The sequence below is a fragment of the Nicotiana attenuata genome, chromosome 7, assembly GCF_001879085.1.
Source record: "Nicotiana attenuata strain UT chromosome 7, NIATTr2, whole genome shotgun sequence".
In the NCBI taxonomy this organism is placed as follows: Eukaryota; Viridiplantae; Streptophyta; class Magnoliopsida; order Solanales; family Solanaceae; genus Nicotiana; species Nicotiana attenuata.
Window position 1 is genome coordinate 32,221,801 of NC_031995.1, and position 72,089 is coordinate 32,293,889.

General features: G+C 42.8%; 3 protein-coding genes across 3 annotated transcripts; all 3 read right to left on the reverse strand.

Annotated features, from left to right (window-relative positions):
- On the reverse strand, positions 23,815-26,856 carry LOC109229939 (immune-associated nucleotide-binding protein 1-like). Its single transcript, XM_019395480.1, has 5 exons — positions 26,661-26,856; positions 25,641-25,850; positions 24,748-25,055; positions 24,359-24,523; positions 23,815-24,136 (listed from the first exon to the last, which is right to left on the reverse strand). Exons 1-5 carry the CDS (start codon positions 26,818-26,820, stop codon positions 23,915-23,917), a joined length of 1,065 nt encoding a protein of 354 aa, XP_019251025.1. The 5' UTR covers positions 26,821-26,856; the 3' UTR covers positions 23,815-23,914.
- Positions 28,391-32,911, reverse strand: LOC109228905 (FACT complex subunit SPT16-like). Its single transcript, XM_019394158.1, has 2 exons — positions 32,571-32,911; positions 28,391-31,980 (listed from the first exon to the last, which is right to left on the reverse strand). The coding sequence occupies exon 2, from the start codon at positions 31,951-31,953 to the stop codon at positions 28,774-28,776; it is 3,180 nt and encodes a 1,059-aa protein (XP_019249703.1). The 5' UTR covers positions 31,954-31,980; positions 32,571-32,911; the 3' UTR covers positions 28,391-28,773.
- Positions 56,918-58,110, reverse strand: LOC109230440. Its single transcript, XM_019395944.1, has 2 exons — positions 57,953-58,110; positions 56,918-57,364 (listed from the first exon to the last, which is right to left on the reverse strand). Exons 1-2 carry the CDS (start codon positions 58,061-58,063, stop codon positions 57,068-57,070), a joined length of 408 nt encoding a protein of 135 aa, XP_019251489.1. The 5' UTR covers positions 58,064-58,110; the 3' UTR covers positions 56,918-57,067.

Genomic DNA, 72,089 nt, shown 5'->3' on the forward strand with positions numbered 1-72,089 from the left:
GAGAACTGGCTCGAACTCGGGTAGCCCTTGAGCTTAAAATAATCGAGAGAGTGCTTGCTCGAACTTGAGAGGAAGATAGCCCTGAGGCTTTGTTAATAGTCCCCGAGTGAGAACTGACTCGAACTCGGGTAAAATCAGTTTGAACTTTGAAAATAAAGATAGCCCTAAGGCTTTATACATAGTCCCCGAGTGAGAACTGGCTCGAACTCGGGTAGCCCTTGGGCTTAAAATAATCGAGAGAGCGTTTACTTGAACTTGAGATAAAGATAGCCCTGTGGCCTTATTACTAGTCCCCGAGTGAGAACTGGCTCGAACCCGGATAACCCTTAGGCCAAAATAATCGAACGAGCATTTGCTCGAACTTGAGGTAAAGATAGCCCTGAGGCCTTATTAATAGTCCCCGAGTGAGAACTGACTCGAACTCGAATAATCCTTGGGCCAAAATAATCGAACAAGCATTTCCTTGAACTCGACTCGTAGACTGTTCTTTAATAATTTTCGATAACCCGGTTCCCAATGTCTGGGTCCTGACGTCAACATCATGACATAAGCTATTGAACAGACTGAAGGGTTGCTTTTTGTACGATTCCCAGAAGCATTAATTGTAGGCGGCCGACGGTCGGCCTTTTGGCTTCCTTAGCACATTCAAACGATCTTTATAAATAGACATCTCTTGGATATCATTCTCTTAGTGCTCCCAAAATTTCACTTTAGCCCCTTTCAATTTCCTTGAACTCTCCCTTCTCTTTCCCAACAATATTTTCCATCTTCTTGGATTTTCCGCTTTAGAGATGGCTAAGACTTCTAAAACTTTTCCTCAAAAGGAAAAAGCTTCTTCGTCTTCTTGAACGACCAAAGGTAAAATGGTAGTTCCTCCTGGTATCGAGGAGTGTACTCCCAGGCCTTGCGATGCATCCTCTGATTTCCAGGTCGAAAACCCCTCCTCTGTTCCGGGACGGTGCGAACCCATGTCTCGATATATCAGTTTAATAACTGAAATCAAGAAAGTGAAGGCCGACTGCCGTTGGGGGGAGGAGGTGCAAGTAGAGATTCCTTCACGAGGAGAAGACATAACCACGCACAAAGTCGGTTTCCTCAGTGTATACACATATCCTTTCACCTTAGGAACGGTAGAAGCCTCTTCACCGTTGATAAACCCAGTGATCCTCGATTTCTGCAACCAATATCAGGTGACACTTGGGAAAATTTATCCATCGTTCTGGCGTATTGTTTACATGATTAGGTATTTCTCAAGCATGGTCGAGGGGATGCCTTTTACCCTCGACCATCTAATTAGACTGTATAGCCCCCGGCTTTACCGAGGTGGCCTGATTAAGATAAAGTGTCGATCTCTGAGGGCCTTTTTTGCTAGCATCGATGAAGACAAGGACCGAGGGTGGATGAGCCGCTTTTTCCGAGTCAAGACCTCGGACCTGATCCCTGCTGGGGGAATGCCATTCCCCAAGGAGTGGAATATGAATCGTAAGTAAACACGTTTCGCAGATCGGATATCTTTTCCTGACTTTGAATTAACTCTCTTTGATGATACAACTGTCGAGTGGTACCCCGACGCTGTCAGCAATCTCCCGGGCTGGGTCTGACGACTTGATTTGATCTGCCCATACGCTGAGTTCATGTGGCGTGATCTGGCTAAGACCTGTTGGGAGGCCAAAAATCACGGTGAGTTTTTATCTCTGTTCATATTCGAGCTCTTTAGAGAAGATATATTTCGCTGATACTCTCATCCTATATGCCTATGCAGGCCTTGGAGAGGCCGTCTTGATGAGGGAACCCCCGCCTGGGGAAGCAGATACCCCGAAGCCTGCTAAGCAGAAAAAGAGAAAGAAGAAATCACCAGCTGAGTCTTCGAAGCCAAAAAGGACTAAGGCTCAAAAGCCCGAGGCCGATTCAGTGTCCTTAACTCGGGAAATGGCCGAAGATTTTTGCGCTGAGGATGAAGAGAACGATGACTGCCCGCCCGCTGGCACCTAGGGGGAAAGGGAGTGCTGCTGCTTTGAAGTCTACTGAGCCGAAGGCGGTTGAGTTAGAGGCTACTGGAACGGAGGCTGTCGAGGCGGTCCCGACCCGAACTGAGGGAATTGCTAGAGGAGGCTTAGACGAAGTCCCCGGGCCGACCAACGACCAAAACACATCGGGTGCCGAGGGGAACCTGGTCGATAAACCCGAAGAAACCAATGATGAAGCCCTTCGAAGGGGGGAGAGGGACCCTGTCAAACCAGTCAAGATGATCTACGTAGGTGAGCCTCTATCGGGCCCATCATTCTCTCCTGGACAAATATGGGATTCCCGAGATATGAAAACTCCCGTCCTGGGGACATCCCCCGGAGAGAATAATATGTTTGAAGGATATTTTTCTGGGGTTGAGGAAGGCCCCGATATCGACGCCTCATTGATCTTTGAGGAATCCGAGAAGCTTCGGCAACAGGTAATCTTGACTTTGGCCGCTGTATGTTGTGTTTCGATTCTCGTTTTTCCGACTCTCTTCTTCTGTGCCTTCAGGCCTTAAAGCTCTCTCACCAAGCCTTTTCCAAGTCACAAGCAGAGTTGGCTCGTTGTGAGGACAAATTTAGGAAGCTCGTTTCTGAATTGGACGAACTTAAGGCCCTTTATGCCCAAAAGGATGGGGAGCTAGGTGACCTTCGAGCACATTTGGAGAGGATGTCTCGGGAGTAGGCCGATCTAGATGAGCAGGTAATATGACCTTCGTGGGCGTACTTTTGTGCTCTAGCCAATTAAGCGCTAACTACCTTTCTTTGATTCTTCTAGTTTAAGCGAAAATACGATGCAAGAGGGCTTAAAATCAGAGATACTGAAATCCTTGGGCTGAAGCAGCGTATGGATGAAGTGTCCTCCGATAAAGAAGCCCTCCGAGAGAGGCTGATCTCGGTTGAGCATCAACTCCAAGAGGCAGAGGGAGAAAGTCGTAAGTACAGAGACCTCCACACCGAATCAGTTGCTAAGCTGTCGGCAGCTAAGTCCGAAGTTGATGCGCTCATATCCTCATATCGAGATGATGCTGCTGCTGCAAATGCTCGAGCCAGGGAGGTATCAAAAGAGGCCGAGCTTATACTGTCCCGAGCCGTGGAACACGCCCGATTAATATCTCGAAGACAGGCTCTCGAGGATGTATATGCAGGGGGCATCGATTTGTCTACCGAAATCGAGAGGGTGAAGGCCCTAGAGGAAGAATCGGCAACTCTGTTTTATTCCGATGATGATTCAACCAATGATTCGACCAGTGGCATGGAGGATGATAAAGACGAAAGTGAAGTCCCCGAGGGGAAGGAGGCCGTTGATGCTCCGGGGGTCGAGGGCCAAGCAGTTGAAGGAACAACTTTGGAGGGAGCACCGTCCGTTCAAGTGACCCCGGCGGTAGATTAGGGTTTTATCTGCTCCCTTTTTGTGTAAGGGCTTTAGGCATGAGCCTTGTAAATATGTTTTTGTGAAACTTTATTATGTATATAAGGTTATTTGTTCTTCGTCATTTCTTGTCTTTCCTTTGCCCTTTTGGAATAAACTTTGCCGATAACCAGTTTGGTGTGTCGGGCTTATGATATAAACCCCTCAAGTTTTCATTCTCGATGAGTGATTGGTAATAGGTTATCGTTCGGTGTCAGCTCTTCGAGTCAAATTTAGACTCATGCTCGTTGACCCTTAGGTTTTCAACGTATTGGCCCTTTGGCTCTTTAGGCTGGCCCTTAGGCTCTTACGCGTTGGCCCTTAGGCTCTTTTTAGGCTGGCCCTTAGGCTCTTATGCATTGGCCCTTAGGCTCTTTTTAGATTGGGTCGATGCGACCTCTAATATGGCTATAGTTTTCCCTCATTTTGGCTAAAGACTTTTGAAGTTTTGATTATGCCTTGACATATTTTATGTTCGCCCGACTCTTCGACGGCCCAAATGAGAACCTTGATTATGAGTTGATATGTGACGATAGTAGAGTATCTTTGAAGGCTTGCTCGAAGGTTGAGTTTTTGAAACCTTTTTATTGAAGGCTGATTGTTTTTGAACCCTTTTTTCATTGTTCGGAGCTGATAGTATTGAAGCTCTTTTGCTTATGCCAAGGGTAGCCTGATTAACCGGTTCTTTTCGAAGTACTTTCGAATTATTTGGAGGCCTTTAGTTTTATGGAGACAGTCGGACGTCTCCGAGCCGCGCTAATTCGGCCGTAGCCTTTTAGTTTGACCGTAGTCTTTATGTTTGGCCGTAGCCTTTAGTCCCCGCATGTGGTGACCTCGGCATCTATATCGAGGGTATGCCTTTTTAGGGGTCTTACAAGTTTGTATATATAGCTTTGGCCTTAATATCGGGAGTGTTGCCTTTTTTAAGGTCTTATAAATTTGAGCACGCCTTGTTGAAGGACTTACAGATTTGATGTTGCCTCAGTGAGGGCTTATGAGCTTGAAGTTTCTTGATTGAGGTCTTACGAATTCGAGTCTTCGATGGCTCGGTGAGCTGACTGTTTGATGACAGTCCCCGGGTATTCGAGAGTTTTTGGCTTTTGGGCCGTTTTTCGTGATAGTAGAGAATTTCTTCGAGGCACAAAGTGTTGGTAATCAAAGAGGCTTCCTCGATTACTTGATACATGCGTACACGTTTTTTGCTTTTGGAGGCTCGATTATTCTACATGGACACGGTTCATTTGACCCTTTGGCCCAATACAACATTCTCCTATCGAGGTCCTCCTAGGCATAATTTGATTTCTTCCAAAAGGTGACCTCCAAGGGTGATGCCCCCCAGTATTTGAGGTTTATTGAAGAGAAACCTTGAATACTTGATGAGTTCTCCTTAGGTAGCATATAGATGTTGCCTCGATAAAAACCTCGCCGGTAAAAACCGTTCGGGATAAAACCCGGTCTAAGGGAAAAAGAGCGTAACACATGCTTTAAAACCCGAGGTCTTCGAGCTGAGGGTGCTTAGATTCCTTTCAATTGAGGCAATAAGTCAATATAAAACGTAAATTAAAAAGGAGAGGGTCGTACCTTAGCAATGATAGCATTTGAGCCTCGATGTGTTTCAATTGCTCGCTGCGAGGACGCGGCACAGTCCTTTATTCACTCATTAGGGTGTAGCCGAGAATGTCGGTTGCGGTTGCTATTTGGATGTTTGATTGTCTAAATTCTCTTTTGCGGTGGAGGGCACTGATACTGGTGCCATGTCGTGTACTGCGAATATCTCTTTTGATGCATGCTGCTCCTCGTACACTGCTTTTATTCCATCCTTGGTTGGAAATTTCATCACTTGATGAAGGTTGACGGCACTACCCTCATACTGTGTATCCATGGCCTTCCATGTAAGGCGTTGTATCTCATGTCACCTTCGATGACATGAAATTTGGTATCTTGGATTGTACCAGCCACGTTGACTGGGAGGATGATCTCCCCTTTCGTCGTCTCGCTCTCCATGTTGAATCCATTAAGGACTCGGGAGGCGGGTATGATCTGGTCAAGCAGTCCTAGCTGCTCCACCACCCTCGACCTGATTATGTTGGCCGAGCTACCTAGATCCACGAGCACACATTGATTTGAAATTTATTCAAAAAAAGAAATTACCAGTGTCGTTATGAGGTTGAACAAGGCCTCGATGTCCTCTTCGCTGAATGTGAGAGCATCCTCTGGTACGTAACATCGAGTTCTCTTTTCTCTGGTGATGGATATTTCTGTTCGCTTGAAAATGGGTCCCTGTGGGGCGTCGATCCCTTCGATGATCATGTGGATGACGTGCTGCGGTTCTTCTGGTTTGTTCTTCCTCTTCGCCTTTCTTTCCCAAAGGTGGTTTTTAGCTCGGTCGCTGAGGAATTCTCGAAGATGCCCTTCGCTGATTAGTCTGGCTACCTCTTCTCAAAGTTGTATGCAATTCTCGGTCCTATGACCATGAGTGCCGTGATATTTGCATACCAAGTAAGGTTTCCTTTGTGAAGGGTCTGACAGCATGGGTCTCGGCCACCTAGTATTTTTGATTCTGCATATTGCTGACACGATGCCTGAGACATCGACGCTGAAATTATATTCGGATAGTCGGGGTGCCTCCGATGGCCTAGTATGCCTATCGACCCCGGGTTTACTCATGAGTCCCCGGGAAACTTGTCCGCGATCTAACCTTCGATCACCTCGAGGCACATTACGATTCGGGGCATTCCTTCGATCTTCTATGTAAGGCCGATCTTTCCTTGTTCGGTCTTGACTCCCTTTCCGTGAACTTTTGTTCCTTTGTTAAAAGCCTGCCAGGATATATCGAGCTCGAAGGGGCCCCTAATTGGTCATCTTCTACCCCGATCTTTGATTGATACCTGTTGTGCACGTCCGCCCAAGTCACGGCGGGATATTCGATCAAATTTTGTTTTAGCTGCTTCAAAGCTATTGAGCTTAGCTCGTTCAAGCCCTGAGTGAAGGCTTGTACTGCCCAGTCGTCGGAAACTGGTGGTAATTCCATTCGCTCCATCTGAAAGCGGGATACAAATTCCCTAGGTATTTTGTTTTCACTCTGCTTGATTTTGAAGACATCGGACTTCCTGGTGGCGACCTTGATGGCACCGGCGTATACCTGATCGCTGCCAACTCGACGCTACACTAAGGTAGGAAGAGCGGGTCGCAATAGCTTTTACTCGAATAGTGGTTCGGGATCGAATTTCCATAGGGAGCTAGTAGTGGAGTTGTATTGTCTGTCTAGTTTAGAATTGCGGTTGTGCTTCTAATGTCACTTCAAACTTTTTTGGTTTTCTTTGATTTTTATATCTACTATTATAAAACTAATGATTAAAACTAAATTATGCTACAAGAATATTGCTAAGTTGTATTTAATATAGAGAAAGGCACTAGGGTCATGGCATTGCCTAGGTGGCTAATTAATGGGTAGATGGTACTAAGGGTAGATTGACATATTTGGGGCTTATGCTATAACCGTTGCACAATTGTATCCACTCTCGCACCTCTCGGTAGAGAGAGTGATTTTGTCCAATTGACTCTCTCTCGACCAATTGGGTAGGCCAATTAGACCAAGCACTAGGGTTCAAGTAGGGTGACTACTCTCTCGAGATTTAACCCGTTAATTAGGACTACCATTTCTCATGGGTCCATCCCAATTCCTTGTTGGGTCAATTTTGGGGTCATGGACTCTCTTTCTCAAGAAGAGTTAAACCCACAAAGATAGAATCAGTGTTTGCAACCACCAATCCTTAATTAAAACCTAAAATCAACCCAAATAACAAACACCCAATATCATTCTAACCTTAGATGGCAACACCCATCAATTACCCACACTAGGGTTGAGCCACAACCCTAGATAGTGGGTTTAGCTACTCATGCTAGGTACAAAAATTAAAGAAATAGATGAAGAAGTAAGCATATTAATTAATTTCTAGAAAGAAAATACAATAATGAAGAGCAAAAGTGCCAAAAATGGCTACAATATTCGGTCTCACGAGCTCAGCTGCGTTCAGAACATAAAACTTTACCTAAAAATGGAAAAAGGTCCTATTTATACTGGGCTGGAAAAATTGGACAAAAATACCCCTGCGGGGTCAGCGCGGACCGCGCAAACATGACCGCGGCCGCACTGGCTCTTGAACTCCTGGTTTCTGCTTCTCTGAAGTTGAGGACCGCGGACCGCGTGAAAATGTAGCGCGACCGCGGTGGATGCTGGCGCGGCCGCACAGAAATGAACGCGGGCCGCTTTGCTTGGAATTGGCCAAATTTTGGCTCTCTGAATCTCTGCTCCGCGAACCGCGTAAAAGAGTAGCGCGGCCGCGGAGCCTGACTGCGAACCGCGTGGAAATAACCGTGGCCGCGTGTCATGCTCCCTTGAATTTACCATCCTCTGATCCTCCTAGTGCGGCCGCGTTCACAGTTGCGCGGTCTGCACTAGGTCCTCTTTTCCTCAACTTACTTAGTCTTTGACACTTGAGCAGGTTTCACTCCTTTTTGAGCCGATATTTGACATTCCTCGCTTTGTCGATCAAACCTGCAATCAAGTACAACTTGTGAGCCTTTTGGGACTATTTTGTAGCAATTTATAACCAAAGCATAGGCAAGTAGGGGCATAAAATACGTTAAAATCCTAACTTATCAATAACCTCACAAAAGAGACTGCCAGCAGGGCAAACGAATCTATCGAGTTCGGGGGTAGGTTGTGGTACCACATCATGGCCCCCTTCGACAGTGTCTCTCCAAATTTCTTCAGCATGAAAAATTCAATCTCGTCGTCCTTTAAGTCATTCCCTTTTACAGCACAAGTGTAGGCAGTAATGTGCTCATTGGTGTCCGTGGTCCCGTTATATTTCGGGACATTGGGCATTCTGAATTTCTTCAGGATGGGTTTCGGAGCCGCACTTGGTGGGAATGGTTTCTGTATGAATTTCTTCGAATCTACGCCCGAGATCTGATCGACCCTCGAGTTATAAGTCTCCACCTTTTTATCGTTATCCTCTATCTTCTTTTCTCCTCTATCCTCTTGGTGAGGTCCTCGAGCATCTTTATAATAGCGGGGTCTGCTGTTGACTCATTGTTACTCGGTCTCTCTGGCGTCAGCTCGACTTGAGGAGCCGTTTCCAGTGCTACTGTGCTTGGAGTTTTTCGGTGACTTTGTAGCTGAGCAATAACCACTTTTTGTGCTTGCAACATTTTGAAAATGATTTGAAGGATAACATCTCTTTCTTCCTCGCGCACACTCTCGTTGATATGAGAGCTCACATCGATATGCACAGCGTTGTGTGAGTTTACGTCGACGGGGATTTGTACTGGTGCCTCCCCTGGGTTTTGCGGTGGTACACCGGCATATGCTGGTGCTTCCCTAGGTTTTGCGGTGGTACACCGGTGCCCGTACCGTTTTCTCCCTGAAGCCTAATGCCGTTGTTTTCGCGTGCATGTGGTGAGTTAGACATTTTGACCTGAAATCAGAGATTCTTGGACAAGAAAAAGTGTGAAGAATAACCTGTGTTTTCAGAAAACCAGCACCAAAACAATCACTATTAGTTTTAGCCCCACGGTGGGTGCCAAACTGTTTACCTTGACAATGGTAACTACAATTATATTTGATTTTGTGGTTCTAAAAATATGTGATTTATTTTAATGCTAGTTGTTATGCAATAGATGCTAGGTGTGAGTAAAGAGAATAAGATATGCAAACCAATGGGGGTCACAAAGCTGGGCCTCGAGCTGGCTGAAGCGAGACCACGAGGTCTAGACGGAGCTAATAACGATGAACTATTGATAGAGAATCAATGGTAATGAGGGCCTTGAAGATGTCCTTTTATGATCAATAATGAGCAATACATGAAGAACAATAAATGAACAATGTTAGAATAAGCAATAAATGTGAAGAACATTAGTTTTAGCAAAGAGAGCAGAGAATGTTGTATGTTATTCAATATCTAGGTCACTTACAAAATGTCAAAGGTCCGCTTTATATAGGAGGGGTGAATCCCAACATAGCACATGTCTAATAAATAAAGAATAAATGCTACTAGAACAGCCGTGCAACGACGCAACATGGATTTATATTATTTTTGCAGACTGTGTCAGTCCTCAACACGTGCCCTTGGGGTGTTTCCCGCCTTTCGATGACAATCGTCGATTTTCATATGGCCTCGAGGTACATCATGGTGAGTCTTCGACGTACCCTGCCGAGGAGAGTGCTTCCTGGACGGGCCTTGGACTGTGCCTTGATCCCACCAGGGCCGGGCCCGAACTGCCATAGAAGCCTCGAACCGGTCTTCCCTAATTTTGGCCGTATACAGGGTGGCTGGTATAATATGCATATTTTGTTTGAACTACTCGGATTAGATTTGTTTTCAATAATTGAGTTATTTTTATGTGTTGGTATACCTACATGGATCTGTGTAGTCTGTTGGAGTTTTGTTTCTATAGAAATTTTAATATTGCAGCTTTAGAGTTTGGAGGGGAGCCTTGGACCAACGATAAAGTTGTCTCCATATATAGTCACGGGTTCCAATCGTGGAATCGTTCATTAACGCTTGCATTATGGTAGACTGCCTACACCATACCCCATGGGAGTGCGGCCCTTCCCCAACCTTGGGCGAACGAAGGATGCTTTGTGAACTAGGCTGTCCTTTATCTTTAAAGGTTAAATGAGAGGATACATTGAGATGGTACAGCAATATATGTAGGTCTTTTACCGATATAAAACAATTAAAAATAAACGAAAAAATTAGATGTGGGTCATTTGCTGACAAGCGAAAATTGCAGTATTAGGCATTAGGTTGGTTAATGGCGGGTTATTGTGTTGAAGTAGTAGAGATTGATAATAATGTCCAAATATTGGTCAGAGTAGTGATATGAAGTTAAAAATTTAAGAATGTTGGGGAAACAAAATTACTTCCTCGTATAAGTTAAGGAAGTCATTTTTCTCCTTTTTGTTGGAAAGTATATTCAGGAAATTAAACACCAAAAAATTAATTTTATTTCAGGAAAGTACTTTCCTTCTTGCTGAAACTACCTAGTATACACCGTGTGTGTGTGTGTATATATATATATATAACGAAAAATAGCCTTAGTCTATTAATTTTATAGAGTCTTAAGTTAGAAGATATCGTGAGTTTAATTCTGCCTCACCACAATTTTTAGCAATAGAAAATCTCTCAGATATTTTTATAAAATAAGATTTAATTGTTGTTTCTGACCTCTTAGAAAAATATCACGAACTTTACCAGTGTATCAAGCAACAATAAATGTCAAGTGGTGTCTTTTTTTTCTCATTAACATACTGGAGTTGACACCGCTTAGTATGCATCCGGCCCTATGTATCTGTGTGCGTGTGTGTATATACATGTGTGTATGTTTCACGTCGTTAGCCAATCTGGGACTGCATGCAACGCTAGACTTGGAATTTAAATAATCAACCTCTTCCCTCGACTGTTATGAAAAAATCGGGACATGATCTGCAGGGTGTATGGGTCCAAATTTGACCGACCACGGCCGTAGCAAATACGACCAGCAACCCAACACCTACGAGTCGGCATAGGGGTACCACCCAGAGGTGGAAAGAGAGACGCCATCATAGTAGCATCGGATTTGGCGCAGTAGGTAGTCCCTGATTCGTCGTTTCCACGACTAAGGAAAATCTCTCTCTATATAAGATATGTTCGAGTCTTGTAAAGGGGAGACAGTTTTTGTGGAATATACAATCTTATTACCTTTCCTTTTTTGTGATTTCTCTCACTCTCTTTCTTTACCATTAACATCCTAGAGTTTATTATCTTCGACTAAGATTTACCCCTTTATCCGTGATTGATTTGCTTAAAAGAAGAATCAAAAATCTTTTGAGTCAAACAATTTGGCGCCGTCTATGGGGATTTCCATAGCCGAAATCATAGTTTTCATCTAGGATCTCACAAGTAACGACTACTGTTCTTCAAATCCTGCAAAAATTAACAATGGCAGAGAAAGAAGCAAGACTGAAGAGAATAGCAGATGTCTCAAACAACCGCTTAAACTCCCTCAACGAAGCTGGTAGAGAAGACACCGGGAACACAACACCAGGAGATACACCGGAGGGGGAAATCTTGCCCTCTCAACACGAGGACCTAACGGTCTTGCGCGAATGAGAAGCTTCCACGTCTACAGTGAAAGAAACACCACCAGCGGTCAAAAAGTTACTAGAAGAATGGTTAACAAGCGCTCTGAACAACATGATCGAAAAATCCCCTCAAGGAAACGTCGGAGAAGTACCAGCTGCAGAACCCGTAGTTAACACCAAAGAGCCAAGTATCGCACAAACGGGCAACGCTAACCCCCCCCTATTGCAGACGACGGTGCACTCATAGCCATCTTGAAGAAAATGGAAGAAATGAAAAACGAAAATAAATCACTCCGCGACCAAATGAAGGAGCACCAGGAAAGAGTAGACAAAATACCTGGTGCCCCCAAATTGCTGCCAAAACGCGATGTGGGCCGATTCGTTGAACAAACCATATAGAGATGGAGCCGCTCCTCACCCCATTCTGAAAACCTTCAAGATTCCACCATACTTGAAAATCTACGACGGAACTACGAACCTGGAAGATCATCTGATCCATTATGTCACTGCGGTAAAATGTAACGATCTGTCGAAGGAACAAGTACCATCCATACTACTAAAAAAGTTAGGCGAGACCCTGATAGGAGGGGCCTTGACGTGGTATTCACAGCTACGGCACGATCTATATCAACGTTTGAGGAAATGGCGGATAAATTTGCTACCGCTCACGCAGGAGCAAAGAAAGCTGAAGCCAAAGTCAACGATATTTTCGCAATCAGGCAAACGGCAGGTGAGGGACTTCGGGACTTCCTTGCCCGATTCAACAGGGTAAAAATGAGCCTACCGAACGTCTACGAAGGAATGGCGGTAGCAGCCTTTCAGAAGGATTAAACAGGAACGGATCCAAAGCGACCAAGAAGTTGCTCAGCAGGCTCATGAAATATCCCCCCACCATATGGGAAGAAATCCACAATGCCTAATGTGCCGAGGTGAGGCAGACGAAGACGATCTGAATGGCCCGATTCAGTGACTAACGTCAGTACAGACCGAGGCAAGGAAAGATCGACGTAACGAGGGGCGAAGGGATCAACCCCCGCGTTTCAATCGAGAAAGGCATCAGCCCTATGTCAGAACATCAAACCCGCCTCCTCCACATCTAACCCGCCTCCTCCAAGGCACAGATGCCATGATACGACACACCGCTCCCTTCAAAACGAAAGAGGTATGCCTCTACTGTTATCTGCTCATAACTTTTGTGTTTCCCCTTCAGAGATAGTGTACGCACTGGAGAAGTTGGGCACAAAGGTGCAATGGCCACAAAAATGAAATCGGACCAAAGCGCGAGAAGGTCGAACGTCCTTTGCGATTCCATCAGGAAAGAGGACACAAGACCGAAGATTGCATAGGTCTACGGCAGGAAGTGGTCAGGATGCTGAACCAGGGGTATCTGAAAGAACTGCTCAGTGATAAAGGAAGGGAAACTTCGCCAGAGGACGTGAGTCATCTTAAGGACCCCCAAAGCCACCATCACCGGCGCGTACCATACAGATGATCATCGGTGGTGGCACCGACTCGATAATCAACCATGTGAAGTTCACCACCACGCACAAACTTAAACGGCCGGTCGCCCACGAACGGTATAATGACTTCGAAGACAGTATCATCTTCGAAAAGTCAGATGCCAACGGTTTGTCTTTCCCTCATTATGATGCTTTAGTTATAACATTACGCATCGCTGATACAGATGTAAAAAGGATCATGATAGATGACGGAAGCGGAGCGTGCATTATTCATCCGAGAGTTCTCACGCAAATGAGGCTCGCGGATAAAATAATACCGCTGCATAACACTAACGAGTTTTAAAAATGCAGTAGAGCGGACATCCAGGGAAATAGCGCTACCAGTCTTAGCCGGGGGAGTCATACTGGAAACCACATTCCACGTCATGAACCAGGAAACAACTTACAATGCCATCATAGGACGCCCATGGATACATGCCATGCGAGCCGTCCCCTCAAGATTCTATCAAGTAATCAAATTTCCCACCCCGTGGGGAATATTCAGCATCCGAAGCGAGCCACGTACCACCCAGGAATGCTATCGTATTGCCCAAGATTGCACACACACCAAAAAATTAAAAGGTGCAAGTGCGGAGGCATAGCAATCAGCCATGTCGGGAAATAAACCCGATCCGCCAGTTGAGGCCATCAGAGACCCAAACATCATAGAGGCCTGTAAGGCGACCATAGAAGACCTCGACCCAGTCTAGTTGGACGACGCCGACAACACAAAGAAGGCTTACATCGGGCACAACCTCTCGGAGCCAGGTAAGTATCGTGAATTTTTAACTAACAACGCCGATTTGTTTTCTTTTTCCCACTCAGATATTCCAGGAATCCCGAAACACATCGCCACTCATAGGCTGAACGTCAACGCACTCTACCCGTCGGTACGACAGATAAGGAGAAAATTCAGTGCCGCAATCAATGAAGCGGTCAGCGAAGAGGTTGATAAATTACTCACAAACGGTTCCATCAGAGAATCAAAGTATCCCCAGTGGGTCGCCAATGTGTTCATGGTCAAAAAGAAGAACGAGAAATGGCGAATGTGTGTAGACTTCACCGATCTGAACAAAGCGTGCCCAAAAGATTCCTTCCCGCTACCCCATATCGACCAACTGATTGATGCGACAACAGGGCACGAACTGCTGAGTTTTTTTGGACGCCTACTCCGGTTACAACCAAATTCTAATGGCCGAAAAAGATCAGGAAAACACGACTTTCATCACTTACCAAGGAACTTACTGCTATAAAGTGATGCCGTTCAGATTCAAGAATGCGGGGGCCACTTAGCAGAGGTTAGTCACCAAAATGTTCAAGGAACAGCTCGGCAAAACAATGGAGGTCTATATCGATAATATGCCGGTAAAGTCAGCAAAGAAGGAGGACCACATTGGCCATCTGAAAGAAGCCTTCGAGATATTGAGGCGGTACGGGATAAAACTAAACCCGAAAAAGTGCGCCTTCGGCGTGGCCACAGGGAAACTCTTAGGTTTTCTCGTGTCGCAACGGGGAATCGAAGTCAACCCATATCAAATCAAAGCCATCGACGCAATAACTGAGGTGCTGACCAGCAAAAAATAGGTACAGAAGCTAACAGGGCGAATTGCCCGCCCTGTCGAGGTTCATTTCACAATCCTCGGACAAATGTCACAAATTTTTCAACGTACTAAGAAAAGACCACTGATTGCAATGGAACGAGGAATGCATCGACACCCTGAGGAAGCTAAAAGCGTACCTGTCCTTACCGCCACTACTCGTCAAAGTGGACCCGGGTGAGTGCCTACTCGTATATCTGGCAGTATCCGAAGTCGCTGTCAGTGCAGTCTTGGTCCGCGAAAACAAAGGTACGCAATCCCCTATTTGATATATTAGCAAAACCTTAATAGATGCCGAGACAAGGTACCCTCACCTTGAAAAACTAGCTCTGGCACTAGTCGTAGCTTCACAAAAGCTTAGACCTTATTTTCATTTTCAGCCCGTAAAGGTAATAACAACCTTCCCCCTAAGAAGTATCCTGCATAACGCAAACTTTCGGGTAGACTCACCAAATGGGCAATAGAACTAAGAGAGCACGATATAACTTACCAACCGCGAACTGCCATTAAGTTGCAGTGCTCTCCGATTTCGTCGCCGACTTCAGCGTAGAAATATTGCCCGCGACGGAACAAGAAGCGCTTCGTGCTTCCACATGTATCGACCTCTGGACCATTTATACCGCCGGCGCTTCGAACGCTTAGGGATTGGGATTGGGACTCGTCCTCGAAGTCCCCACGGGCGAGGTAATTCGCCAGTCCATACGATGCCCAGAGATGACTAACAACGAGGCCGAGTACGAGGCTGTGATTGCAGGTCTAAAATTAGCTACGCTGCCCGACGACTCATCCTCCATTGCGACTCCCAACTCGTTGTAAATCAAGTCATCGGGACTTTCCAAATCAAAGAGCAGAGACTACAGAGGTATCGGTCGGAAATACGTAAACTACTGCCGGAGTTTGAAGAATGCCGCCTCGACCAGATCCCCAGGGCACAAAACATGGAAGCAGATGGCCTCGCCAAATTAGCTGCGGCCACCAAAAACATTAACAAGGAAAGTGTGGTCACCCTCCTTAACTCAGCCATAGACCACATCGAGGTACTTTCTCTAAACCTAACTTTGGACTGGAGAAACCGTTTTGTGTCCTATTTACGGGATGGAAGACTCCCGCAAGACAAGAAAGAGGCCAAGAAACTCCAGGTGCAGGCAGCTCAATACAGCCTGGTAAATCATGACCTCTACAAAAGAACATTTGGCGGCCCCCTAGCCAAATGTCTTGGACCACACCAAACTAGGCAAGTACTGGAGGAAGTACACGAGGGTCACTGCGGCGCCCATATAGGGAATCACGCCCTCGTTCGATGTCTCATTCGCGCCCACTATTACTGGCCTGCTATGAAAAAAGAAGCCGCGGACTACGTCCGGAGATGCGAGCAATGCCAAAAGTACGCCCCTATGATACATCAAGCAGGGGAACTCCTCCTTTCGGTCACCTCGCCATGGCCTTTCATAAAGTGGGGAATGGATATAGTCGGCCCTCTGCCAGCAGGACGAGGAAAGGTACGTTTTCTTGTGGTTTTAACTGACTATTTCTCTAAATGGGTGGAAGCAGGTGCGTATGCTCAGGTACGTGAACAGGAGGTCATTGCCTTCATATGGAAAAATATTATATGCCGTTTCGGTATCCCCAAAGAAATCAGTTGCGACAATAGACCCCAGTTCATCGAAAAGAGAACAACTGAATTCTTCGAAAAATGGCACATCAAGCGGATACTCTCCACGCGATATCATCCCGCTGCCAGCGGCCAAGCCGAATCCTCCAACAAAGTAACACTGAACATACTGAAAAAGAAGCTCGAGGAAGCTAATTGCTATGGCCCGAACTACTGCCTGAAGTATTGTGGGCATACCGAACTACGCCAAAATCCAGCACGGGAGAAATGCCCTACTCACTTGTCTATGGGACCGACACAGTCATACCAATCGAGGTCGGAGAACCCAGCCCGAGATACTCCCATATAAGCGGGGTGGATAACGACGAAAGTAAGTTACAAGACCTAGATGAAATTGAAGAACGGAGAGACATGGCCCATGTGAGAATGATAGCCCAGAAGCAACAAATGGATAGATACTACAACAAAAAGGCCAAAGTAAGATCACTCAAAGTTGGAGACTACGTCCTCAAAGCCGAAAAACTAGCATCAAAGGATCCGAATGAGGGGAAGTTAGGAACAAACTGGGACGGACCGTACAAAATCATAGCAACAACGAACAAATGAGCATTCCAACTAGAGACGATGGAGGGAAAACCGTACTCCAAAACAACTGGAACGTCGCCCATCTCAAGTACTTCCACTTCTGAAAGGTGTCACCTAAGTCGTANGGCCTGTGAGTTGAGTACGCAAACGTTTTGAGGCTAAGGGTCCTTGGTCCTTATTGGAAGTGATCCTTGGTTCGAAGTTTGGGCTCATTCTCAGGCCCAGGCATTTAATTTGAATCTGATGGTGTTTTGGATTAATTTGTGTCGAAAGGATTAAATCAGAATCTCAAATCTCCTAATTTCATATTTTTGAGTTGGCATTGATTTGTGTTTGTATCGTTATACTCTGGTTTAAGTTATTTGGATTACACGAACTGGGCCCAACGTTGGCCCAGTCACACAAACAAGCCCAGCTATTATTCATATTTATATTGGCCTACCAATGATTGGAGCTGTTTGGATTTCGTTAATTTTGAGCCTTGCTCCTCATTTGGGCTTCACGTTCCCCCCCCCCCCCCCCCTTATCATTTCACCATTTGCTGATTCATAGGGTTTAAAAATATTATGTTCATTTAGATGGAATTTCAGTCACTGAAGGTCTCTAGTCAATTAACTAGGTCCTTTTAAATGATTGCGGAGGTGGCCCAAATAAATAATAATAGTACATGGCCTTCTCCAAATTTTAGTCAGGATGTCCTTTAAAAATGGAATCGAGGTGCGCCGCGCCAAATAAAAATTACAAATCGCGTGGCCCTCTTTAATTATATTATTAAAAATATTTTAGAAATTCGGGACATGCCATTTAGCGAATTTTCATGGCTTCCCGCAAAGTTAATAAGACGCTAGCTACTTTAGGCGCACTTTTAATAATATTATTTTCCTAAATTCGGGAGTGCATTTCATGCAACCCAAATCTAAATCCCAAAACGTTGAATAAGAGGTGTTGAGGATCCGGGTGCATTTCATGTGACGTGATCCAAAAACACGCTCTTAAACGGCGTTCACTTTCGTAAAAAATAACTAAAAGCGGTAAATAATCTTAAAATTGCACTATAGGATGGAATATGTATAAAAATCAGATTTTAGCCATTTATAATAATTTAAGCGACCGTGCTAGAACCACGGGATCCGGGGGTGCCTAACACCTTCCCTCGGGTCAACAGAATTCCTTATTCAAAATTTCTGGTTCGCAGACTCCAATTGGGAAGTCGACAATTTTCCTCGATTTGGGATTCAAGTTAAAACCGGTGACTTGGGATACCAAAGCCAATCTTATCCCAAGTGGCGACTCTAAAAATCAAATAAATAATCCCATTTCAAATAATGTCACTTTAAATGGAAAAACTCCCCTATACGTTATCCTTCGGGGTAGGTGTGTAAAAAAGGAGGTGTGACATTGGGGAAAACCGTGCGGGCTTGGCCCAAAGTGGACAATATCACACCATATTAAGAGTGTATTTGGGCTAGTTTAGCCCAACAACTGGTATCAGAGCTCAAGTTCAGCGGGACGAGTATGGAGATGGCGGAGTGATTGTGCGGGGCGGCACGCACACAAGAAGAAGCTAGTTGCGGGCTTCCGTTGCCATAATATTCTAACAATGTGGGTGGCACGCAGTAATCTCGAAAACTGACTTGTGGATCGTGGTAGTGGGCCACGTGGAACTTAGTTCGAGGGGGAGATTGTTGGGTATGCGAACAAAGTCTCACATTGGTAGTTGAAATGATTGGGAGTCTACATATAAGGTGTAAGGATCTCTTAATGGTGTGAGGTCTTTTGGAAAAAACCGTTCGGACAATATCACACCATATTAAGAGTGTATTTGGGCTAGTTTAGCCCAACACATCATGACCACTCAACTTGGAAGTTTGATAGCATTAACCACTCTAGGTAAACTTTGACATGGCAAAGAGGGTCACTCTCTTTTAGACATAGAAAAATTGAAAAATCAATCCTTTAAGTGGAAATATTGGAGCTCTTTAGCTAACAACAAGGCCTCATTTGACCCTAATGGATGACAATGTTAAATCATTTCACATTGTCCCTTTTCAAATTTGGACTTTTTTCCTTTATAGCAACTGTGGAAAAGACACAGTTAGTGGCAGAAAATACGGAAGAAAATTTTTGTGAACCAACATCCGTCGATATCACCGCTAGAAATCCGATAAATATCGACCAAAATTTTCCGACCAACGTTGGTCGGTCAAATAAAGCGACCAAAGCTGGACGGAAACTGGGAGAAAAATATTTTACATTTATTTTTAAAAAAATACTGACCAAAGTTGGTCGGTAAGTTGGTCAACAAGTTAACCGAGCTGGCCAAACTTGCTTAGTCAAAGAAACTTTCACATTACCGACCAACTTTGGTCGGTAATGTGGACCCAATTTTTAAAAATTTAATAGTTATATTATTATTTAAAATATTTCATAAAATTTAAAGAAATTTTATTTAAAATTACCGACCAAAGTTGGTCGGTTAATTCAGGGGAAGCACTTACCGACCAACTTTGATCGGTAATGTGGACCCAATTTTTAAAATTTTAATAGTGATATTATTATTATTTAAAATGTTTTATAAAATTTAAAGAAATTTTATTTAAAATTACCGACCAAAGTTGGTCGGTTAATTCAGGGGAAGCATTTACCGACCAACTTTGGTCGGTATATTTTAATTTCTGGAAAATAACTGTTAACTATCAAAATAATATAAATGTAATCCGTTAACACTTTTGTAATACAAATAATGAATACACCAACATATACTATAACATGCTATATATGTAGTTAAAGTAGTACAACGAAGCGTGTACCATTTCTCAAGTAAGTATTGATTTATTAGTTATCAAAATATAAAATTTACTGTGATTACATCTTGATGCAACTACTAAAAATATTTGATGTGTCACATCACTTCGTGGGTCAATTTGGTCATGATGTTGTATATACGAGATTTGACACGTGGTTCAAACAATTTGTAAGTTTATCCTGATAATGTTCTAACACTATGTAGGTAAATAATGTTTGTAAGTTATGCTAACTTATGAATTTTTTTAACACTATGTAGGTAAATAATCCAAATAATGGTGTAAATCAATTTTGAAAGATATATCTTGGGGAACTGGGCTAGAGGTCACAACAATGTCTAAGTACGTAGTGAGTGGTTATAAGTTCCATACAGAGGATTTCTCTAAAAATAAAAATAGCAACAACAGCGGGGTGTGGGTTCAAGGTGGTGATGGCAACCAAGTTGGAGATATTGATTATTATGGTGTGCTCAAAGAAATAATAGAACTAGAATATACAGGTTGGCCATATAAGAAATTGATACTCTTTAGATGCAAGTGGTTTGACCCAAATCCAACAAGAGGTACAAGAGTACACAACCAATACAACATAATTGAGGTTAATCATACAAGGGAGTATGATCGCTATGATCATTTCATAATTGCACATAATGTTAGGCAAGTGTATTATGCTCCTTATCTATTGCGGCGGAATAAGTCCGATTGGTGGGTTGTAATAAAAACTAAGCCTGTAGGTAGGGTGGAAGTCGAGAATGTGTTAGATGTTGCATATCAAAACGATATCTCCAGTGTTCACCAAATAGTGGACGATCGGGTAGAAAATGATTTGGAACATCCTGAACGCATATTGGAAGAAGTTGATATAAATGACGTAATAATTATAGAAAATGAGGACGAAGAATTAACTGATGAAGCTCAAACAAGTGAGGACGAAGAATTCTCGGACGAGGAACAATACGTCGATGAGCTTTAAAAAGTTAGTTTTTTAAAGCACACTCATTTTATAGCTAGTTTCTTATATATTTCAATCTAGTATGTATTATATTATGCAGATGGTAGGCAAGGGTCAAGGTAACAATGACCCTACTGGTTCTCGGGTCGAGAAAAGGCTAAGAAGGGAAAGAGGAGGGTAGATAATAATACTCCTTCTTTTCCACCCTCTTTAGAGATGCCTATATCTTATCCTCCACCCCACGGCTATACTGAGCTGCCACAGCATCACGAGCTCTATACCTTCATCCAGACACCAGGTCTTTCATCACAGGGCCATAGGTCTATACGTCCGACATACAGTCCAACTGCCTCACGACCACGTGGATCGCAGCCATCTGCATCGCAGCCATCTATATCGCATCCCTACATATCACGCCACATGGATCGCATCCATCCATGTCACAGCCACTCGGGTCACAGCAATCAGTATCACAGCCACTTGGGGTCCATCCAAATATGTCGTTGTCACAGGGATCGTAGCCATCTTCATCAGCGACTCCATCTATTTCAGGCCTTCGCCTGCGAAGTAGTAGCTCTGACCCCCTATACACCGTCCACACATGCCTCTGATACACACGCTTCGGACGATGATGATGATGATGATGACGAGGAAGTGCATTATGAGCAATATGGCAGGATCATCATAGTCCCTGAGGGTGATGGGTAAGAGTTATTTGTTATTTTTGCGTTTATTATTTTCTAACGTTTTTACTAAGATATTAATGTGTTTTTATTGTTAAATGCAGGTTCATCCCGAGTAATAAGACTACGAGGATAATCACCAAAGCCATCAGAAAGCTTTATGATGGCCCTTATGTGACTTGAACTGATTTTCCATTCTCGCTGAAGGAGCAAATTTTCAATCAATTTAAGGTATAAATGTTCTTTTAAGCAGTTTAATAATTTATACTTATGATATTTCCATATAATAGTTAACTTTTGAAATGCAGAGCAAGTGTGTATGGGAACACCGCTATAGCGCAGAAATGACTGCAAATTTTTATCATAAAGCTCGCAAGCGATTGTCGAATGTTTTCTCCGATGCTAGAAAGAAGAACAAGAAGCCTGACTGGTTACTTCAAAATTTATGGGATGATTTGCAAAGGCAATGGCTTACCGCAAAGTTATTAGAGAAGAGTGAAAAAGGAAAGAAAGCTCGTGCATCTGAGAAGGGAGGCTCCTTGCACACTGGAGGTGCGATCAGCCTAGGGACAATAAAAAGAAGATTGGTAAGTAACTGCTTAAATTATTTTAAATTTCAAAGTATATTTGTTCTGTTTATTAACTAAATTAATTTATTTTCAGGAAAAGAAGTTGGGGCATCCAATGAACCATGATGAGCTATTCAAGAAGACGCATATTGTAAAGAAGAAGAAAGAGACGGATCAAGAAAGATGGTCGAGGACCGGGCCTCGACTGTATATGTAAGCTTTCACTTTTCTTTAAGTATTTTAATTTACTTTTATACAAATTTTGAAATACTAATTCAATTTAAATTTTCGTATAGGGTCGCTACCAAACTAACGTGGAGGAATTCATCCGCACTCAGCGAGCTGGTGAATTGGGCGAGCCAACCCAACCTTCGGACGAGGATGCTGAAAGAATATGGATGGAGTCTGCTGGCGGTCCAAAATGGGGGAAGGTATACGGGCTTCCTACTAAAAATTTCCATCGCTATAAGTGTGAAATGCAAGGAATAGGGACTTCCTCGGAAGGCGAGCAACTTAATGGGGAGAGCCCCTCTGCTATGCGGGAGACTGTGACAAAGCTCACATCCGAGCTAGAAGCGGCCAAGGAAAGAGAAAGGGTTAGAGATGCTCAATTCCTTGGCATGCAAGCTCAGATCAGAACTCTCCTATCTACTGGAGCTTTTCCGTTGCCCCGGTCTCATGAGTCATCGCCAGAGGCTCGACCTGCACATGGTCGTTCCTCCCGTCCTCCCCGTGATCGTTCCTCCCGTCCTCCCCGTGATCGTTCTTCCCGTCCTCCACAAGACCCTTCTCTATACCGTCTTGTAGATGAAAGTTCATCAGACGGTGATGATGATGTTGTAGAAAACACTCCTTGACTTTTATATACTTTGAACTAGACAAATACAACCAGTTTTGAACTAGTTGTAATAAGTTTTAACTTGGTTTTGGATTTTTATGTTCAATTGAACTTTAATTAGTTAGTTTTAATGTATTTATTGATTGTTGTTGTGTTGTTGTTGTTGTTGTTGTTGTTGTTGTTGTTGTTGCTATTAGGTGTATCAGTATGCTGGCAGGTGGTGTACCTGCCAAAACAGGCATTTTATGCCAAAATTAAAACCCAGAAAACCGACCAAAGTTGGTCGGTTTCTAATAAAAAAAAATTATTTTTCTGCAAATTTACCGACCAAAGTTGGTCGGTAATCATTAAAAAAAATAAAAAATTTACAATTACCGACCAAAGTTGGTCGGTTAATGAACAAAGGATTCCCAGAATTCAACATTACCGACCAATTTTGGTCGGTATTGTTAAACTTTAATATTTTAAAAAATATATTTTTTTTTTCATTTACCGACCCACTTTGGTCGGTATATTTTTAAATTTAATAATTAATAAAAAAATATAATTTAAACACACCGACCAACTTTGATTGGTAAAATTAAATTATTAAAATATGTTTCCGACCAAAGTTGGTCGGTAAATGTTTTAAATTCTTCAGATGGTCTTTTTAACATAACGACCAACCTTGGTCGATATATTAAAACGACCATCAAAATAGCGACCAAGCATATTTGGACGCGTTTCGATCGGTAATTGGCAACGTTGGTCGATTTTTCTGGTCGGTATTTACCGGATTTCTAGTAGTGTACGAAGACATTGAAAACTTTCATGATTGTTATAAGAAAGGCTTCCCATTAGTACGAGAACTCTGAAAGCATAATTTCTAAACAATCTTTATGTTTGGAAGCAAAAAATCAACAGAAAAACGCGTTCAAACGACCTCATAACTTGAAAGTTACTATCTTCACCAGACCCCCCTTGTGGGTTTCGTTGGATTTGCTGTTGCTATATTTAGAAAGCCTTCAGATCAGCATGAGAACTCTGATAACTTGATATAACAGACAGAAGCCGATAGCAAAATCAAAACCACAGTACCATAAACTTGGAAAGGTATCTTGTGAAAGCATAAAGTTTTCGACCACATTAGAGAAGAGGGGGTAGAAAAGAAGAACAGTAAAACATAACCATAAATCCTCAACTTAATCTGAGGTCTTTCTAATACGTATGCATCAATAGCTATATCATAAAATAAGACACATTCCAGGTAATCTCAGATTTGTTGCTTGAAGTTCCTCAGTCGCCCTTTGACGTTGTCTCCCAAAGCTAGCTCGCATCAGACGACTCATATCTTCCCGTTTCTTTTGAGCTACTTTTATACTTTCTTCTGCTTCAAGCCGAGCAGCACGCTCCTTTGCCACTTCTTCCTCAAGATGCTTAATATCCAGCCGGAGTTTAAAATCAACCTGTCAAATATATAAATGTAGCTGTTTGATTAGCCGTTTCTTCTCATGACTTTATCAAATCCACAAAAGTAATAATTAGAAAAACACTAGTAGATATTGAACCAACATTCCTTTTGAATAACATTCAGTTGATATCCAACCAACATTTGCGACTAGACAAGATAGTGATGAAAAGCAAAATGTGCAAGGAATACAATCAACTAGTAACAGTTAAATACGTACCTTTAAATCCTTGAACAAGTCGCTTGTGTATGGTTTTCCACCATTCTTTTCTACAACCAAATTCACATGCAAAAGAAGATTTCTCAATTGCTCAGCCATCTTCTTTGGATCCTTAGTCTTATTGTCAAAAAGCACTCGTCTTTCTCCACACATGCTGAGAGTTCCCTGTAATTGCATAATCCAATATAAGGGATCAGCCTTCACAGGCATGAGTATCCTAAAGAGTATATGGTAACTGATTAAGATGTTCTACTAGATATCGATCCTTCACACAAATTGTATACATAACAAGCCGATGCAAATAAATTTTATCAGTAGATAGCACTGTCAGCTTACTCCAAAAGCTAGCTAGGGTATGAAAACATCCGAGCATAAGAACTCCGTCTAACCTGTAAGGCTTCAGGGCAATGGCCTAAGTAGTCATCCAAAGTCTCATCATTTTCATCAAACTCATCTCCGCCAGTGAAGACCACAATCATGTAGTCACTAATTTTGCTCCCAAAGAGGTCCAGAAGGCTTTGAAAAGTAGCTTGTTCTTCTCTTGAAAACCGAGTTCTTATGGACAGAACTAGAAGTATAGCATGGACACCATCGTTGGCCAAATCGATGCATTTAACAAGTTCATTTAGAACATAATCAGGCCCACGGGATATATTAAACAGTCCTACAGTTTCCACAGCGTCAGCCATATCAGTAACTTAAACAAATCACACAACAAAACAAGATGCAGCAAGCATATGTTAATCGAGAATTTGATCTTACTATTTTTTATACATTATAACCATTTGCACATTTTGTACATAGTCCATACCGAACACAATGGGATCAACTGAACCGACAGGAGATGAGTTAATAAACTACGGTAGATCTTTGTATGATTATTTTTTTTCTATTCAAATTCTAACTGGACATAGGAGATCATTTCCTCCTTTAGATCTGCTTCTCACAGCAAGTACCAAATTGTTGTTTTACAGACAGGTGGAATTGTTTTTCTGCTCTAAGGTTCTTTTCACTACATAACAGTCTTTTGTAAATTTGATGTACCATAGAATACCACATGCCATTACACTAATCAATTAATAATAAACCAAGAATAATCTTAACAAATCACATAGACAAAAGCACGGTTAAGAATTCTTACTGAATATCATATACTTCTACTCTCTTACAAGATACTGTAAACATATAACTATGCTAATCAAGCTATTATAGTTAAAGAAGAAATTTGGCTACATATATACCTGGGGTATCGATCACTTTCAGCATGTTTCCATCATTTAATTTAGTCCAGTGAAGCTACAAGTAGTTGTAACACCAGAAGAGCAATGCATTGACCTGAATGCAGTTCTGCCAAGAATACTATTGCCCGTTGCACTTTTTCCATCACCTGTACGCCCAACAAGAAGTAGTGTCCGGTCTCCATCATCTGTAGTAATTTTCCGACCACTGTTCATTGCACTTCCACGCATCTTATCTTGTTGAATCGAAATACCTACACCAACAGGTCAGGATCAGAACAATTATATGAAACAGCAGAATCCATGAGCACTTCTCTGAAGAGGAAATGTAGAGTTATAACCATATTGGAAGGAAATAATTGAAACAAGTACGTAAAGATCTTCATGGGACCGTGGATGGAGTCTCAATACATCTTTTCTAAATTTTCTTATTACCACTGCACTCATGGAGATCTTTCTATTGATAAATTAAAGGCTACTATATGTGAAACTGAAACAAAAATTCATTTAAACATTTAAGAGACGATCAAGGTTGTTGTACAAATTCACTACAAGAAAATAGCGTATTACATAGTGATTTTTTTGGGAATTATAAAAGAAAATTCATAGGTAATTCAGTTACTTGCGGATTTTCCTTCGAAAGAAAATCCAATGGATAAACCTTCGTAGGTAATTATTACTCGCTGATTTTAGAAATCCCCAAGTAACTTACTTAGGAATTTTGAATCCGCATGTAAATTAGCTGGGGATTTTAGATCTGCACGTAAATTACTTGCAGATTTTTTGGTAAGAAATACCAAAAATCGCATGAAACTTCTGGTAAAAGTTAACCAAAGAAAGGAGTTTTCTTGCGGATTTTTCTAGAGAAATATCAGCAAGTAAATCACCATAAATTCCCAAATGAATTCTTTAGAAATTTTTAGACAAAATATTATATTGTCATAATATTTTTATTTTCAGAATTACTTTCTGAAATATTATATACTCCTACAAGATACTGTAAACATATAATTATGCTAATCAAACTAATTATAGTTAACGAAGAAATTTGGCTATATACATACCAGGGGTATCAATAACTTTCAGTATGTTTCTGTCGTCTAATTGAGTCCGCTGAAGCGGACAAGTAGTTGTAACACCAGACGAGCATTCCACTTTTTCCATCACCTGTACGACCAACAAGTAGTGTCCGATCTCCATTGTTTGTAGTAAATTCCTGATCATTGTTCATTGCACTTCCACCCATCTTATCTTGTTGAATCAAATTACCTACACCAACAGGTCGGGATCAGAATAATTATATGAAACAGCAGAGTCCGTGAGCACTTCTCTGTAGAGGAAATGTAGAATTATATCCATATTGGAAGGAAATAATTGAAACAAGCACGTAAAGAACTTCATGGGGCCGTATGGAGTCTCAATACATCTTTTCTAAAATCTTATTTTATGTCTTACGCTACATGCATTTTTTTTTTTTGCATGGCAAGTTTGGTGGTAAGTTGTAATTTCGTGTCTTCCTATGATATTTTGTAAATTGGTTCTTTTGTAGTATGATATTTGCAGCAGTCAGATTGATAAGGCTATGGGACACCTGAAACAAAAGCAAGATCCAGAAGTACAAAGCTAACATACAGGTACGATATCTTTTGACAACCCAATTTATCGTCAAATTTTACATACACTTGCGCAAGAATAAAATATTTTGCCTGCAACACGAAATTATATATAGTGTTTCTTGCAAGTGTTCTTTTTGTATTTTAGACATCTGAAATCCAAAATCATTGACCTAACTAATTTAGATTCGCGCCAAGTAGTGGGATAAAATGCTCTCCACTAAATGGTTCTATCATCACACCACATCTTTGGTAGTGTTTCATATGAGTGCGTTATTGGAACCGGAAAAGAGATGACTTAGCATACAAAGACATAGCATCATAGAAATAGCATCCAGCAACCATTCAGTGTTAACCAAACAGTAACATGACGAAAATAAAATTTTCCACATTCTATAGAAAAAACAAATTTGGATCATACACATGAAATAATCATGTTTAACACGCGAATGAAATGGGCATAATCAGTAACAAGGAGTAAAAAAACAAGAGTGAGACAGTAAGAAGAAAAAGAACAACTTTTTGCTGACCTTGACAAAGAGACAGCAGTTCGAAATACAGAGAGTAGGATCAACTGATGAGAATAAATAAGCCTTTCTTGAGAAAAGAGTGTTGTGGCTTTTCATTCTCCAATCCAACACATTCACTTACCATTTACGTGAACATCTTTCTACCTTGGGACAGTTAATAGTCGCACTTTGTAGCTGATGTTGGCGCTCTGAATTCTTTTGAATAATAACTTTTTGATTTAACACAAGACCCTTCTTCAATGTAGAATTGGTTGCATTCAAACCCGTGCTTTTGTGTTAGTATTTCATTTTCTTTAAATTTTTATAGGGTTGCGAGACTAATAGCCTCTGCATTTTTTTTCAAAGTTAAAGTGTTTGGTCAAGCTTTTGAAAAAAAAAAAATGCTTTTAAGTAAACGCGGAAACAGTTTTGGAAAAGCAGAAAAAAATTAACTTCTTCCCAAAAATACTTTTTTAAGAAGCACTTTTGAGAAAATACATTTTTCACCAAAATAAGCTGATTTTTCCAGCTTGGCCAAACATGCTATAATTAAGCATTCTCACTTTAACGCTCATCAGTCATCAGCTGACTGATGACACAAGGAGCATTTTACTCCCCAGATGACAATGGCGAAAAAGAATCCATCTGAAATTAGAACCTAAACAAAAACTCTTGAACAGAAAGGAACCATTTGCCATTGGCAATAAGATGAGATGTTTGCTCAGACACCCACCATATACCTCTAGACAACACATGCTATGCAGCTAAATGAGCGTAATCAGAATGTTGGACCAGCTGACAAGATCATGCTCCAAGCACCCAAAGTGGAGTGCGAAGAAACAATTTATAAGTACTTGCCATACACTAAGGCTACCAATATAATTTACATTGAAAAACTAAACCACCGTCCCTTGAAGGGAAAAAACAAATAAAGAAAAGGGAACAAAAAACCAACATTCTAAATAGATTCTACTCTAAATATGCTAAGATAATTGTTCTAAAACAAATCGCTTCAGCAATCTAAGGCTCCAAATTGGAACGCTCTTCCATCAAAACTACCTGAACTTCGTTCGCTTAGGAGCTGCAGAAGTTGGACCAGCTCGTGACTTCCCGAAGTTCTTCTTTCTCCTCCTCTCGTCCTCACTATCGGATTCATTCCCCTTCTCCCTATCTGCGTTGCTTGCCTCCTTCTCCAACTCCTCCCATGTTTTGCCTTTTTCATCCTCTGAGTCGTCCTCATCATCTTCTTCCTCTTCTTCCTCGGAATCTACCAGAGATTCACTATCAGAGTCATCGTCATCTGAATCTGACTCAGGTTCCGCATCTGAAGGTTCATAACCTTGATCTGATTCCTCTGAATACCCAGACTCTGAGTCAGAAGCATCTATATTTAAAAATTCCCAGCCACCTTCATCTATAAACTTTTGAGGGTCACTAGTTATGGTCTTCAATACTTCACGCCAATTCAGATTCATCTTGCTCTCATAATATTTGATGTCAGTTGTGTCAAGCCACTCCTTGATGCCATCAAGTGCAGAGGTCGGGATGGAATCTATGCGCATGACATCACGCTTGAAGTCCTTGAAGATAATTGCCATATCAAAATTCTTCTGCCCAAACCCAACTCTCTCCAAGTTCACAATCTCAATTTCACTAAGGGTTATCACAAGAAATGGGGTCTCTATCAGCTCAACCAAACAGCTTGAGGTTGGCACAATGAATGCTGATGATTTATAAGGGACTCCATGGAACCCAAGTTCTCTCAGAGGTTGATCAAACTCCAGGTCGAGTCCTTTAAACTGAGGCTGGCTCCACATATCATTCACCCGGTTCACAAAATTTTGGAAGTCCATGTTGATTTTGTTCTTTCGATCTCTTTCTCTCTGTTCTTCCTCAATCTCATCTGGGTCATAGGCAGACCGCTTTCCACCTCCAAGTGTTTGGACCACATCCATTACCTCAACATAGAACTGTACATCCTTGGTTTTCTTGTTTCCTACCATTATGTGGTTATGCAGATGAACGTGAAGAAGGGTAATCATTTCCTTCTCTGCTGGCTGAAAAAACGCATGCTTGATGTTGCCAAACATGATGTCAACACGCTCATCTGGTCTTGAGGTTGAGTACCGGAAACCATTGACATGAGCTTCCAATGTACCCGGAAGCTTTCTTGCACGACCACCAAAAGAGGGGCGAATCCATAAGTCAGACAGCCTAACTGGCTTGAATTTATTCCCTGCAAGTACAAGTTTTTCCTGAGTCACCAAAGTTGCCCTTTCGGCTCTCTCAGACTCCCTGGCCATAACATTCCGTCTTAGAGTTTTAATCAGCTGAACTACTTCACTTATGTGCCTTGGATCCTTAGAACGAAAAGAAACTTCCTTCAGGTAAATGGCACCCTGATTCTTCAAAGCATTTGCATCAACAGGTGTAAAAGGGGCACCAGGAACATTGAAAATGATACGGATGTAGCAGTTGCGGTTGGTATCCTGCTGGCTCGACACAGTCTTAACAGTAGCCACATGGAAAGGAACCATAGTACCATATATCGGTAGAAGAATGGCTTCATTCTTCTGGTCAACCTGAATAATCATCTCCCTAGGAGGTGGTAGGTCATTAATGCTCTTATAGGCAACAAGGTCAGTTGAGGCCCTAGCAGCACTCCTATTGTTCCCAGATAAAGCCCCTCCACCAGCAAGACGACGCGCAGTTTCTTCATTCTTCTGACGGGCAAGTTCTGCCTGGTGCTGCCTCCGGAGCTCTTCTTGGTTGTTTGATCTAAGTGTTGCCTTTGAATACAATGACTCCTTCCTATCTGACTCAGTTTTCACTTTAACCTCCTCCTCCTCTTCCTCCTCTTCATTGAATGAATAGGCTACATCCTTCAAGGCTTTGGAGCTCAGCTGAGTAACCACCTCACGGCCATCGTTTGTGACAATAACTGTATCTGCTAACAAAAGTGAAAAATTCCTACTCTTTTCTTTGCTGGTCTCAGTTTGCAAATTCTGGAAACCTAGTGACACATTGAAAACCATTCCCTCTCTCAGCACCTTATCATTCTTCGCATTAAGGATCAGCCCCAACTCCCGGAACTCGAGACCAATCCCAGTCCCAGCAGATTTTGTTAGGTTGTTAATCAATTCAGGAGCATCCCTCTCAACTACTGCAAGAGCTGCTTGATACACAGCACTAAGCTTGTTTCCCGCCTTCAATGCACCAATTGCTGCCTCATGAGCTTTAAGAAGAACCTCATAAGCCTTGGTCTGCTTCGAAGTTGAATCAATAAGAAAAGATCTGGCAACATTTGAACAGTAGCTGTTGTACCGTGATCCAACTGCACATATGATCACACTGGCAGAATCATAGTACAAATGGTCATCGTTGCTTGTAGCACTAGGTCTAAGATCGAAATTCCCACCACTCTGGAAGATTGGAGGGTAACATATGTCGACATTCTCAGCTTTCAGCTTCACCTTGATTTTAGTAGGTTCCAGAATAGCCTTTTCTGTGTCATCCATCAATAAGGAATGAGTTACTTTATCCTCCTCATCAATAATTTTTTCAAGCTTTGGAACAACATAGTTCTTCATTGCAGAAGCAGTCAAATATGCAGCTTTCTTCACGTTTATTATCTCACTCTGGTCCTTCACGGCAAAGAGGTTAGCCAGGCCATTTGTGATATCACTAAGAGGAAGGCCTGAATTTCTCATCTTATCGGTCCATATCTCCAAGAGTTTTCCTTCAGGCGCCTCTCTTGCAATATATCCAATAACTGAATCACGACCATCTGACTTTGACTGCATACAGATAGCCCGGAGCACATTTTCCATTTGAGCAGTCCCATCTTCACTTTTTCCCTTCACATGCATGACAACCTCCACATTCACAGCCTCTTTAGCAGCGGATTTCACAACATTGAGCAAAGATGCCTTCTTCTGGCTACACAAAAAATGTATCTCTTTATCTCCAAAAACCATTATTGTCTCAGGGAACTCATACCCTAGCAACCAAATATTGACAGCTGAGGATTTCAAGTATCTCAAGTCCTCCGAAGGTGGTGGTGTAGCTATAGCAAGTACATCAGAAGAACCCCAAAAGTCATCTTTATATTCGCGCCATTGTGAATATAGGGCCTTCAGTCGGCTACTGAAAGTATTCAAGTCAATTGTATAAGCATTTCCACCTGCCACACTCCCATTTGAAGGTGGTCCATTTCCATTTCTCTCTTCAACCATGGCTGCGTCAATAATTCCTTCACTAATCTAGACGAGAAAAGACAATCACATGCAGATTAGTAAACAACGAAGAAGCAACAAACCATACAACAACAACAACAACTAAGCCTCAGTCCCAAACAAGTTGGAATCGGCGATATGAATCCTCATTCCTTTCATTTAGCTCAACTCATATCATCATCAATATCAAAATAAATAAAAGAGCAAGTATGTCTTTTCAAAATCATAAGAAACCTAAGAAAAGGGAAATGACTTCGAACGGTTAACACCTTCACTGCAAAAATTTATGGTCCGGAAAAAATTAGGGCTTTTCGATATAACTGTGCAAACACCCAAATTAAAAACATGACACAAAACTTAGTAAGCACATTTCCATCAAATATACCTAGGGTGCAACAAAATTAGGGTTTCAAGAAAGCTAAGAATAACACAACAGCCTTCAAACCAAACTTAAAAAATCTAAAAATTTAAAACATTCCTCGGAGAAAAACAGAAGCCCCAAAAAGAGTACCATTCAATCATACACTTCGGTTCCAACTCCAAATTAGGGTTTCGGAAGTCGAAAGAATACAATAAAATTTACAAATTGTAGAAACAGAGGGAAAGAAAAAACTCACAAATTTAAGTCGGCCTCGTAAACTTTGGATCCAGGATCCAAGAATCCGCCAATTAGGTCTAAACTCCGATAAATTAGGTAAAATATAAGTTGTTTGCGGCGGCGCAAGAAGTCGGTTGAGGGTTTCAGATACTCTTTAACGTTAAATAAGCAGGAAAAATAGTGAATTATTGAAAAAAAAAATCAAATCAATAGCTGGAAAGTAAAGCAAAGAACGAAATGAGGGTTCACGAATGAAGAACGAAAGGCAAATGCGAAGGGAAGAAAGGCCGAACGAGAGAAGAAAAGAGAAGCTCTGGTTATATGGAGGGAGAAAAAATAACAGAGCGAATGATTTATTTGAAATTCGGCGAGTCTAGAAACTTCATTATTTTTATTGGAGAGCTAACATGAAATAAGGTTTGTAGTTCCATGGAATTACATAAAGGCCACCAACATTTCAACATAAAGTGACAGTTTCGTCCTTCATGATATTTCGGTCTGACGAAAATATCACTTTCATCCGGGTAAATCAAAGGCTCGATGAAATCTTAACAGGGGTGTTAACGTAATTATAAAACACTAAACGAGAAGGCTAATCTGGATTAAAAGGGTAATAAGGTACTTTTAGCTGTCTAGGAATGTGTTCTTTTTACTAACGGAGGCGTTAAAGAAGTGTGCTCTAGTTCCCTCCAAAATCCGCAAATGCTCTTTTCGGAAAAAGTATGAAACAATTATCGGCATATTTTATCTGACATAAATAGTTAAAATGGTTCCTTATACTAGGATTAGGGGTACCTTAACCCTTCTTTTAACACAATAAACATAAACGTCGTTTACGTTTTGTTAGGCCGATATTATTGAATTCTTTATAATTTTTCTTCAAATCTTGATTTTTACTTTATTTTGTTAGAAATTAATTTTATCATATTTTTAGGTGATGAAACATATTACATAATGTTTAGTGTTTGGTGAATAACAACATATAAGTATTTATATCCATTAATTTTTCTTTTTTTTTTTTTTGGTTCAACATTAATTTTCTTTTAGTAATGATTAGAGTATTGAATTATGTTTTAATTTATTAATAGCTTATTGGAAGCATATGATAATAGGCTAGCTTCATGTAGTTTGGCGATTATTTATGCCCTAACTTGACTATGCTTCACTGTTCTAGGATGGTTAAATGACGATTAATTGGCTCTAATAGTGAATTTCATGTTTTGCAGGAGCGAGTGGCGCTTACGAGGACTTAGGACAGTGTTTGAAGCTAAATTGTAGCAAGGGAAGCCCCTCGGAGCTGAGTACTGTGAAAGAAGAGAGCAAAGAAGAGCTAAAATGATGACCCAGTTTAGCGCGCCCACTAGCGCGACCACGCTAGCCCAGGAACTCGAGACAGAATACTATGCAATATACGCGGCCATTAGCGCGGGCACGAGCGCGGCCGCGCTAGTCCAGTTCGGATTACATAATTTCAGGGGTAAACTTGAAAGTTCGGGGGTAATTCCACTTAACCTATAAGAGGTCCAGCTCGCCCAAAGGGACATTATCAAGGTTTTTACAATTTAGTTAAAGGCAAGAAGAGGCAAGGAGGATAATTCGACATCGAGTTCTACCTTTCTTCCTTTTGTATTTATCATTTATGATGAATTTTGATGCTATGATGAACACGTTTATGAGTAGCTAATTATTTAGTCTAGGATTTTGATGGAACCTGTTGAAGGATGAACTTCGTGTTATGCTAATATAGTTTGCCAGTTTAATCTCTATTTGTTCAACTACGTTCTTGTTGTAGTTAATTGATAGGATCCTCAATCAGTTGTGCCTATTTAGTATGTATTACTCGGGAGAGAGTGAATATTTAGGTAATTGTTGAACAACACCACTCCCAAAGTATATGAGGGATCAATAACCGAGGGTTTAAAGGTGGGATTAAGGATAACGAAGCCTTGGGTGTGATCTAAAGTGAACTGTAATAAAAGCCAGCTAGCGTAACTCGGGAGAGTGCGTCTAGTAAATTATTGTAATTACTCGGGAGAGATTTACGGTAGTAAGAGTGCTCATGATCGATAGAGACGATTATTCAAATCTATATGAAACATAACAGGAAGGGATTCCATCAATAGGGAAAATCACAACCTTAGATCCTTCTCTTATTTGCTTACAACTCAATCATAGTTAGCTGTTAGTTTACTTAACGTTCTTCAGTTATAGTTAGTTAAAACGTCACCAATTGTTATTCAAAATATTTGGGAAGTTGACTACGAAGAATTTAGTGAGTCTAACAAAAGTAATTGGTAGGTTAATTCCCTGAGGATTCGACTCTGGGCTAAATACTCAGATTATATTTGAAACGGCTTGTCCTTTTTATAAGGCATAGTTGGGCGTGATCAAATTTTGGCGTCGTTGCCGGGGAATTAATGGTGTTATCAATTACAGTTGAAAGAAATACAAAAAATCTTAGTGTAGTCAGTTTTCTTTATTTTCAGTCTATACATTGAAATTTTAACGTTTGTTGACTTGGTTGCACAGGTGCATGCCTAGAAACTCATCGAGAACTGGTGAAGTATTGTTAGCATTATCAGATCCCGAGAAAGTATTCAAGGCCTTGAATCGGGCCAACCGGAAAAGCAAACAACAACAATCAACTGAACAACTCGAACCAGACATGGGGGATAACGTGGTAGATCCGGCTGCGCAGGTAGTGGCACCTCTTATGCCAGAGGCTCCTATATATGAGTGGGCGCAACCCACAACTGAGAATTTGGCCACAGCAATATTAGTCCCACAGATACAGGCCGAATCTTTTCAAATCACAAACGACATGCTGCACTTGTTGCAAAACAAGGGACTATTTTCGGGGTCATACATTGAAGATCCTCAGCAGCACTTGAAGAATTTCCTGTCAATTTGCAAAACTCAAAGGCAGCCCAATGTAACTCAGGAAGCAATAAAGTTGTTGTTGTTTCCATTCTCAGTGACAGGAGCTGCTCAGACTTGGCTAAACTCACTCCCCATTAACTCCATCACGACTTGGGAGGAGTTAGTCAAGCAATTTGTGAATAACTTTCATCCACCCAACAAGACTGCTCAGCAAATTGATGAAATTTTGAGCTTCAAACAGAAACCAATGGAGACACTGCAAGAAATATGGGAACGATTCAAAGGAATGTTGGTTATATGTCCGCACCATGGTATTCCAAAGCAGATGTTGGGGCAACGATTTTACATGGGTCTGACAGATGGTGTGAAAGCTAATGTTGATGCTTCAGCTGGCGGAGCATTCTTGAGCAAAACATGGAGAGAAAGCCAGGTCCTGCTTGACAAGACGGCACAGAATTCAGGGTGGACAACCAGAAATGCACCTATCACTCCAGTAGTTCACTCAATGCCCTTAGATCCATCCAATACTCTTGCTGAAAATATGGCCACAGTAATGACACAGATGAGTATACTCACCAAAAAGGTGGAAGAGTCAGGGCAGAAGCAACAGGTACACATTGTAGATACTACCAATTGGGGCTTATGCACATCTTGCATTAGTCAGCCAATTGGTAACCAATGGAATGCAGAAAGTGATCATCATCATTACCCTGAGGACATGAATTATGTGTCTAACTACGGGGGCCAGAGACAGGGTGGTCAGAATTGGGGCCAACAGAATCAGCCTTACAGGCCAGTCCAGCCACAGCTCAACAATGGAAATATGGGAGGTATGCTACCTCACAATAATATGGCGCCTTACCAAAGGCCACATGGATACAACAATCAAAATCAGCAACAGGGTTATCATCCTCCTCAGCAGGAGCATGATGGGAGACAGGAAGATGGGTTTGCTAGAGTCGAGGCAATGATGCAGCAGGTTATTGGGTCAAATGCAAAAATGAGTGAAAGGGTAGATGCACATGAGTCAACTATAAAGAATATTGAAGTGCAGATGGGCCAGATTTCGATGTCTTTGAATAATCGTCCTCATGGGACATTGCCTGCAGACACGCAGGTAAATCCAAAATATCAAGGCCCGAAGTAGCTGATGGCAGTGAGTCTACGAAATGGCAGAGACTTAGACTTGGAGCAAGAGAGGGCTCGAGAAAGCAGACAGGCTGAGACACTTGTACCAGTGCCCATTGAGCTAGATGATTCAACAAAACTGACAGAGGTGACAGTACAACCTGCCCAGGAAGAACCCAACACACAGATTGAGGCTGAAAAAGAAGCTGAGGCAGCCCAGGAACCGGTAGTTGAGGTGGTGTCTGACAAAGAGAAAACCCAAATCATTGGGAAGAAGAGACCTCCAGCACCATTCCCACAAAGGCTGGCCAAATACCAGAAAGAGGAACAATACAAGAAATTTTTGGAGATGCTGAAACAAATCCAGGTAAATATTCCATTGATTGATGCTTTGAAGGAGATGCCTGGTTATGCAAAAATGATGAAGGACTTGATGTCCCGAAAATTCGATTTCCAAGACTTGGCCACAGTGACTCTAACTCAGACTTGCAGTGCTGTGGTGACTAGACCAGTTGCTGAGAAGTTGTCTGACCCAGGGAGTTTCACAATTCCCTACACCATTGGTAACTTTGCTTTTGCCAAGGCACTTTGTGATTTGGGGGCTAGCATAAATCTTATGCCCCTGGCGATCTATAAGAGGTTGGGGATTGGAAGAGCTAGACCCACGTCTATGTTATTGCAGCTGGCTGACAGAACTGTGAAAAGACCCTCTGGTATCTTGGATGATGTGTTGATTCAGGTAGGGAAATTTGTGTTCCCTGCAAATTTTGTGATTCTAGATTGCAAGGTGGATGAAGAAATTCCCATAATTTTGGGAAGGCCATTCTTGGCCACAGGGAGAGCTCTCATTGATTGTGAAACTGGGGAGCTCAAGATGAGGTTGAACGATGAGGAGATAACATTCAATGTGCAGAAATCTATGAGGCGACCAAGTGAATTCCCCAATTGTTCTCTTATTGATGCCGTGGATGTAATCGTAGAAGCAGATGATGAGACGTTGACTATTGAGGACCCACTTGCTGCATGTCTGGTAAATTTAGATGAGGTGAATGAGGAAGAATTGGCAGAATGGGTGCTGGCTTTAGAGGGCAGAGGGTTTTGGGATAGAACACTTGAATTCGAGCCCCTGCACTTAGAAAACAGAGAAACTCCTCCAGCCAAGCCATCCATAGAAGAACCACCAAAGCTGGAGTTGAAGCCACTGCCCGCCCATCTCAGGTATGAGTTCCTAGGACCTAACTCCACATTACCTGTTATTATCTCATCTAGTTTGTTAGATGTGCAGGCACAACAGCTTTTGCAGGTACTCAAGGAGTGCAAGACTGCCATTGGATGGACCATGGCAGACATTAAGGGGATCAGCCCGGCATATTGCATGCATAAAATTCTGCTGGAAGAGGGGAACAAACCTTCCAGGGAGCACCAAAGAAGGTTGAACCCCAACATAAAGGAAGTGGTGAAGAAAGAGGTGATTAAGTGGTTGGATGCGGGAATCATTTTCCCCATTTCTGACAGCAACTGGGTTAGCCCGATGTAATGTGTTCCTAAGAAGGGTGGTATGACGGTGGTCAAAAATGATGACAATGAGCTGATCTCTACAAGAACCGTCATAGGCTGGAGAATTTGTATGGATTACAGAAAATTAAATCTGGCCACCCAGAAAGACCACTTCCCACTCCCCTTCGTTGATCAGATGCTTGATAGACTGGCAGGGAGGTCCCACTTCTATTTTCTGGATGGGTACTCGGGTACAATCAAATCTCCATTGCACCAGAGGACAGAGAGAAGACCTTCTTCACATGCCCATATGGAATTTATGCTTTTCGAAGGATGCCCTTTGGCCTATGCAATGCACCCGCCACATTCCAAAGGTGCATGATGGCTATATTCACTGACATGGTCGAAGACATAATGGAGGTGTTCATGGATGATTTCTCAGTGGTGGGAAACTCATTCGACGAGTGCCTTATAAATCTGACCCGAGTGTTGAAAAGATGTATTGAGACTAACCTGGTACTTAATTGGGAAAAGTACCATTTCATGGTACAAGAGGGCATAGTCTTGGGACACCGGGTATCAAGCAAGGGAATCGAGGTGGATCGTGCTAAAGTTGACGTGATAGCAAAGCTGCCACCCCCTACTTCAGTCAAGGCAATTAGGAGCTTCCTCGGGCATGCCGGTTTCTACCGGAGATTCATAAAAGACTTCACAAAAATTGCCAACCCTCTCTGTAAGTTGTTAGAAAAAGATCACCCTTTCTTGTTTTCTGATGATTGCAGGGTAGCATTCGAGGAGTTGAAAAAGAGGCTAGTCACTGCACCCATCATTGTTGCCCCCGATTGGGAGCAACCATTCGAACTCATGTGTGACGCCAGTGACTATGCAGTGGGGGCAGTGCTGGGACAGCGGAAGGATAAGCTAATGCACCCAATTTACTATGCGAGTAGAACATTGAGTGGAGCCCAGCTGAACTACACTGTGACTGAAAAGGAGATGCTGGCTGTGGTGTTTGCATTCGACAAGTTCAGATCATACCTGATTGGCTCTATGGTAATTGTATATACTGATCATGCAGCTCTCAGGTACTTGATTGAGAAGAAGGAGTCCAAACCTTGCCTGATTCATTGGGTGCTATTACCGCAAGAGTTCGACCTGGAGATTCGTGACCGTAAGGCACAGAAAATTAAGTCGTTGATCATCTGTCACGACTTAAAGAAGCTGAAAACTCAGTTGAGGTAGAGGATATTCTGGAAACCTTTTCAGACGAGCAGCTACTTGCCACAAGCCTTGAGGAAGTGCCATGGTATACAGACTTTGCAAATTACCTGGCAAGTGGTATAGTTCCCTATGACCTTTCCTCTATGCAAAAGAAAATTTTTTATCGTGACTGCCGCATGTATTACTGGGATGAACCATATCTGTTTAGAATATGTGTTGATAATATGATCCGGAGGTGTCCCCGAGATAGAACAATATTCTGTTTTGCAGGCATGTCACGCATCGGCATATGGCGGGCATTTTGGAGGAGTCAGGACGGCAACAAAAGTGCTAGAAGCCGGTTTCTACTGGCCAACAGTGTTTAAGGATGCACATCAATGGGTGAAGGGCTGTGATGAATGTCAGCGAACTGGGAACATTTCCCGTCGCCATGAGATGCCCATGAACCCAATTCAAGAGGTTGAAGTGTTCGATGTATGGGGATAGACTTCATGGGCCCCTTCATCAGCTCTTTTGGCAATAAGTACATACTTGTTGCTGTAGATTACGTGTCCAAATGGGTGGAAGCTGCAGCATTTCCCACCAATGATGCAAGAGTGGTGGTGGGGTTTTTGAAAAACAATATATTCACCCGTTTCGGGACCCCGAGAGCTATTATCAGTGACGGAGGCACTCACTTCTGCAATCGAGCCTTCGAGAAATTGCTAGCAAAGTACGATGTGCGCCACAAGGTGGCAACCTCATATCATCCTCAGACCAGTGGACAGGTCGAAGTGTCAAATAGAGAGATAAAGAGTGTACTGACCAAGACTGTGAACGCCACAAGAACTGATTGGGCGAAAAAGCTAGATGATGCACTCTGGGCCTACAGAATTGCTTTTAAAACACCAATTGGTATGTCACCATATAAGTTGGTGTTCGGGAAGGCCTGTCACTTGCCAGTGGAACTAGAACATAGAGCTTGGTGGGCAATGAAACAGCTAAATCTGGACATTGAGGCTGCGGGAACAAATAGAGTCACAGAATTGCATGAGCTAGACGAGTTCCGATTTCTTGCTTTCGAGAGCACGAGGTTGTATAAGGAGAGAATGAAGAGGTTGCACGACAAGAGCATTGTTGAGAGAAATTTCAAGCCCGGAGATATGGTGTTGCTTTATAACTCACGATTAAGGCTATTTCCGGGTAAACTCAGGTCACGATGGTCTGGACCATTTCGAGTGGTTGACGTGCTCCCTTTAGGTGCCGTAGAGATTGCCTCAGAGAAAGACTCTCATACATTTAGAGTCAATGGGCAAAGATTGAAACTATATGTGGGCATGGATGAACCCAAGGAAGTGTCAGTGATCCATCTGACTGAACCTCAGAGGTCGAGCGAGCCTTAAATGCGCTCATGTGAGTCGTGCCACGACGTTAACTCAGGCGCTGCGTGGGAGTCAACCCATGATTTCTGTTATTTTTCTTTTCTTTTGTTTGATGTTGTACCAGATGTATAAAAAAAATGCTCATGACCGCGATCGCGGTAAATGACGAGTATTCTGTTTTAGGACTGCTCAATCCACCACGATTGCGGTGGGACCGCGACACGACTGCGGTGAAACAAGAACATTCGGTTTCGCCCCCCTTCACTCACAGCGGCCGCGGTGGGACCGCGGTGATTCGCGAAGCTACTGTCACCCAGGTAAGTCATTTTTTTAAACAGATTTTTTTATTTTATTTTCTCTTCTCCTCCTATTAAACATCAAAATACACCCGCCCCACCCTCACTTCCCCATTACCCTCTCTCTCTACAAACCCTAACCCAATATATCTCTCTCTTTCTTCTTCTTCTTCTCTTCAAGACATAACCCTTTCTTCTCACACACACCTCTACAAGACTCCATCTTCCATCAATCGCAATTTCTACCTACCCAGGTATGTCAAGCTTCTCCTCTCCATTCTTGGGCTTCTTTATTTTGCACTTTTCATGTTGGAAGTGTGTAGCATTTATAATTAGATTTTGTTTTGGTTTTATTTTCTGCTTTTAGTGGATTATGTGAAAAATTTTGTAGATAAGAGTGTGGTTCTGTTGTATAAAGTTCATTGTGGTGGGGTGGAATGGTGAAGTGAGAATGGTTGATTTGGGGGAAGAGTTTATGCTTCCATAGGGCTAGGTGTGTTAGATTAGAAACCAGCTCACAAGGTATTTGTGAAATTGCCCCAACGGAGTTATAATGGCTAATGTGACCATGGTGGTGGTGAAGTCTGAGTAACCACCCAGGGTTCACACAACTCAAACCCTCACTGATAGGAACCTCTATTTTTGCAGGTACAATGCATCAATCCAGGAAGAGACGTACCACAGGGTCCTCCGCTAGTGGACCTGGCAGTTCTTCTAGAGCTCGGGGTCAAGCTAGTGCGGAACAGTTTGACCGCACTAGGTTTGTCTCCAAAGCGGCTCAGGACAAGTTTCATGCAAAGGCATCCAAAAAGCTATTACCCGAAGTACACATTGACAGGCGTGCCTTGCAAATTGAATGCCCCCGTATCTATGAAGAATTGAGGAGGCGTTATTTGGACATCTTCTTTGATGAACCGGAGGAGGGCAATGTACTGCTGGTAAGGGAATTCTATGCAAATTGCTCAGAACATGTTGAGAGGGTTGTCACGGTACGCCGTTCTCCGGTGGATGCATCTCTTAAGGCCATCCATCGAGTGTACAGGTTGCCGATGTTCACTGGAGAGATAGATTATTAGCGAGGTTGTCAACCTTCTCTATATGTCGGGTGGAAACCAATTCTTGAAACAATCTATGTGGCTAATCAGGATCCAATCTGGATAAAGCCGAGAATTACCCTGAACTCTCAATCTCTCACTTGGGAAGCTAAGTGTTGGCTGACGATCATCAACAGTCGTCTGCTGCCGTCCAGCAACACCACAATGTTAATGGGCCAAGAGCTACGACGATTTATTATTTCATGAGTCAATACGATTTTGATGTGGCCCGGCTCATCCAAGAAGAGATGTTTATTCGCTCCCCGGAAGTACTCAAAGGGTTCTACTTCCCCTCCTTGGTCACCAAGCTGTGTCGTGCTTCACGAGTTCCTGAAAATCCCATAGTAGATGGGAAGTTGCCATTAAAAGTCCCATTTAGGGCTAGCAAAATCACAGTTGGGAAGGAGCCGGTTGTGGTGGTTGATGCTGATAATGAGTCCGATAATGATGATGAGGGAACTATGCACGCTGCCGCCCCACCACATCCGAGTGCTGATGAGGCAGGCCCATCACAGGCCCACCGAAGTACCCGCATGACAGCCCTGGAGCAAGAAATGGCTGGCCTCCGCACATCAGTCACTGACCTGGGTACTAGAGTTGACAATTTGACTACTCAACATGCTAGGTCGGAAAAAAAGATCATGGGCTGGCTCCGGGCACTCGGACGAGTGTGTCATCTCGATCCTGGCACCGTATCTGATCAAGATTGAGCACCGGGAATTCCCCTTACCTTACTCTGCTTTCAATTCTTTGACATGGGACATGCCAAATCTTTAAGTGTGGGGTGGGGTTGGTTGTTGTTGTAAAATTGTATAACTTTGTATGGTGTTGTTTTTGTTTGGTATTGTTGGTTTAGGTTAGTTAACTTCGACTTGGCCCGAAGACGGACACCTCTCGATGGGTCTCTTGAGGGATGTAAGTCGAACAAACAAAACAAAAAAAACAAAAGATTTTCGTTTGTTAGGTAGTGTATCAACTCCCCCTTGGTTTTTCTTTAAACCACGATTCTTTTCCAAGGGTTTTTATTTGAATCGGGTGTAGTTAGTTTTTCTTTTTTTTCTTTTTTTCTTTTTAGTTTAGGAAGTCTTGGGCGAGAAGCAAAAAATAGAAATAGGGACCCTTAACTCTATGGTACCTTGAATAAAGACTGCTTTAGTGTGACACTTAGGCTCTTTAGTTGACTCAAAGAAGGCCTTAAATTGTGTGTTCCCGAATGGCTCAAGTACTTAGAACAGAGTGTCTGATGATTCTAACTGAATTGAGTCATGTGCCATGTGTGAGTGAGGCTTTTGTATTCTGTGTTAACATTCAATGCCTAGAACTTGCCCTGTGTGTGTACAAAGCGAAACGGTAGCCTCATTTGGTCTGGAAAGTGATATAGGCATTTCTTTGCTTAACCTTTCTATGTATGCTTGTTCCCACCTAATAGTGTATACCCTAGTTAACCTCGTTGAGCCTGTAAGCCTATTTTCCGTGGCAACCACATTACAAGCCTAACCCGAGTTGAAATAGCCTATCTTGTTGAACCCTATCACCTCTTAGAAGCACTAAAAGTGTAATGGATATGGAAAAATATAAGTGTGGGGTGGTTGGTTGGGCTGTTAAGTGAAATTAAGGGGACATGAAAAGAAAAAAGTGCACTGGTTGATAAACAATATTAGAGGCCACCAGAAAAGAGAAGTTTCAAATTGGTGGTAGCTGTTAAAAGAAAAAGTGTGCTTAGTGGTGAACACAATAATGTAATGGTAGAATGAAAGTGTGACAAAGTTAAGAGCTTAAAAGTACACAATGTAGTGGAGTGCTTAGGGAGGTGTAGTCATTATACCCAGATGTATCCTACCCGTCCCGCAGCCAACATTATAACCAAATAAAGTCCTATTTGATTCTAGACCGAATGAGCTCGATTAGTAGAGTATTATACTATGGGCAAGCCTATGGTGTGTTGTTTGTGGCATAAGAATTTGTTTCCGAGGGTGAGTGAAATGTTGTATTCGAGTTCCTCAGTGTGTGGTTTGTAAACGATATAAGTCTCTTTTGTAGTGAGTAGGCACATGATTCATGAAGGGAAGGTAAGTTTGGACCTCTGACTGAGAGTAGGAGAGCTGTTTAGGGGTATTGCGTGGCTAGAAAGGAGTCCACTCTTAAGGCGAAGAGGTTGCGCTGAAGTAGTCTATCCATGTGAAGTATTCTTTGTATAAGGAGTAGGGAAGTGATCCAATGACGATTAGGCCTATAGAGTGTGGTTTGTTGCTAGAGGACTAGCAACGGTTTAAGTGTGGGGTGTTGATAGTAGGCTACATAGACGCTATTTACACTCTAAATGTACCATACTTTATTATTGTTTTAGAGGCAAAATGATAACAAAATACTCTAATTGGTGTTCTTTTGCTTTGCAGGAACTAATCCAAGTTAGGAAGAGATTATGGAGTGTTTGGAGTCAATAATGTGGATATAAGGCCAATCAAGAAGAACCCAAACGAAAATAAGCAAGAAAGAGGCAAAGGAGGACTGGACAAGAGGCCACCGCGACCGCGGTCGACCGTGGTCGACCGCGGCTGGAACGCGGTAGGCCAAACGATTGAGGCAGAATGGTTGCAATTCACCGCGGTCGCGCCGCGTTCTGCCGTGGCCGCGGTCGAGTGTGTAATCGCCCAGAAATTTGGGGACTAAAGTGTAAATCGGGGGAAACTTATCCTAACCCTTTATAAACTCAACAAACTCGCCCAAGCATAAGTTAAGCTTGTTTTTAGAATGAATTGGAGGCAAGAACAAGTGTGAGAAGAGCAATCAACCATTAGAGTTTTTCAATCTTCTCTGTGTTATCTTTATTTGCACATTATGAATACTTTTGTGATTTTATCTTGTTTTGCTATGAGTAGCTAATTACTTTGTCTAGGGTTTTGATGGAACCTGTTGAAGGATGAACTTCGTGTTATGTTAATATAGTTAGCCCAGTTTAATCTCTATTTGTTCAACTACGTTCTTGTTGTAGTTAATTGATAGGATCCTCAATTAGTTGTGCCTATTTACTATGTATTACTCGGGAGAGAGTGAAGATTGAGGTAATTGTTGAACAACACCACTCCCAAAGTATATGAGGAATCAATAACCGAGGGTTTAAAGGCGGGATTAGGGATAACGAAGCCTTGGGTGTGATCTAGAGTGAGCTGTAATAAAAGCCAGCGTCTAGTGAATTGTCGTAATTACTCGGGAGAGATTTACGGTAGTAAGAGTGCTCATGATCAATAGAGATGATTATGCAAAATTATATGAAACATANACCTTTCCTTGTCTGAACTAACCTACGTATACACCGTCGTGTGTGTGTGTATATATATATATATAACGAAAAATAGCCTTAGTCTATTAATTTTATAGAGTCTTAAGTTAGAAGATATCGTGAGTTTAATTCTGCCTCACCACAATTTTTAGCAATAGAAAATCTCTCAGATATTTTTATAAAATAAGATTTAATTGTTGTTTCTGACCTCTTAGAAAAATATCACGAACTTTACCAGTGTATCAAGCAACAATAAATGTCAAGTGGTGTCTTTTTTTTCTCATTAACATACTGGAGTTGACACCGCTTAGTATGCATCCGGCCCTATGTATCTGTGTGCGTGTGTGTATATACATGTGTGTATGTTTCACGTCGTTAGCCAATCTGGGACTGCATGCAACGCTAGACTTGGAATTTAAATAATCAACCTCTTCCCTCGACTGTTATGAAAAAATCGGGACATGATCTGCAGGGTGTATGGGTCCAAATTTGACCGACCACGGCCGTAGCAAATACGACCAGCAACCCAACACCTACGAGTCGGCATAGGGGTACCACCCAGAGGTGGAAAGAGAGACGCCATCATAGTAGCATCGGATTTGGCGCAGTAGGTAGTCCCTGATTCGTCGTTTCCACGACTAAGGAAAATCTCTCTCTATATAAGATATGTTCGAGTCTTGTAAAGGGGAGACAGTTTTTGTGGAATATACAATCTTATTACCTTTCCTTTTTTGTGATTTCTCTCACTCTCTTTCTTTACCATTAACATCCTAGAGTTTATTATCTTCGACTAAGATTTACCCCTTTATCCGTGATTGATTTGCTTAAAAGAAGAATCAAAAATCTTTTGAGTCAAACAATTTGGCGCCGTCTATGGGGATTTCCATAGCCGAAATCATAGTTTTCATCTAGGATCTCACAAGTAACGACTACTGTTCTTCAAATCCTGCAAAAATTAACAATGGCAGAGAAAGAAGCAAGACTGAAGAGAATAGCAGATGTCTCAAACAACCGCTTAAACTCCCTCAACGAAGCTGGTAGAGAAGACACCGGGAACACAACACCAGGAGATACACCGGAGGGGGAAATCTTGCCCTCTCAACACGAGGACCTAACGGTCTTGCGCGAATGAGAAGCTTCCACGTCTACAGTGAAAGAAACACCACCAGCGGTCAAAAAGTTACTAGAAGAATGGTTAACAAGCGCTCTGAACAACATGATCGAAAAATCCCCTCAAGGAAACGTCGGAGAAGTACCAGCTGCAGAACCCGTAGTTAACACCAAAGAGCCAAGTATCGCACAAACGGGCAACGCTAACCCCCCCCTATTGCAGACGACGGTGCACTCATAGCCATCTTGAAGAAAATGGAAGAAATGAAAAACGAAAATAAATCACTCCGCGACCAAATGAAGGAGCACCAGGAAAGAGTAGACAAAATACCTGGTGCCCCCAAATTGCTGCCAAAACGCGATGTGGGCCGATTCGTTGAACAAACCATATAGAGATGGAGCCGCTCCTCACCCCATTCTGAAAACCTTCAAGATTCCACCATACTTGAAAATCTACGACGGAACTACGAACCTGGAAGATCATCTGATCCATTATGTCACTGCGGTAAAATGTAACGATCTGTCGAAGGAACAAGTACCATCCATACTACTAAAAAAGTTAGGCGAGACCCTGATAGGAGGGGCCTTGACGTGGTATTCACAGCTACGGCACGATCTATATCAACGTTTGAGGAAATGGCGGATAAATTTGCTACCGCTCACGCAGGAGCAAAGAAAGCTGAAGCCAAAGTCAACGATATTTTCGCAATCAGGCAAACGGCAGGTGAGGGACTTCGGGACTTCCTTGCCCGATTCAACAGGGTAAAAATGAGCCTACCGAACGTCTACGAAGGAATGGCGGTAGCAGCCTTTCAGAAGGATTAAACAGGAACGGATCCAAAGCGACCAAGAAGTTGCTCAGCAGGCTCATGAAATATCCCCCCACCATATGGGAAGAAATCCACAATGCCTAATGTGCCGAGGTGAGGCAGACGAAGACGATCTGAATGGCCCGATTCAGTGACTAACGTCAGTACAGACCGAGGCAAGGAAAGATCGACGTAACGAGGGGCGAAGGGATCAACCCCCGCGTTTCAATCGAGAAAGGCATCAGCCCTATGTCAGAACATCAAACCCGCCTCCTCCACATCTAACCCGCCTCCTCCAAGGCACAGATGCCATGATACGACACACCGCTCCCTTCAAAACGAAAGAGGTATGCCTCTACTGTTATCTGCTCATAACTTTTGTGTTTCCCCTTCAGAGATAGTGTACGCACTGGAGAAGTTGGGCACAAAGGTGCAATGGCCACAAAAATGAAATCGGACCAAAGCGCGAGAAGGTCGAACGTCCTTTGCGATTCCATCAGGAAAGAGGACACAAGACCGAAGATTGCATAGGTCTACGGCAGGAAGTGGTCAGGATGCTGAACCAGGGGTATCTGAAAGAACTGCTCAGTGATAAAGGAAGGGAAACTTCGCCAGAGGACGTGAGTCATCTTAAGGACCCCCAAAGCCACCATCACCGGCGCGTACCATACAGATGATCATCGGTGGTGGCACCGACTCGATAATCAACCATGTGAAGTTCACCACCACGCACAAACTTAAACGGCCGGTCGCCCACGAACGGTATAATGACTTCGAAGACAGTATCATCTTCGAAAAGTCAGATGCCAACGGTTTGTCTTTCCCTCATTATGATGCTTTAGTTATAACATTACGCATCGCTGATACAGATGTAAAAAGGATCATGATAGATGACGGAAGCGGCGTGCATTATTCATCCGAGAGTTCTCACGCAAATGAGGCTCGCGGATAAAATAATACCGCTGCATAACACTAACGAGTTTTAAAAATGCAGTAGAGCGGACATCCAGGGAAATAGCGCTACCAGTCTTAGCCGGGGGAGTCATACTGGAAACCACATTCCACGTCATGAACCAGGAAACAACTTACAATGCCATCATAGGACGCCCATGGATACATGCCATGCGAGCCGTCCCCTCAAGATTCTATCAAGTAATCAAATTTCCCACCCCGTGGGGAATATTCAGCATCTGAGGCGAGCCGCGTACCGCCCAGGAATGCTATCGTATCGACCAAGATTGCACACACACCAAACAACTAAAAGGTGCTAGTGCGGAGGCATAGCAATCAACCATGTCGGGAAATAAACCCGACCCGCCAATTGAGGCCATCAGAGACCCAAACATCGTAGAGGCCTGTAAGGCCACCATATAAGACCTCGACCCAGTCCAGTTGGACGACGCCGACAACACAACGAAGGCTTTCATCGGGCACAACCTCTCGGAGTCAGGTAAGTATCGTGAATTTTTAACTGACAACGCCGATTTGTTTGCCTTTTCCCACTCAGATATGCCAGGAATCCCGAAGGACATCGTCACTCATAGGGTGAACGTAGACCCACTCTACCCGCCGGTACGACAGATAAGGAGAAAATTCAATGCCGCAATCAATGAAGCGGTCAGCGAAGAGGTAGATCTCACCAACGGTTCCATCAGAGAATCAAAGTATCCCCAGTGGGTCGCCAATGTGTTCATGGTCAAAAAGAAGAACGGGAAATGGCGAATGTGTGTAGACTTCACCGATCTGAACAAAGCATGCCCAAAAGATTCCTTCCCGCTACCCCATATCGACCAACTGATTGATGCGACAGTAGGGCACGAACTGCTGAGTTTTTTAGACGCCTACTCCGGTTACAACCAAATTCTAATGGCCGAAGAAGATCAGGAAAAAATGACTTTCATCACTCACCAAGGGACTTACTGCTATAAAGTGATGCCGTTCAGACTCAAGAATGCGGGGGCCACTTAGCAGAGGTTAGTCACCAAAATGTTCAAGGAACAGCTCGGCAAAACAATGGAGGTCTATATCGATAATATGCCGGTAAAGTCAGCAAAGAAGGAGGACCACATTGGCCATCTGAAAGAAGCCTTCGAGATATTGAGGCGGTACGGGATAAAACTAAACCCGAAAAAGTGCGCCTTCGGCGTGGCCACAGGGAAACTCTTAGGTTTTCTCGTGTCGCAACGGGGAATCGAAGTCAACCCATATCAAATCAAAGCCATCGACGCAATAACTGAGGTGCTGACCAGCAAAAAATAGGTACAGAAGCTAACAGGGCGAATTGCCCGCCCTGTCGAGGTTCATTTCACAATCCTCGGACAAATGTCACAAATTTTTCAACGTACTAAGAAAAGACCACTGATTGCAATGGAACGAGGAATGCATCGACACCCTGAGGAAGCTAAAAGCGTACCTGTCCTTACCGCCACTACTCGTCAAAGTGGACCCGGGTGAGTGCCTACTCGTATATCTGGCAGTATCCGAAGTCGCTGTCAGTGCAGTCTTGGTCCGCGAAAACAAAGGTACGCAATCCCCTATTTGATATATTAGCAAAACCTTAATAGATGCCGAGACAAGGTACCCTCACCTTGAAAAACTAGCTCTGGCACTAGTCGTAGCTTCACAAAAGCTTAGACCTTATTTTCATTTTCAGCCCGTAAAGGTAATAACAACCTTCCCCCTAAGAAGTATCCTGCATAACGCAAACTTTCGGGTAGACTCACCAAATGGGCAATAGAACTAAGAGAGCACGATATAACTTACCAACCGCGAACTGCCATTAAGTTGCAGTGCTCTCCGATTTCGTCGCCGACTTCAGCGTAGAAATATTGCCCGCGACGGAACAAGAAGCGCTTCGTGCTTCCACATGTATCGACCTCTGGACCATTTATACCGCCGGCGCTTCGAACGCTTAGGGATTGGGATTGGGACTCGTCCTCGAAGTCCCCACGGGCGAGGTAATTCGCCAGTCCATACGATGCCCAGAGATGACTAACAACGAGGCCGAGTACGAGGCTGTGATTGCAGGTCTAAAATTAGCTACGCTGCCCGACGACTCATCCTCCATTGCGACTCCCAAGTCGTTGTAAATCAAGTCACCGGGACTTTCCAAATCAAAGAGCAGAGACTATAGAGGTATTAGTCGAAAATCCGTAAACTACTGTCGGAGTTTGAAGAATGCCGCCTCGACCAGATCCCCAGGGCACAAAACATGGAAGCAGATGGCCTCGCCAAATTAGCTGCGGCCACCAAAAACATTAACAAGGAAAGTGTGGTCACCCTCCTTAACTCAGCCATAGACCACATCGAGGTACTTTCTCTAAACCTAACTTTGGACTGGAGAAACCGTTTTGTGTCCTATTTACGGGATGGAAGACTCCCGCAAGACAAGAAAGAGGCCAAGAAACTCCAGGTGCAGGCAGCTCAATACAGCCTGGTAAATCATGACCTCTACAAAAGAACATTTGGCGGCCCCCTAGCCAAATGTCTTGGACCACACCAAACTAGGCAAGTACTGGAGGAAGTACACGAGGGTCACTGCGGCGCCCATATAGGGAATCACGCCCTCGTTCGATGTCTCATTCGCGCCCACTATTACTGGCCTGCTATGAAAAAAGAAGCCGCGGACTACGTCCGGAGATGCGAGCAATGCCAAAAGTACGCCCCTATGATACATCAAGCACGGGAACTCCTCCATTCGGTCACCTCGCCATGGCCTTTCATAAAGTGGGGAATGGATATAGTCGGCCCTCTGCCAGCAGGACGAGGAAAGGTACGTTTTCTTGTGGTTTTAACTGACTATTTCTCTAAATGGGTGGAAGCAGGTGCGTATGCTCAGGTACGTGAACAGGAGGTCATTGCCTTCATATAGAAAAATATTATATGCCGTTTCGGTATCCCCAAAGAAATCAGTTGCGACAATAGACCCCAGTTCATCGAAAAGAGAACAACTGAATTCTTCGAAAAATGGCACATCAAGCGGATACTCTCCACGCGATATCATCCCGCTGCCAGCGGCCAAGCCGAATCCTCCAACAAAGTAACACTGAACATACTGAAAAAGAAGCTCGAGGAAGCTAATTGCTATGGCCCGAACTACTGCCTGAAGTATTGTGGGCATACCGAACTACGCCAAAATCCAGCACGGGAGAAATGCCCTACTCACTTGTCTATGGGACCGACACAGTCATACCAATCGAGGTCGGAGAACCCAGCCCGAGATACTCCCATATAAGCGGGGTGGATAACGACGAAAGTAAGTTACAAGACCTAGATGAAATTGAAGAACGGAGAGACATGGCCCATGTGAGAATGATAGCCCAGAAGCAACAAATGGATAGATACTACAACAAAAAGGCCAAAGTAAGATCACTCAAAGTTGGAGACTACGTCCTCAAAGCCGAAAAACTAGCATCAAAGGATCCGAATGAGGGGAAGTTAGGAACAAACTGGGACGGACCGTACAAAATCATAGCAACAACGAACAAATGAGCATTCCAACTAGAGACGATGGAGGGAAAACCTCTCCAAAACAACTGGAACGTCGCCCATCTCAAGTACTTCCACTTCTGAAAGGTGTCACCTAAGTCGTACTCTTTTTTCCTCACCCGAGTTTTGTCCCAATCGGTTTTTCTCGGGGAGGTTTTTAACGAGGCGACGAAGGGGGTACCCTGTGGATCGGAACATTATTCATCACTTCGGCCCGTAGATTTACTCTCAGGGTCAAAGTAGTGAAGGGACTATGCAGTTCAATCTCCATTGTACGAACGGAATTCGATCTCCGTTGTGTACGAACGGAATTCGATCTCCATTGTATAAGCGGAACTCAATCTCCATTGTATGAACGAAATCCAATCTCCATTATATGAACGAAACTCAATCTCCATTGCATGAGCGGAATTCAATCTCCATTGTATGAACGTAATTCATTCTCCATTGTATAAACGGAACTCAATCTCCATTGTATGAACGGAATTCGATCTCCATTATATGAACGGAACTCAATCTCCACTGTATGAACGGAACTTAATCTCCATTGTATGAACGGAATTCAATCTCCATTGTATGAACGTAATTCATTCTCCATTGTACGCACGAAATGCATTCTCCAATATATATGAATGGAATTCACTATCCATTGTACGTACGAAATACAAACATCCCAATGGCCAAGGCCATCGTCATTAGTTCGACCTCGTTCGAACCACGACGCGATACTACTTCGACGACAGCCGGAGCAACATTCCAATGGCCAAGGCCATCGACATTAGTTCGACCTTGTTCGAACCACGACGAGATGCCACGACGGGATATTACTTCGACAACAATCGAAGCTACATCCCAATGGCCAAGGCCATCGACATTAGTTCGACCTCGTTCGAACCACGACGGGGCACTACTTTGACGACAGCCGAAGCAACATCCCAATGGCCAAGGCCATCGACATTAGTTCTACCTCGTTCGAGCCACGATAGGACACTACTTCGATGATAGCCGAAGCAACATCCCAATGGCCAAGGCCATCGACATTAGTTCGAGCTCGTTCGAACCACGATGGGACATTACTTCGACAATAGTCGAAAAAATATCCCAATGGCCAAGGCCATCGACATTTGTTCGAACTCGTCCGAATTACAACGACATATCGTTTAAACAAATAATCGAAACAACATCCCAACAAAGACCAAGTGTCATGCGATAAACAAAAAGGAACGACGAACAAACAGTGACGAAACTGAAGTTTATATTACAACCAAAATATTATGTACATTCGTCCCCACGAACAGGTCCCCATGTGACCCGCGTCCAAAAATTTACAAGCAAAAAAAAAATGAATGTACAAACTAAGACTACACGTTGCCCCCAGCAGGGTAGGCATCTTCATACCACGAATTTGAGTCAAGGTGGTTCACGTCATCAGAAGCAACACCCTCCCCATCGGGAGAGTCAGGGTCGTATCCATACGACTCACGAGAGCCACGCGCTTCGGTATGTACTGCCCGAACCTCCGCCTCCGTCGCTCGGCCCTCGGCATGAAAAGACCTATATACATCAAACCTAGCCTCCGCATAGACCCACAACTCGTACAAGCGACGAGGAGAGCCCTGACCGGCCGAAGGAAGAGATGTGGAAGGCCGAGAATAACGATTTGCTTCCTCTTCCCCCTGCGAAGCCATTTGCCCTCGCAAGACGGCCAACTCCGCCTCTAACTTCCTAACACGCCTTTCGAACTCTGCAACTCGATGACCGGAGGTTTCCCTTTCCCCGGCAAGTTCCGACCTGGATATACGGAGAGCATCTTCCAAGGAGACCGTCTCAGAAATGGCAGCGGCCAACTTATCCGCATTAGCATTTAATTCGCCCTTAAGTCTGTCGATCTCCATCGTTTTAGCACTCAGCTCGGCATTCAAGCCGGCTACCTTCAGCTGCAAGTCGACATTCTCCGCCGTTACCCCTCGACTCAGTTCGAGTTCGTCTTCCTTTGCCTTAAGAAGGACCTCCAGTTCGCTGTTACGAGCGATATCCCTTACGAGCTCCTCGTCCGTCTCCTTCAGCTCCTCCATCCTACGTTCCAATTGGCCCTCCCGCTGCTTAAGTCCCTCGTGAAACACTTGGAGCTCGGGATCCTGTTGATAGATGTGGAACATCGCCTGATTAGCGCAGTACTGATGGTACCTCGACGACATCTTCTTGTAGAGGCTAGTCCTTCTTCGGTCGCGGCGATCTCTTTCGACCTCCAGGACGAGGGTCTAGCAGACGAAAAGCAATTAGAAAAATACACCTTTACCGTGCCAACCATACGACATAAAGAAAAGGAAGGGGAACCAACCTGCAAGGCCATACCGGCGACCTTCCGAGATAATTCCGCGTCACTCATCGCCCCGAGCGTTTCATTTTCAGGAGCGGCACATAAAGGGGCAAGAGCCGATGCAACCTGCTCGCTATTCAGCAACAAGTTGTAACTTCCCAGAATTATCACATGACGGTCGGACCCATCCGTCATCACTTCCGCCACACGTAACTTCCCAGAATTATCACATGACGGTCGGACCCATCCGTCATCACTTCCACACGGGTGTGGCGACCAAAAACTTCATCCACGTCCTCCGGGGCAACATCAGAACCCGATCCGCCCTCCTCCACATGAACTCCTCCGACATGGGACGACGCCCCCCTTCTGCGGGATGCACTGGACTGGCTCCCAATCTAACTCTCTCCACTCGGGGTGACCTCCCCGACCTAATGGCATCAGCCATAAAAACAATCGCCGGAGCCACCCGAGATGTGCCATTTCCATCAACCCTCAGTGGCCACACCCTTTCCCAGCTCCAACCTCCTCCGTTTTCTCTCTAACGGCTCGTCACCATTAGAAAATTCGTCAACAGGACGCGGAGGCGGTGCCAACGAGGCCGCTTCTATTGTGGTCGCGGTCCTAGATCCTTCCCCCGATTGAAGGAGTAAAGGGCGACCCTCCGGACCGACTCGCTTAAGATTAACGAGTGTCCATGGTAGTAATGGGTCGCCTGAAAGCCGAGATTGGTGCCCTTCTCCTAGAAGCTCCCCGGCCTGTCGTCACAAAGAATTATACAGTTAAGCGAAGCCGTACAACCAACAAGGTAAAAAAAAAACCGTACCTGAGGAAACCTTGGGGCCATAACGTTGTACGAAAGCAGACCAAGTTCGCGTCTCCTCTGCATAGGGCAGCAGGCCAGCGACCCAGTTCCTGAGACCAATGACAGGCTGGGGAGGACGAGCCATAGCTGCAATAACAAATAACCATAAGTGTACGATGAGTGAGGAAGAAGGGGGAATTCAGTGAGATACGACACTTACGGGCATCATTCCACCGCTCTGGGAAGCCGGTGGGGTTAGAGACAACGTGCTCGATCTTGATGAAAAAGTACTTATGCCAAAATTTACGGCTTGGCCGGTTATCAGTCCCAACCACCAGCCCTTTCGTACCACGAAGTCTCAGGTGCACCATGGTCCCCCTAAGAAAACCGAGTGAAAATAAATGCAGGAGATGATGAACGGAGACGATGCACTCCGCCAATTCCGCATACTTAGCCAGCAGCAGGAGCACCTTTAGCGTGTATGGCGTAAGCTGAGCCGAACAAATATGATAAAACCTGCAGAAATCGTCTACTAGAAAAAAGAGGGGAAGGGTGTAACGAATCATAAAGGGGTATTCATAAAAGGCACAGTATCCAGGCCTGTGGACGTCGACGTAGTCTCCCTCCGCCAAAATCATCTCTACGTGGGCGGGAATACCGTATTTTATGCGGATGGCATCAAGGTGAGTCTGATCTGTCTCAAAGAGCACAGGGTTCGGAGTAAGAGGCGGATCCTTGGGGAAGTCATTCCGAGACAGGGGATGCTTCGGTAGTAGGCCTCCACTGTAAGAGGGCTGTCACCCTCTTCTGCCTCCACCTCTCCGCTGTCGGAAAGAAGGGATGCATTCGATGGAGCGGCCTCAAGAATCCCTTCGTTAACACGACGAGATCTCGGCTTGATTTTGTTTAGAGTAAACGAGCTATGAGAATGGAATGAAAGATATGAAAACTTCCGGTCAGGAATGAGAACGAAGGGAGATATGAGAGCAGAAGAAGAAGATTAGAAAATTATCAAAAATGGCCAAAGTTTTCCAAAGGAATTGAACCCTTCATCTATTTATAGGGTTGGGTGGCGCCAGAATCGAGGCGGCAGGTTTCAAATCAACGCAGGGAACCAAGCGCCGGACCGTCAGTCTGTTGCCTCGAAAAATCGCATAATGATGACGCATACGAAGGCTGACGTCATCCGGGATAACGTGCATTCTTATGTTTCCCGCCATATATGACTACCTTCCCTCACTGATCACGTCGTAATATCTCAGCGAGTCAAATTCCTCCTAAGGAAGGGCATCAAGTCCGCTCATCAAGGACGCACCCCGTTATGACCTCGACGAACGGAGGGACTAACTGTATGGGTCCGAATTTTACCGACCAAGGCCGTAGCAAATACGACCAGCAACCCAACACCTACGAGTCGGCATAGGGGTACGACCCAGAGGTGGAAAGAGAGACGCCATCATAGTAGCCATATATGACTACCGTCCCTCACTGATCACGTCGTAATATCTCAGCGAGTCAAATTCCTCATAAGGAAGGGCATCAAGTCCGCTCATCAAGGACGCACCCCGTTACGACCTCGACGAACGGAGGGACTAACTGTATGGGTTCGAATTTGACCGACCACGACCGTAGCAAATACGACAGATCCGGATCCTAGTGCTTTCGAGATGGTTTGATCGATAGCAAAGATAGGGAAAGAGCAGACTTCCAACAAGCATTAGCTCTCCCTGACCAGCAACCCAACACCTACGAGTCGGCATAGGGGCACGACCCAGAGGTGGAAAGAGAGACGCCATCATAGTAGCGTCGGATTTGGCGCAGCAGGTAGCCCCTGATTCGTCGTTTCCACGACTAAGGAAAATCTCTCTATATATAAGATAGGTTCAGAGTCTTGTAAAGGGGAGAGTTTTTGTGGAATATACAATCTTATTACCTTTCCTTTCTTGTGATCTCTCTCACTCTCTTTCTTTACCATTAAGATCCTAGAGTTTATTATCTTCGGCTGAGATTTACCCCTTCATCCGTGATTGATTTACTTAAAAGAAGAATCAAAAATCTTTTGAGTCAAAGACAGGGGTTTCATAGTTTTCCAGTCAAGTCAACTGTTGACTTGCAAGATTGCAATTTGATGTTTAATAGAAAGACAAGAACCATGTAGTTTAGCTCATGCTTGAAACTCAAAATAGTAACAGAAACTAACTAACTAGCAAGCAAGAAGTGTAGCTAACTAGTTACGATCTCTCAAATCATAACCAGTAGCACGTTCCCTCAAGCTTTCTGTATGACTATCAGTGTGCGGATAGCCTTTCCTCATCGCATCATTAGCATGATCATCAACTACAGCATCCTTGACATTCTTGGTTGTCTCCTTGGCCGCATCAAATGCCTCGTCCATGTTTTGTTTCGCCTTTTCTCCTACGTTTAGCCCCGTTTCCATTGCCTTTACTGCTCCCTCTTTTAAGCTTTCCGCCACTGAACTTGTTCGGTGGTGCGTTCCGTCTGCCGTTTCGTCCGTGCTCCGAATCTATGAATCAATCAACTACTCCACATCAAATGATATAGGTTTGACAAACCCAACTACTCATATAAATTAAAAAACCAAACTACACAACGACCCCGCAGCTTAAATATAATTCTTTTAGTAACTAAATAAAAGATGATACTACTACAAACACAATAGTTAACGGTTTGCAATTTTCGAGGTCAAAGGTCTCTGACTTGTCAAATAATCATAGTTCATATAGAGTGGAATAAGAGAGTAAGTAATATATAGGTAAGAATTCCATACCGCACGGGTAACTTTGCATCATACGTTCGTAATAATTAACGAAAAATAAATGTAAGTACATTTTGTGAAACACGTTTTAGTAGTATCAATAAAAACAATAAGGCTAGCACCCACTGATAGAAGAACAGTTTTGCAACCATATTTGTGCCAAAGATGAATAAGCTATGTAAAAGAACAATATAAACGTTATTTAAACTATTAAAAATCACTTATATAAGGTAAGTTAGCCAAAATGACTTAACTGATACGACATGTTATATCAAACTAATACTGTGTTACGCTACCCGTGTATATAATTAGTTCAATAAAAAAAATTCACATTACCTTAAAGTCATTGTTGGAAGCAGAGGTAAAGGGCGCAAGGGAGATTCCATTGTTGGAAGTACGCCGCAGCGTTTTCAAAATGGCAGCTACAACTCCTTTATTTGCCAACATTTTCCTCTTCTTTTCTTTTAAAACAAAAGCTCTATAGTGCTAGCTAAAAATTGATTTTAGGAGACATGAGTGCCTGTCCTCAAGTTTAATAAGCTTAGATGCCGAAGAGAGACGGTGACACGTTACACCTCTACTGTGCATGAACCTTATACGTGTCACACATCGCATATATCCAACAAGAAAATTATCAAATTAAACTACCGCTTTGTATCTACTATTCCACATACATTCTGGTATCTACTTAATGCTTTTAAATACCACATAAAAAAATCATAAAACTTTCACTAATTCACACAAAAATTATCATGACCGAAAAACACAACTTGCAATAGTATTTTCTTATTTCAGATTTTTTTAGTTTTTTATTTTCAGTATAATATATATATATATATATATATATATATATATATATATATATATATAGAAAATAATAGCTGAAATATGTGTGTGTATTATATACATATAATATACATATTTATATATTTTTTGGTTAGGGAATGCAAATAGTTTTGCCCGACCGATTAATTTTATATTTTTCCCTTAAAAAGAATGACCCAATGCAATCCCATATACATGAATTAAAATAATATAAAAGTAAAATCCTTCCCCCGTAAAAATATTTAGTTTGGAATGCACGAGATTCTCACAAACAAAACAAAAAAGATATAATTAGAGAGTGTTTAAAACAAAAATGCTATCAATTTGAAGGGAAATCTTGAAACGAATAATAAAAGATATAAGTATCGTGTTTTGAAGGATTCACTTTTAGTATTTGTTTAATTTATAAATGTGGCTATTGGGTCGGGTAGATCAGGTCTGGTTGGTTATTTCTATTTTAGTTAAATTATTATTTATTAGATTGAAAATAAAAAATAAAAAATCGTGAAAAAAAAAATACTGCTGAAAAGTTGTATTTTTCGGTCACTATAATTTTTTATGAGTTAGTAAAAAATTTATGATTTTTGTGTGAGAAAACATAGTTATATGACTTTGGTGAAAAACGTCATAATTATAGTAACTATTTGTGAAATTTACCCTGTTATTTAATTAAACACAAATTTAGAAAAAAGACTTTTAAAGCTTTTAATTTAAAACGCGATATAGAAATTTATATATCCCATAAATTATCTTATTAATCAAGATAAAAATTTTAAAATTAAAATTATTATTAACTATAGAAATGCATTATAATTTTTAAAACAAGCTAAAACGGAAAGTGCATCACAAAATTACGACGGAGAAACAAAATATATAATTAGTGGATTAAGTTTCTAGTATATTAGATTTCCTATTAAGATAGTGAATTTGTTACAAATGGACTGACATTGTGTATACTTATTCAAGATTTAAGCCCGATGAAACTTGAAAGTTTTAGTATGTATTCCTTCTCTACTTCATACTTTTAGTAATTATACACGCTGAAACATCGTGACTTGGTTCCTGATAATATGCTAGATTCATGTAGTTTGGCGACTATTTATGTCCCAACTTGACTATGCTTCACTGTTCTAAGATGGTTAAATGACGATTAATTGGCTATAATTGTGAATTTCATGTTTTGCAGGAGCGAGTTGCGCTTATGAGGACTTAGGACAGTGTTTGAAGCTAAATTGAAGCAAGGGAAGCCCCTCGGAGCTGAGTACTGTGAAAGAAGAGAGCAAAGAAGAGCTAAAATGATGACCCAGCTTAGCGCGGCCATTAGTGCGCCCACTAGCGCGACCGCGCTAGCCCAGGAACTCGAGACCGAATACTATGCTATATGCGCGGCCATTAGCGTGGGCACGAGCGTGGCCGCGCTAGTCCAGTTCGGATTACATAATTTCAGGGGTAAACTTGAAAGTTCGGGGGTAATTCCACTTAACCTATAAGAGGTCCAGCTCGCCCAAAGGGACATTGTCAAGGATTTTACAATTGAGTTGAAGGCAAGAAGAGGCAAGAGGCAAGGAGGATAATTCGACATCGAGTTCTACCTTTCTTCCTTTTGTATTTATCATTTATGATGAATTTTCATGCTATGATGAACACGTTTATGAGTATCTAATTATTTAGTTTAGGGTTTTGATGGAACCTATTGAAGGATGAACTTCGTGTTATGTTAATATAGTTTGCCCAGTTTAATCTCTATTTGTTCAACTACGTTCTTGTTGTAGTTAATTGATAGGATCCTCAATTAGCTGTGCCTATTTAGTATGTAACTCGGGAGAGAGTGCATATTTAGGTAATTGTTGAAAAACACCACTCCCAAAGTATATGAGGGATCAATAACTGAGGGTTTAAAGGCAGGATTAGGGATGACGAAGCCTTGGGTGTGATCTGAAGTGAGCTGTAATAAAAGCCAGCTAGCTTAACTCGGGAGAGTGCGTCTAGTAAATTGTCGTAATTACTTGAGAGAGATTTACGATAGTAAGAGTACTCATGATCGATAGAGATGATTATGCAACTCTATATGACACATAACAGGAAGGGATTCCATCAATAGAGGAAATCACAACCTTAGATCCTTCTCTTAATTGTTTACAACTCAATCATAGTTAGTTTTTAGTTTACATAATTTCGTTCAGTTATAGTTAGTAAAAATATCACTAATTGTTATTTAAAATATTTGGGAAGTTGATTACGAGGAATTTAGTGAGTCTAACAAGAGTAATTTGTAGGTTAATTCCCTGTGGATTCGACTCTGGGCTAAATACTCAGATTATATTTGCAACGACCACTTGTCCTTCTTATAAGACATAGTTGGGCGTGATCAAATTTTGGCGCCGTTGCCAGGGAATTAACGGTGTTATCAATTACAGTTGAAAGAAATACAAAAATTCTTACTGTAGTCAGTTTTCTTTATCTTCAATCTATACATTGAAATTTTAACGTTTGTTGACTTGGTTGTACAGGTGCATGCCTAGAAACTCATCGAGAACTGGTGAAGTATTTGAAGCATTATCAGATCCCGAGAAAGTTTTCAAGGCCTTGAATCGGGCCAACTCGAAAAACAGACAACAACAATCAACTGAACAACTCGAACCAGACATGGGAAATAACATGGTAGATCCGGCTGCGCAAGTAGTGGCACCTATTGTGCCAGAGGCTCCTCTATATGACTGGGCGCAACCCACAGCTGAGAATCTGGCCACAGCGATATTAGTCCCGCAGATACAGGCCGAATCTTTTCAAATCACAAACAACATGCTGCACTTGTTGCAAAACAAGGGACTATTTTCGGGGTCATACATTGAAGATCCTCAACAGCACTTGAAGAATTTCCTATCAATCTGCAAAACTCAAAGGCAACCCAACGTAACTCAAGAAGCAATAAAGCTGTTGTTGTTTCCATTCTCAGTGATAGAAGCTGCCCAGACTTGGCTAAACTCACTCCCCATTAACTCCATCACTACTTGGGAGGAGTTAGTTAAGCAATTTGCGAATAAGTTCCATCCACCCAACAAGACTGCACAGCAAATTGATGAAATTTTGAGCTTCAAACAGAAACCAATGGAAACACTGCAAGAAATATGGGAATGATTCAAAGTAATATAGGTTTTATGTCCGCACCATGGTATTCCAGAGCAGATGTTGGGGCAGCGATTTTACATGGGTATGACAGATGGTGTGAAAGCTAATATCGATGCTTCAGCTGGTGGAGCATTCTTGAGCAAAACATGGAGAGAAAGCCAGAGCCTGCTTGACAAAATGGCACGGAATTTGAGGTGGACAACCAGGAATGCACCTATCACTCCAGTAGTTCACTCAGTGCCCTTAGATCCATCCAACACTCTTGCTGAAAATATAGCCACATTAATGACACATATGAGTATACTCACCAAAAAGGTGGAAGAGTCAGGGCAGAAGCAGCAGGTACACATTGTAGATACTACCAATGGGGGCTTATGCACATCTTGCATTAGTCAGCCAATTGGTAACCAATGGAATGCAGAAAGTGATCATCATCATTACCCTGAGGACATGAATTATGTGTCTAACTACGGGGGCCAGAGACAGGGTGGTCAGAATTGGGGCCAACAGAATCAGCCTTACAGGCCAGTCCAGCCACAGCTCAACAATGGAAATATGGGAGGTATGCGACCTCACAATAATATGGCGCCTTACCAAAGGCCACAGGGATACAACAATCAAAATCAGCAGCAGGGTTATCATCCTCCTCGGCAGTAGCATGGTGGGAGACAGGAATATGGGTTTGCTAGACTCGAGGCAATGATGCAGCAGGTTATTGGGTCAAATGCAAAAATGAGTGAAAGGGTAGATGCACATGAGTCAGCTATAAAGAATATTGAAGTGCAGATGGGCCAGATTTCGATGTCTTTGAATAATCGTCCTCATGGGACATTGCCTGCAGACACGCAGGTAAATCCAAAAGATCAGGGCCCGAAGTAGCTGATGGCAGTGAGTCTACGAAATGGCAGAGACTTAGACTTGGAGCAAGAGAGGGCTCGAGAAAGCAGACAGGCTGAGACACTTGTACCAGTGCCCATTGAGCTAGATGATTCAACGAAACTGACAGAGGTGACAGTACAACCTGCCCAGGAAGAACCCAACACACAGATTGAGGATGAGAAAGAAGCTGAGGCACCCCAGGAACCGGTATTTGAGGTGGTGTCTGACAAAGAGAAAACCCAAATCATTGGGAAGAAGAGACCTCCAGCACCATTCCTATAGAGGCTGGCCAAATACCAGAAAGAGGAACAGTACAAGAATTTTTGGAGATGCTGAAACAAATCCAGGTAAATATTCCATTGATTGATGCTTAGAAGGAGATGCCTGGTTATGCAAAAATGATGAAGGACTTGATGTCCCAAAAATTCGATTTCTAAGACTTGGCCACAGTGACTCTAACTCAGACCTGCAGTGCTGTGGTGACTAGACCAGTTGCTGAGATGTTGTCTGACCCAGGGAGTTTCACAATTCCCTACACCATTGGTAACTTTGCTTTTGCCAAGGCACTTTGTGATTTGGGGGCTAGCATAAATCTTATGCCCCTGGCGATCTATAAGAGGTTGGGGATTGGAAGAGCTAGACCCATGTCTATGTTATTTCAGCTGGCTGACAGAGCAGTGAAAAGACCCTCTGGTATCTTGGATGATGTGTTGATTCAGGTAGGGAAATTTGTGTTCCTTGCAGATTTTGTGATTCTAGATTGCAAGGTGGATGAAGAAATTCCCATAATTTTGGGAAGGCCGTTCTTGGCCACAGGGAGAGCTCTCATTGATTGTGAAATTGGGGAGCTCAAGATGAGGTTGAACGATGATGAAATAACATTCAATGTATAGAAATCTATGAGGCGACCAAGTGAATTCACCAATTGTTCTCTTATTGATGCCGTGGATTTAATCGTAGAAGCAGATGATGAGACGTTGACTATTGAGGACCCTCTTGCTGCATGTCTGGTAAATTTAGATGAGGTGAATGAGGAAGAATTGGCAGAATGGGTGCTGGCTTTAGAGGGCAGAGGGTTTTGGGATAGAACACTTGAATTCGAGCCTCTGCACTTAGAAAACAAAGAAACTCCTCCAACCAAGCCATCCATAGAAGGACCACCAAAGCTGGAGTTGAAGCCACTGCCCGCCCATCTCAGGTTTGAGTTCCTTGGACCTAACTCCACATTACCTGTTATTATCTCATCTAGTTTGTTAGATGTGCAGGCACAACATCTTTTCAGGTACTCAAGGAGTGCAAGACTGCCATTGGATGGACCATGGAAGACATTAAGGGGATCAGCCCAGCATATTGCATGCATAAAATTCTGCTGGAAGAGGGGCACAAACCTTCCAGGAAGCACCAAAGAAGGCTGAACCCCAACATGAAGGAAGTGGTGAAGAAAGAGGTGATTAAGTGGTTAGATGCGGGAATCATTTTTCCTATCTCTGACAGCAACTGGGTTAGCCCGGTGGAATGTGTTCCTAAGAAGGGTGGCATGACGGTGGTAAAAAATGATAACAATGAGCTGATATCTACAAGGACCGTCACAGGCTGGAGAATTTGTATGGACTACAGGAAGTTAAATCTGGCCACCCAGAAAGACCACTTCCCACTTCCCTTCATTGATCAGATGCTTGACAAATTGGCAGGGAGGTCCCACTTCTATTTTCTGGATGGGTACTCAGGGTACAATCAAATCTCCATTGCACCAGAGGACAGAGAGAAAACCTCCTTCACATGCCTATAATGCTTTTTGGAGGATGCCCTTTGGCCTATGCAATGCACTTGCCACATTCCAAAGGTGCATGATGGCCATATTCACTGACATGGTTGAAGACATAATGGAGGTGTTCATGGATGATTTCTCAATGGTGGGAAACTCATTCGATGAGTGCCTTATAAATCTGACCCGAGTGTTGAAAAGATGTATTGAGACTAACCTGGTACTTAATTGGGAGAAGTGCCATTTCATGGTACAAGAGGGCATAGTCTTGGGATACCGGGTATCAAGCAAGGGAATTGAGGTGGATCGTGCTAAAGTTGACGTGATAGCAAAGTTGCCACCCCCACTTCAGTGAGCTTCCTCGGGCATGCCGGTTTCTACCAGAGATTCATAAAAGACTTCTCAAAAATTGCCAACCCTCTCTGTAAGTTGTTAGACAAAGATCACCCTTTCTTGTTTTCTGATGATTCAGGGTAGCGTTCGAGGAGTTGAAAAAGAGGCTAGTCACAGCACCCATCATTGTTGCCCTCGACTGGGAGCAACCATTCGAACTCATGTGTGACGCCAGTGACTATGCAGTGGGGGCAGTTTTGGGACAGCGGAAAGACAAGCTAATGTACCCAATCTACTATGCCAGTAGAACGTTGAGTGGAGCTCAGCTGAACTACACCGTGACTGAAAAGGAGATGCTGGCTGTGGTGTTTGCATTCGACAAGTTCAGATCATACCTGATTGGCTCTAAGGTAATTGTATATACTGATCATGCAGCTCTGAGGTACTTGATTGAGAAGAAGGAGTCCAAACCGCGCCTGATTCATTGGGTGCTGTTACTGTAAGAGTTTGACCTGGAGATTCATGACCGTCAGGGCACAGAAAACCAAGTCGCTGATCATCTATCACGACTTGAAGGAGCTGAAAACTCAGTTGAGGTAGAGGATATTCTAGAAACCTTTCCAGACGAGCAGCTACTTGCCACAAGCCTTGAGGAAGTGCCATGGTATGCAGACTTTGCAAATTACCTGGCAAGTGGTATAATTCCCTATGACCTTTCCTCTGTGCAAAAGAAAAAGTTTTATCGTGACTGCCGCATGTATTACTGGGATGAACCTTATTTGTTTAGAATATGTGTTGATAATATGATCCGGAGGTGTGTCCCCGAGATAAAACAATCTTCTATTTTGCAGGCATGTCACGCATCGGCATATGGCGGGCATTTTGGAGGAGTCAGGACGGCAGCAAAAGTGCTAGAAGCCGGTTTCTACTGGCCAACAGTGTTTAAGGATGCACATCAATGGGTGAAGGGCTGTGATGAATGTCAGCGAACTGGGAACATTTCCCATCGCCATGAGATGCCCATGAACCCAATTAAAGAGGTTGAAGTGTTCGATGTATGGAGGATAGACTTCATGGGCCCCTTCATCAGCTCTTTTGGCAATAAGTACATACTTGTTGCTGTAGATTACGTGTCCAAATGGGTGGAAGCTGCAGCATTTCCCACCAATGATGCAAGAGTGGTGGTGGGGTTTTTGAAAAAGAATATATTCACCCGTTTTGGGACCCCGAGAGCTATTATCAGTGACGGAGGCACTCACTTCTGCAATCGAGCCTTCGAGAAATTGCTAGCAAAGTACGATATGCGCCACAAGGTGGCAACCCCATATCATCCTCAGACGAGTGGACAGGTCGAAGGGTCAAATAGAGAGATAAAGAGTGTACTGACCAAGACTGTGAACGCCACAAGAACTGATTGGGCGAAAAAGCTAGATGATGTACTCTGGGCCTACAGAATTGCTTTTAAAACACCAATTGGTATGTTGCCATATAAGTTGGTGTACGGGAAGGCCTGCCACTTGCCTGTGGAACTAGAACATAGAGCTTGGTGGACAATGAAACAACTGAATCTGGACATTGAGGCTGCGGGAACCACTAGAGTCACAGAATTGCATGAGCTAGACGAGTTCCGATATCTTGCTTTGAGAGCACGAGGCTATATAAGGAGAGAATGAAGAGGTTGCACGACAAGAACATTGTAGAGTGAAATTTCAAGCCCGGAGACATGGTATTTCTTTATAACTCAAGATTAAGGCTATTTCCGGGTAAATTCAAGTCACGATGGTCTGGACCATTTTGAGTGGTCGAAGTATTCCCTTCAGGCGCCGTAGAGATTGCCTCAGAGAAAGACTCTCATACATTTAGAGTCAATGGGTAGAGATTGAAACTATATGTGGGCATGGATGAACCAAAGAAAGTGTCAGTGATCCATCTGACTGAACCTCAGAGGTCGAGCGAGCCTTAAATGCGCTTATTTGCGTTGTGCCGCGACGTTAAATCAGGCGCTGCATGGGAGGCAACCCATTGATTTGTTGTAACTGTCGTGCCACGACATTAACTAAGGCGCTGGTTGGGAGGCAACCCAATGATAGTTAGTAGTTGTTAATTTTGATTTTGGTAAGTACTAACCAATGCAGGTGAGCTTGGGCAGGTGATAAGTCCATCGGACGCGGAAAGAGCAGGTGAAAAAAATGGAAAATTTTCATGCCCAGGAGCGCGCCCGCGCTACCCACCGCGATACAGTCCGCGCATATGGGCAAACATTATGCCTCATCATCTCAACCACTAGCGCGATCGCGCTATGACCGGGCTAGTGGCCATGCATATGGCCAAGTACACTGTCTGCACTAGCGCGGCCGCGCTCGTACCGCGCTAGTAACGCCCACCTGACGCTTTATTTATCTTAATAATTTTTTATTTTTATTTTTTTTACTTTGTATGTTAGTTGTTTAGTGTTTATTTCACCCCCCCCTTAACTATTCCCTTTTCTCTTCTTCATTCCCAATTTCCCAATTCCCCAATGCAAACCCCCAGCCCTAAGTCCCTTCCTCTTCAAAATCCCCTTCTTCTCCAAATTTCCCCCTCCTCCATTCCCTCTTCTCCATTCCCTCTTCTCCATTCCCAAATTCCTCAAGGCTCAAGCCCAACCCTCCACTACTCTTCTTCACTTCTCCCCACATTCTCTCACTACAGGTATGGTTTCTTTTTGCTATTTTTCCTTTTTTTGTACAGATTTTCGTTTTATTTTTTTTAATTATGTAGTAGCTTTTTCTTTTCTTTTCTTTGTAGAAATTTGTAGTGTTTATGTAGTGTTTGTGGGTGGTGATGTTAGTGGCATTGTCTCTTAACTTAGTAGGTGATATTGGGGAAATTATGGTGGTATTGGGTTACAACATGTTTTAATTGGGGTGTGGGTATATAATGCCCACAAGGTGTTTGTTTAAATGCCACAGTGAGTGTAAATGAGTAATTGTGACCAATTGTGCGCGTGAAGTCCGAGTAACCGCATTGAGTCACATTTTTTTGGGCTGTGCTAATGTTATTCCTTTTCAAGGTACTATGGCTCCATCTAGGAAATGCCGCACCACAGGTGCTTCTTCCAGCAGTCAAGCTGGATCGTCCAGGGTGTGCGGGTCAGCTCCTGCTCGTCCCTTTGATAGTATCAAGTTCGTCTATGCCAAGGCTCAGGACCGCTTTGCGGAGAAGGCCCCTAAGAAACCCATTCCGGAGAGGGGCATAGATATAGGGTCGCTCCAGCTGGGCTGCCCTAATTTGTATCATGAGCTGGTCCGGCGGGTGCTGCAAATCTTCTTTGAAGAGCCGGACGAGGGGAATTTGATGGTTGTCCGTGAATTCTACGCCAACGTAAAAGAACATGTGAATGGCATAGTGACTATGCGCAGAAAGCCTGTGGATGCCTCTGTGGAGACTATTCGGAGGATATACCAGCTGCCCCTACCGGTGGATGAGTATGAAGACTATTATGAAATGTATGGGAGGAAATACACCTAGTGGGAGATGTTCTTCGAAACCATTTGTGTACCCGGTAAGGAAATAGTATGGATGAAGTATGGGAAGAAGTTTCATTCCTCGGCGCTCACTTTCGAAGGGAAATGCTGGTTGTATGTCATCAACAACCGCCTAATCCCGTCTTCCAACACCACGGAGGTAAATGCTCCTCGAGCTTCTTATTTGGTGCTTTGTAAATGGTCACAACTTTGACGTGGCCAAGCTGATTCATGAGGAGATGTTCACCCGTTGTCCGGTGAAAAGGTACAGGTTCTTCTTCCCTTCCTTAGTTACTAGACTGTGCCGGGCTGCTCGGGTGCCGGAAAATCTAAATGTGGATGGGATAGTGCCAAAGACTCCAAGTTCTGAGTTGATAAGGTAACCACTGCGAAGGAGCCGGTGGCAGCGGGTGGTGATGATAGTGGTGAATCTGATGACTCTGAGGAAGCGGAGGCTGAGCAAGAGGATGTGAGGCCCGAGTCACCGGCCCATGAGCAAATGGCAGAGGCTGCCGCACCATCTGGGGCTTCTCGGGTTACCCAGTTCACAACTTTGGAGCAGGAGGTGGCCGAATTGCGTACCTCGGTCACTGACTTAGGTGCACGTGTTGACGCGGTGAGTGCCCAGCAGGTGAAATCGGAGAAGAAAATATTGGGCTGGCTAAGAGCTCTGGGTCGTGCTTGCAATCTGAACCCAGACACGGTCTCCGATCAAGAGTGATTATTCAGGGAAGTTCCTTTACCACACTGTTCTTTATTTTGTATGCCTTGAGGACATGTCTTCCTTTTAAGTGTGGGGTGGGGGATACTTCAATGTACGTGTGTATATGTAACAACTTGATTGTTTGATATTTTCTTTGTTTTTCTTGATTGTTTTTGGTGGTTTTGAGTAATAGTCAAATTAGGTAAGTTCAAAGTAGGTAAGTTGACTTGTCCCAATGACGGATCTCTTTCGACGGGGTTCTTGAGGTTCTAAGTCGACGTGAAAATCTGGAAAAAAAAAACAAAAATATGTTGGACTCTTCCTGATGACGGATCTTCTGGACAGTTTTCTTGAGGGAAGTAAGTCTAAAGAAAATACCAAAAAGATTTTTTTGTTTTGTTTTAGGTAGTGTAGTAACTCCCCCTTGGTTTTTCTTTGGGCAACGGTTTTATTCCAAGGGTTTTTTCTTGAACCGGGTGTAGTTAGTTTTTGTTTATTTTGTTTCTAGTTTTTAGTTAGTACTGATGGGCTATGAGCTAAAATAGAAAGAGAAACCCTTGGCCTTGATACACCTGAACACAGTAGACACTAGAGTGTAACGCTTAGTCTCAGTGGTTGATTCTTGCTAGAGTGCCTTAAATTGTATGTTTGTAACTGACTTGAGTACTCAAGCGAGAGTGTCTTGATAAGCCAATCTGGAGTGAGTCATGTGCCGTGTGTGTGTGAGTTGTACTGTATTCTATGCTTAGCATTTGATGCCTAGAACTTGCCCCGTGTGTTTGCAAAGCAAAATAGCAGCTTTATTCAGTCTTAGAAGTGATATAGGCATTTCTTTGTTAAGCCAGATATATAAAGTAGACCCACCTAAATGCAATACATCATAGTTAACCCCGTTGAGCCTATAAGCCTGTTTCTTTGGCAACCACATTACAAACCTTACCCAATTGTTTGAACGGCCCATCTGTTTGAACCCCTTTACCTCCCATGAGCACTTGAATGGTTATGAAATATGCAAAAGCTAAAGTGTGGGGTGGTGGTTGTTGATACCTAATTTTCCCCCAAAATATTTTTAAAATTGCATATATACCTTCAAAATCATGCATCAATAGCAATTGGTATTTTTCCATAGTTTTCCTATATTTTATTAATTTATCCAGCATTTTATTTCCAATAAATAATTACAGAATTGCATCACAAGTGATTTCAAGAGCATTTCTTGATTTAATTTATTATTTATGGTCCTATTTAAACAAAATTATTTCATAATTAGCCAAATTGGCATCGTTTGGCTACAATTGCAATAACTTTGCAATTATTTCCCAAGCATATGATTTTATACTATTTTTTGATCAAAAATTAATCATTTGTATTTTAATATATTAAATAATCATTTTTAATTATTTTTTGTGCATGAAATTCATTTTTTATAATTATTAGCTATTTCGTAAATTATTTTTAATTAATTTGAATTGGGTATTTAATAAATAGCCAATGTCATTTCAATTCTAGCCTAAATTGAACCAGCCCCAAACCTAATTAAAAGAGCCCAAACCCAAGGCCCAATCCACCAAACTACCTGACCCAATCCCTGGTCCAATATGGACCGTTGATCAATTCTAATCAACGGTCCAGATCCCCTCTTACCATAATTAACCCTAAAGTCTACCCCCTAACCCCCATTCTCTCATCACTCTCTGCCGTTACATCTCTCATCTCTCACAAGACTCTCTCTGCTAAACCTAAGCTCCTACTCGCCGGCTGTTGGCTTGCCGATATCAATTGTGGTTCCACCACCACCCCTAGCCTTCATGGCTCCCTCACATGCCGGATCCTTGCTACTTTGAGGTCCTTAAGGGGACTAGAGGCTGTTCAACTCACACCCACGGCCTTTTCATGCCGTTCTCAGGCCACCCTTGGCCGTTCGAGTAAGATTTTTATATTTTCCGGCTAGATCCATGGCTTCTAAGCCGGAATCTCTTTATCTCTGGGTTATCTCTTTCTGAAACCTAACTCATCTCTTGACTCTTCAGATCCACCATAGATTTGAGTATATTTTGAGTTATTCTTGCTGTTTTCCATGATAATCTCTCCGATTTTTCAAAAACGACTCTTCATCTTCAAAACTAGGGTTTCGTAACCCCTTTTTAAAACTGCTTTTTCTTCTGATTTTGGTATTAATCTATGATTTTTACTATCTTAAACGGTTTATTTAAATTTTTCCTTTTATCTGATTAACTATGTTAAGAACCCTAATTTTTGGTTTTAATCTTGGGTTCTGAGACTGTCTTTGCTTATTTGCTCGTCTGATTTGTGCATATGTCTGTTTCTCATGCATATGTTCTGAGTCTCTGTGATTTTCTACCCCCTTATGCTCATTAGGGTTTATGATTTTTCTTCTCCTGCCTATATTATGTTTATTTTGTTTATTGACAGAAATTTGTGGTAATTTCCCCTAAATCAGTACTATTGCCCATTGGAATCCTTGATTCCCTGTGATTGATATCCTTCACTAACCTCTTGTGATATTCTCTACTGATTTTCAACCTCTAAGTTATTTTTCTTGCCTTATTTTATGGTCGACTATGTTGTCATCTGACTCTTATGTTATTTCCTTAATTGGAATATTATGTACTTAGCCTTAATTACATGTTCTATACTTGCACTATGCTGAAATTATTTCCTTATGTGTTATATTCCAGTCTTATGTGATCTCTTTCCTTATTTGTCTTTACCGTTTGAAGTAAACTCCCTTAATTAAAGGGAGTACTTATACTGATTTTATACTAATTAATACCTAGTTCTATAATTACTGCATGGCTTTGATTCTTACCTTATTATTCTACCTAGTTTCAAACTATATATACATACTCTCTCATTAACACAAACACGAACACATTGGATTCAGAAACACTATCTCACACAAAAACACTCTTCTGTTCTCTTTTCTCTGGTTACTTTCTATTGTTCGATGTCAGCCGGCTGCAAGCCAAGGCTGATTACTCTACTCTCTTGCTCCTCACTTTGTGTTTACTACCTTCTTTGCTGGTATGTTCTGATTTCAATTCAAGTTCCAAAAATAATATGGTCCTTTTATTACTTCAATTCATCCTGTTTCTAGTCTGCTTTTACTTATGGTTTTGCTGTGAAACCTGTAGTTGATATGTTTACATTATTAGCATGTTATGTACTCCCCTTCCTTAGGATCAGTATGAATATGTTATCCCCCTCTATGTAGTCTGTCTCCATGTGATCTTGCTCTATCTGGTTTCTGGTATAAATCTCCTTGTAAAGTAGTCTGCACTCCTAAACTTGTATAATTTTTGGATGGATTTT

Excerpts from the sequence above, each read along its gene's own strand:
- LOC109229939 (XM_019395480.1), bottom strand. The coding sequence starts at position 26,820 with ATGATCAGGAATTTACTACAAACAATGGAGATCGGACACTACTTGTTG. Across the intron at positions 25,056-25,640 it reads TTGTAGCTTCACTGGACTAA|TTACTGATATGGCTGACGCT; the intron begins ATTAAATGATGG and ends GATTTGTTTAAG. Across the intron at positions 24,137-24,358 it reads ACTTGTTCAAGGATTTAAAG|GTTGATTTTAAACTCCGGCT; the intron begins GTACGTATTTAA and ends TATATTTGACAG.
- LOC109228905 (XM_019394158.1), bottom strand. The coding sequence starts at position 31,953 with ATGGTTGAAGAGAGAAATGGAAATGGACCACCTTCAAATGGGAGTGTG.
- LOC109230440 (XM_019395944.1), bottom strand. The coding sequence starts at position 58,063 with ATGTTGGCAAATAAAGGAGTTGTAGCTGCCATTTTGAAAACGCTGCGG. Across the intron at positions 57,365-57,952 it reads CTTCCAACAATGACTTTAAG|ATTCGGAGCACGGACGAAAC; the intron begins GTAATGTGAATT and ends ATTGATTCATAG.